This window comes from Mustela lutreola, chromosome X (genome assembly GCF_030435805.1).
Source record: "Mustela lutreola isolate mMusLut2 chromosome X, mMusLut2.pri, whole genome shotgun sequence".
Taxonomy (NCBI): domain Eukaryota; kingdom Metazoa; phylum Chordata; class Mammalia; order Carnivora; family Mustelidae; genus Mustela; species Mustela lutreola.
Window position 1 is genome coordinate 66150681 of NC_081308.1, and position 69939 is coordinate 66220619.

The 69939-nt window shown below is 39.8% G+C and overlaps 1 protein-coding gene across 1 annotated transcript; it reads left to right on the top strand.

Moving 5' to 3' along the window:
* The first annotated feature begins 299 nt into the window (after nt 1–299).
* On the top strand, nt 300–39799 carry UPRT (uracil phosphoribosyltransferase homolog). Its single transcript, XM_059157358.1, is given in 8 exon segments — nt 300–523; nt 525–839; nt 25287–25329; nt 28973–29042; nt 30095–30157; nt 32859–33020; nt 35646–35744; nt 38473–39799. Coding segments are annotated over 8 exon segments (918 nt in total). The 5' UTR covers nt 300–464; the 3' UTR covers nt 38580–39799.
* Nucleotides 39800–69939: the final 30140 nt, after the last annotated feature.

Below are 69939 nucleotides of genomic sequence, written 5' to 3' on the forward strand. Positions count from 1 at the left end.
ACCAGTGGGCCTTCTGTACGTAATCATTTTATCACTCTCCACTCCCAGATTTTTCTGGCTCTACCACGCCCCCAAAGTTTTGCATGCAGAACCTCCAAGGGCTCCCGGAAGACCCTGGAACCAAGCACCCCTGGCTTCGTCCCGGCCGCCTGGTTAAGGTGTGGGAACCCAAGCAGCCCGGTGATCAAAGGGTTACAGGCAGTTCGCCTGAGAGCAACCGGGAGAGGAGCCAATAGCGTCTAGGCAGGCTGTACGTCCGGTGTGGGCGGGGCAAGGACGTAACGCGCCCAGGGGAACTTACGTAGGCCGGGAAAGGGGGTGGTGGGGTGAGAGGGGGCAACCCAGGTTAAGAGTTTTAGAAACGTCCGGGACGAACGAGAGAGCGGATGAGCATCCGCCTCTTCTCCTCGCTCTCCTTTAGCCTTAGGGGTCAGTAGCTGCAGGTACAGCCCGGGGCCTCGTGTATGGCTGTGGACTTACGGTGTTCGGACTCCACGCCTTGTCACAACCAGAAAGCAAACTCTGTCTACCCCGAGCTCTGAGCCGCTGCGACCCGGCGACCTGATGTCAGACCAGCCCGGGGGAAACAGCGCCTCCAAGACCATGCCGACTCTCCTCGCAGGGTATGCTCATTCCAGCATACCAACCGAGCTGGATCGTCCGGCCTGCGACGAGGCCAGCCTCAACCCAGAGAGCAGCAGTGGCAGTGGCAACTGTGACGCACCAACCAGCGAATCCCTCCTTGGGGACCGCGAATTCTCCCAGCAGATCGGGTCGCAGCTTAAACTGCTGCCTATGAATGATCAGATCCGGGAGCTGCAGACCATCATCCGGGACAAGTGAGCAGAGATCTAAAGGGATAGGGGACGTGGAGGGTGTTTCAAGGCGGGGGAGGAGGGGCCCGGGACTGGAAGTAAAAGGGCTAAGGGGTAATGTCTTGGGCTCTGGGAAACTAGTCTGTGGGGATAGGGCAGGGCAGGGTGTCACGTGACTCGGGCCTCCAACCCTGTCTTTCCTAGTCCCTGGGTTTAACATCACCCTGTAAAAGGAGGGATACTTTGAAGTAGCTCCTGGCTCCTTCTTGGCTTCTTCCGAGGGAATACTAATCCTCAGCGGTTCCTGGGTGTAAACTCACCCACGCTGTGTGTCCTGTGCTGGTCTATAACCCAGAAATGGTTGCTGCCGAAGCTTATGCCCTGCCACAAATCACCTCGGGCGCACAAATAGAAATAAAGCAATTTCAAGGGAATTATATTGCGTTCAACGAGTTCTCTGACCGTTTACTGTTTGCTACTGCAAATATGTCATTTTGCCTAAGGTCTTTTAGTCTTGGAGTTTGGGTTTTGTTGGTCACGTGGAAGCTTATCATCCAACTCTTATCAGGATTCATTTTTGTAAAGTTACAGAACCTCAAATGTTTCCTGTGGAGTTAATGGAGCAAAGGGAACCTAAAGGAATCTTTGGCGCCCCCTCCTAATCCCACAAACAGCCACACAAAATCTCACGAATAACCAAAAATGCAATGTTAAAATTCTGTCTTGAGGAGATCTCAAAACTCATGTTGTAGATGGGGTTTTTCAAGGGGAGTAAGTACCATGATGAACTACAGCTGGTTTGTATATTGGCAGCACCTTAAATGGCAGGCGAGAATTCTACCACTGAACCACCCATGCACCGATGGCAGCACCTTAAATGAGTAGCTACTGCAATATCAAAGCACTCGTTTTTTCCGTGGGTGCCTTAATCTTTTAAAATGGTTGTTGGGTCAAGACATCATTCTCTAAATCATACTGTAACTTTTTCTTTGTACTATTTTTTTCTTCGTTTCTTCGTACTTTTTCTTTTTCTTCATACTATTGTTAATAGGCTCCCTATTTGTTTCCTTGCTTTCAGTTTTTTTCTGCCTTCCACATACTCCCAGATATTACTGAACAGTCTTAATATACAGTTTTGATTAGATAACTATCCTACTCAGCAGCCTTCCTTGGCTTCTTAGAGCCTATCGATTAAAGTCCAGGATCCTGAGCTTGACAGTAGTAAGTCCTCTCTTCATGGTTCCTAGGAACTATTCGGCAACATCTCTGATTCTGCCGTCCTCTGAAATTCTCCTTATACTCCTTCTCTGCATGTTCATCTCCTATCTATTCTTCAAGCTTAAACCGAGCATTAAATGTCCACCTCTCAAAAGCTTTCCTCTAATCATTCTTCCTTGCTGATCTTCCCTGGCTTTTCAAATGCAAGATTCACCTTCTGTTTTGTATGTTGTTATTTGTGTATCAGTCTTGTCTCACCTATTAGATGTAATGAATCAATATTGAAAAATACTGTGGTCATGTGATCTAATAGGTGGAAATAGTGATCTTAAAAAGTAGGAGGCATAGGTTTGATAGTTGTGGTAGGGGAAGCTGAAATAATACTCAAATGTAGAACAAAGAAAATAGGATGATTCTTATTTCTGTAGATCAGGAGTTATTGATCCTGAGTCTTGGACACCAGTGTACCTGTAGATGGGTTTCAGGGTCTTGGTTAACCATCAGAAATTATTTGGGAAATATTACTCACTATATGTATTTTAATGATTTTTAAATAGCATCTTTATTGAGATATAATTTGCATACCATATAATACATCATTTAAAGTGCACAATTGAGTGGCTTTTACATGTTCATGGCTGTGCAACCATCACCACAGTCAATTTTGCACTATCTTCATTACCTCAGCAAGAAAGCCTATACACATCAGCAGTCACTCCCCATTTCTGCTCAACCCACCCAACCACTAATTTAGACAAGCACAAATATACTTTTTATCTCTGTTAAGTTGCCTGTTCTGGACATTTCTTATAGATGGAGTCATATAACATATGGTCTTCTGTGTGACTAGATTCTTTCATTTAGCATAATGTTTTCAAGTTTCAACCACATTGCATCAGTACGCCATTCCTTTTTTAGCTGAATGATATTCCACTGTATTGATATACCACATTTTGGTATATCTGTCCTCAAATGATGGATTTTTGGGTGGTTTCCACTCTTTGGCCATTATGAATAATGTTACTATGAACATCTGCATATGTGCCTTTTTTAATGGGGTGGGGATTCCTTAGCTTTCATTACCTTTCATGAAGGGGTATTCATGACATTGTAAGGGTAAACCATTGCTGTAAGATTTGGAGAGGACATGAGGTTCAGCATTCATATATGACAGCATCAATACTTGATTTTACTGCATTGTTCAGAAAAACCTCAGTGTAAATGAAATCTTTTTTTTTTTTTTTTTTTTTTTTTGTGAGCTTGGAAAGAGACAGCAGGATCCAGAGTGATCTTAGGCAAGATGTTTAGCATCTCTGTGCTTCAGCTTTATCATTTGTTAAACGAGGATGGGGTAATATCTCATGGAACTCCTGGGATGCTAAAACAAGATACTGTCTGAACATTTGTTGTAAACTGTGAAGAGCTGTGCCAGCCTTCATGTTTCGATTTATGCATGGTTCGAATTGCGTACATAAGGGTCAGGAGACAGTAAAGGGAATTTAACTATATATATAGAACTGACATTCTTTTTTTTTCTAATTTTAAAAGATTTCATTCATTTATTTACTTGACATTGATCACAAGCAGGAGGAGGGGCAGAGGAAGAGGGAGAAGGAGAAGCAGGCTCCCCTGAGCAGAGCTCGATGAGCAGGGAGCTTGATGTGGGGCTCATGACCTGAGCTGAAAGCAAACGCTTAACAGAACGAGCCACCCACGCGCCCCTCTCGTTCTTATTTTAAAAAGCAAAATTGAGAGATCCTGGGTAATTTTTATCCTGCTATGATACAATATAGAGAGACTCACTAAAATTCTTTTTAACTAATTGATGTTTAGTTATTTAGGCTGGTGACAGTGTTTTAGTTTTGTTTGTTTGTTTTTTTTTATTTGAAGATTTTATTTATTTATTTGACAGACAAGTAGGCAGAGAGGCAGGCAGACAGAGAGAGGAGAAGCAGGCTCTCGCTGAGCAGAGTGCTGGATGAGGGGCTCATTCCCAAACCCTGGGATCATGACCTGAGCCCAAGGCAGAGGGTTTGATCCACTGAGCCATCCAGGCGCCCCTAGTTTTGTTTTTGTTAATCAAATCTGTTAACAGAGGCCTCTGTTCCTTTATCTTAAAAAATTGCCATTCCCCTCACACAAGATCTGTCTTATCCCCTCTAGGGGGCTGGTATAAGGTGCCTGTGGTAAGAGGAGCTATAGTTACATAGGTTAAGCTATTAAAGTTGCCATCAGTTATCATATCCTGTCTTCCTCGGAGCTTATGCTCTTCTCTGTTTTGCTGTGACATCATGTATGTGCACTGTGGAGCTGTCTGATAATAGAAGTAATTGGAGTACTTGTTATTCCTTTATTGATCCTGTCCTTTCTATCTAGCTGTTGAAGGGATTGGTTTCTGAGTTGACTTTGCCCTGGAGAAATGGAGGTTGAGCCACAGGGCTGCATGTTGTAAAAAGATAAAGCAGGCAAGATTGAGAATATTGTACTGATCTAAAATGTCTTTTTTTAAAAAAAATGTGTAGTATTTGTAATATAATATGTTGGCTGTCTTATTGAATTTCAAGTAAATGGTTTTCTCTCAGAGAGTGCGGTCATCTAAACATTGAGAGCAAATTATTTACTGAGTTACATATGGGTAACTGGTGAACTTGGGAAGAGAACTTACCCTTCATTTTCAGTTTTTGTAACAGCAAGAACATCCTTCTCTTCCTGCCTCCTTTATATATTAAACCAGCAAAATCTGAGTGTAATGTACTTTTACCTTGACCATAGTTCATGAGCTCATGTCTAAGGCAATGCATTTAAAGATAATCCCTCTCTAATTTTTTTCTTTTGTCTCCTGAAAGGTTAAAGCTATTTCATGAGCTGTTGAGTGTTCCCTTGTACTTGGAAGGGCTTTCCTTGGCCTCAGCAGACAACTGGGATGAAAATGGAGCATTCTAAGAGTATTTTACTCCATGAAATAACACTAAAGATGAACCAGATCAGCCTTGTGAGTTTATTTTTTTAGTCACCTGGAGGGGAGACAACCTCAGGAGGGATGAACATCCTGTTTAGCCCTAATGTGAATGCAGCCTAATGTGATTTGAGTCATCTGGCTAGGTAATGTGATGTTCTTTACTGAGACTGTGCATCTGAATTTCCTGGGGAGTCTTTTTTTTTTCCCCAAATAAAATTTTTGGTACCCTTAGCATAGTCTTGGGTAAAACCTGGGTAGTCTTGGGTGAAACCTGAGTACCTGTAGCTTAACAAACACCACAGGCGATTGTGCCCACTGCTTTTGGGAGAATGACCGTTCTCCCCCAGCATGGTGATTTGCCTGGCTTTGGATTAGGGATATAGGCTGAGCTAGGGATTCCACACCAAACCCAACCATCCTAGAGAGCCTGGCCTGGCAATACCCTGAGAATGGAGGAATCTTGGTTATTTTCCCTACTTGTACAAAACCAACGTATTCACCACAGAAAAAAACTGTGACCTGCAAGTTGTTTACAACATGGACATGGTTTTGGTTTTACATGTCAATTTTTTTTTAAAAGATTTTATTTGGGGCACCTGGGTGGTTCAGTGGTTAAGCCTCTGCCTTTGGCTCAGGTCATGATCTCAGGGTCCTGGGATGGAGACCCACATCGGGTTCTCTGCTCAGCGTGAAGTATGCTTCCTACCCACCTGCTTGCCTCTCTGCCTGCCTCTCTGCCTGCTTGTGATCTCTGTCTGTCAAATAAATAAATAAAATCTTTAAAAATATATATTTTTTTAATTTAAAAATTTAAAAATTAAAAAAGTTTTTAAAAAAGATTTCATTTATCTAAAAAATAAATAAATATATTTATTTAAAATATATTTTAAAATATTTTTTTTAATTTAAAAATTTAAAAATTAAAAAAGTTTTTTAAAAAGATTTTATTTATTTATTTGACAGAGAGAGAGGGAGAGAGACCACAAGCAGGGAGAGCAGCAGGCTGGAGAGGGAGAAGCAGGCTCCCCTCCGAGCAGGGAGCCTGATACAGGCTGTGCCACCCAGGAGCCCTTACACGTGAATTTTCTTTCTTTCTTTTTTAAAAGGATTTTCTTTATTTATTAGAGAGAGAGAGAGAGAGAGCATGAGAGGGGAGAAGGTCAGAGGGAGAAGCAGACTCCCCATGGACTCTGATCCCCAGGACTCTGGGATCATGACCTGAGCCGAGGTGAAGGCAGTTGCTTAACCAGTTGAGCCACTCAGGCACTCACCTGTGAATTTTCTAACTGGCTTTTAGTCCAGGAAGGGGGAATCACCTCTTTAAACTATGCATACCCTGGTTAAAAGATTTATTGGTCATATCCTAGTAATGTCTCACCAACTAGTCTATACTCCAGGGAGACATAAAGAAAATCTGGCACGGCACAGTACCAGACACATATGGGAATTGATATTCAATCATTATAAGAAAATAACCTTCTGAATGAAGCCTGAGTTCTAAGGGAAAATGATAGCTTCTCTTCTTTTCTTGACTTTGAACACTTATGTTAAACTCTGCTTTGAGGTGCAAGTAAATATTGACACTATTTTAATAGCTTTTAAGGTGCTAGGGATTGTGGCCTTGATGACTTCTACCTGGCAGGTAGTAAAAGCCATATATTTTTTTTTTCAGTTTTTCACATCAGATTAGTTTTGCTCCAAGGACTTCACTGGGGGGTTGTTTTTCTTAGGGTGAAGGGAGGAGACAGAGTATCATTTACAAAACATCTGCATACCATGAAAGACCTTGGAGTTATTCTTTATTTTAGTGATCACATTATAACAAAATAGCTCTGGAAATAGAGTTTATGTTTTCAGAGCTTTAACTAACCATTAACTCTAAATAAAATATTCCTTTGGTTTAAACCTGCCAGAAAGCTTTTATGTTCTATTTCCCTTTTACCTCTTGCTTTAAAAAATTCAAAATCAAAACCAAACAAAAACATAATAGAAGTGGATTTAAGCCTATTTAGTTCTTTTTTCTTAGGTTACGAGGTAAAATACAGGACACCAAGTTAAATTTGAATTCAGATAAACAATGAACTTTTTTTCATATATCCTAAACATTGAATGGGACATACTTCTGAAATACACATTTAACTGGGTGTCTTGTATTTTTATTTGCTAAATCTGGCAACCCTGTGTTAACCCTAACTTCTCCCATCCCAAATGTTGAAAATAATCCTTTAAAAATTTTGTAAAATTAATTGATTGTTATTTAAATTCTAGTTAATTAACATATGGTATAAAATCGGTTTCAGGGGTAGAATTTAGAGATTCATTGCTTACTTAAAAAAACACAGTGCTCATCATAACAAGTGTCCTCCTTAATACCCACCACCCATCTAGCCCATAACCCACCCACCTCCTCCATTAACCCTCAGCTTGTTATCTATCCTTAAGAGTCTCTTATGGTTTCTTTCACTTTCTCTTTTTTGCTTTTTTCCCCCTTCACATATGTTCAATTTTTTTGCTTCTTAAATTCCACATGTGAGTGAAATCATATGGTATTTGTCTTTCTCTCACTTATTTCGCCTGGCGTAATACACTCTAGCTCTACCACCTTGTGACAAATGGCAAAATTTCATTCTTTTTATGACTGAGTAATATTCCATTGTATGTATATACCACTTCTTTATACATTCATTGGTTGTTGGGTTTTTGGGCTCTTTCCATAGTTTGACTGTTGTGGATATTGCTGCTGTAAACATCCAGGTGCATGTACCCCTTCAAATCTGTACTTTGGAACCCTTTGGGGAAATATCTAAGAGTGCAGTTGCTAGGTCCTAAGGTAGTTCTATTTTTAACTTTTTGAGAAAACTCCATACTCTTTTTCTTTTCCAGAGTAGCTGCACCATCTTGCATTCCCACCAACAGTGTAAGAGGGTTGGTTCCCCTTTCTCCACATCCTTGCCAGGATGTGAAGCTGTTGACTTAGCCATTCTGACAGGTGTGAGGTGGTATCTCATCATGGTTTTGATTTGTATTTTCCTGATGATGAGTGATGTTGAGCATCTTTTCATGTGTCTGTTGGCCATCTGGATATCTTCTTTGGAAAAATGTCTATTCATGTCTTCTTCCCTTTTTTAAAGTGGATTGTTTGTGTTTTCAGTGCTGAGTTTTATAAATTCTTTATTGATTTTGGGTACTAACCCTTTATCAGGTATGTCATTTGCAGATATGTTGTCTTCCTTCATAGGCTCCTTTATTTTTGTTGATTGTTTCCTATGCTTTGCAGAAGCTTTTTATCTTTATGAAGTTCCAAGAGTTCATTTTTGCTTTTGTTTCTTTTGCCTCCAGAGACATCTCTAATAGGAGGTTGCTATGAACAAGGTCAAAGAGTTATTGCCTGTGGTCTCCTCAAGGAGGAGACAGGTTTCCTGTCTCACATTTAGGTCTTTCATCAATTTTGAATTCATTTTTGTGTATGGTGTAAGAAAGTGGTCCAGGTTCATTTTTCTGCATGTTGCTCTTAAGTTTTCCCAAAACCATATGTTGAAGAGATTGTTTTTTTTCCGTTGGATATTCTTTCCTGCTTTGTTGAAGATTAGTTGGCCATATAGTTGTGGGTCGATTTCTGGGTTTTCTATTCTGTTCTTTTGTTTTATGTGTCTGTTTTGTGCCAGTACCATACTGTCTTAATAGCTACAGCTTTGCAATATAGCTTAAAGTCTGGAATCATGATGGCTCCAGCTTTGCTTTTCTTCTTCAAAATTGCTTTCACTATTCAGGGTCTTCTGTAGTTCCATACAAGTTTTAGGATTGTTTGTTCTAGCTCTGTGAAAAATGCTGGTGGTGTTTTGATAGGGATTGCATAAAATGTGTAGGTTGCTTTGGATAGTATAGACATGTTAATAATGTTTGTTCTTCCAATCCGTGGCATTGGAATTTTTTCCCATTTCCTTGTGTCCTCTTCAGTTTCTTTCATAAAAGTTCTATAGTTTTCGGAGAGTGGGTCTTTTGTCCCTTTGGTTAGGTTTATTCCCAGCTATCTTGTGGTTTTTGGTGTACTTGTAAATGGGATGGATTCCTTGATTTCTTTTTCTGCTGCTTCATTATTGGTGTATAAAAATGCAACAGATTTCTATCCACTAATTTTATATCTTGCAACTTTGCTGAATTCATGTATTAGCTCTAGCGATTTTTTTGGTGGAACCTTTTGGTTTTCTACATAGTATCATGTTGTCTACAAATAAAGTTTGACTTCTTCTTTGCCAATTTGGATGTCTTTTATTTCTTTGTGTTGTATGATTGCTGATCCTAAGATTGTTGTATGATTGCTGATTCCAGTAGTATGTTAAATAATAATGGTGAGGAGTGCCTGGGTGGCTCATTGGGTTAAGCCTCTGCCTTCGGCTCAGGTCATGATCTCAGGGTCCTGGGATCAAGCCCTGCATCGGGCTTTCTGCTCAGTTGGGATCCTGCTTTCCCCTCTATCTCTGCCTGTCTCTCTGCCTTCTTGTGATCTCTCTCTCTATGTGTCAAATAAAGAAATAAAATCTTAAAAAAATTAGTAATCGTTAGAGTGGACTTCCCTGTCTTGTTCTTTTTTTTTTTTTTTTTTTGTATTTTAAAATTTTAATTTAATTTTTTTCAGCGTTTCAAAATCCATTATTTATGCAACACACCCAGTGCTCCATGCAATACGTGCCCTCCATAATACCCACCACCAAGATCACCCCACCCCCACTCCCTTCCCCTCCCAAACCCTCAGTTTGTTTCTCAGAGTCCACAGTCTCTCATGGTTTGTCTCCCCCTCCAATTTCCTCCAACTCACTTCTCCTTTCATTGATATTTTTTTTTTTTGGCATTTTAATTTTTTATTTTTTATAAACATATATTTTTATCCCCAGGGGTACAGGTCTGTGAATCACCAGGTTTACACACTTCACAGCACTCACCAAATCACATACCCTCCCCAATGTCCATAATCCCACCCCCTTCTCCCAAACCCCCTCCCCCCGGCAACCCTCAGTTTGTTTCGTGAGATTAAGAGTCACTTATGGTTTGTCTCCCTCCCAATCCCATCTTGTTTCATTGATTCTTCTTCTACCCACTTAAGCCTCCATGTTGTATCACCACTTCCTCATATCAGGGAGATCATATGATAGTTGTCTTTCTCTGCTTGACTTATTTCGCTAAGCATGATACGCTCTAGTTCCATCCATGTTGTGGCAAATGGCAAGATTTCATTTCTTTTGATGGCTGCATAGTATTCCATTGTGTATATATACCACATCTTCTTGATCCATTCATCTGTTGATGGACATCTAGGTTCTTTCCATAGTTTGGCTATTGTGGACATTGCTGCTATAAACATTCGGGTGCATGTGCCCCTTTGGATCACTACATTTGTATCTTTAGGGTAAATACCCAATAGTGCAATTGCTGGGTCATAGGGCAGTTCTATTTTCAACATTTTGAGGAACCTCCATGCTGTTTTCCAGAGTGGCTGCACCAGCTTGCATTCCCACCAACAGTGTAGGAGGGTTCCCCTTTCTCCGCATCCTCGCCAGCATCTGTCATTTCCTGATTTGTTGATTTTAGCCATTCTGACTGGTGTGAGGTGATATCTCATTGTGGTTTTGATTTGTATTTCCCTGATGCCGAGTGATATGGAGCACTTTTTCATGTGTCTGTTCGCCATCTGGATGTCTTCTTTGCAGAAATGTCTGTTCATGTCTTCTGCCCATTTCTTGATTGGATTATTTGTTCTTTGGGTGTTGAGTTTGCTAAGTTCTTTATAGATTCTGGACACTAGTCCTTTATCTGATATGTCGTTTGCAAATATCTTCTCCCATTCTGTCAGTTGTCTTTTGATTTTGTTAACTGTTTCCTTTGCTGTGCAAAAGCTTTTGATCTTGATGAAATCCCAGTAGTTCATTTTTTCCCTTGCTTCCCTTGCCTTTTGCGTAGTTCCTAGGAAGATGTTGCTGCGGCAGAGGTCGAAGAGGTTGCTGCCCGTGTTCTCCTCAAGGATTTTGATGGATTCCTTTCGTACATTGAGATCCTTCATCCATTTTGAGTCTATTTTTGTGTGTGGTGTAAGGAAATGGTCCAATTTCATTTTTCTGCATGTGGCTGTCCAATTTTCCCAACACCATTTATTGAAAAGGCTGTCTTTTTTCCATTGGACATTCTTTCCTGCTTTGTCGAAGATTAGTTGACCATAGATTTGAGGGTCTATTTCTGGGCTCTCTATTCTGTTCCATTGATCTATGTGTCTGTTTTTGTGCCAGTACCATGCTGTCTTGATGATGACAGCTTTGTAATAGAGCTTGAAGTCCGGAATTGTGATGCCACCAACGTTGGCTTTCTTTTTCAATATCCCTTTGGCTATTCGAGGTCTTTTCTGGTTCCATATAAATTTTAGCATTATTTGTTCCATTTCTTTGAAAAAGATGGATGGTACTTTGATAGGAATTGCATTAAATGTGTAGATTGCTTTAGGTAGCATAGACATTTTCACAATATTTATTCTTCCAATCCAGGAGCATGGAACATTTTTCCATTTGTTTGTGTCTTCCTCAATTTCTTTCATGAGAACTTTATAGTTTTCTGAGTATAGATTCTGTGTCTCTTTGGTTAGGTATATTCCTAGGTATCTTATGGTTCCCTGTCTTGTTCTTAACCATAGAGGAAAAGCTCTCAGTTTTTCCTCATTGTGGATCTTTCTTATATGATTTTTATGATGTTGAGGTATGTTACCTCTATTCCTCCTTGTTGAGGGTTTTTTTAAAAATCAAGAATGGATGCTGTATTTTGTTAAATGCTTTTTCTGCATCGAATGAGAGGATCATATGGTCTTTATCCTTTGTTTTATTACTGTGGTATATCACATTGATTTATTTGTGAATATTGAACCACCCCTGCAACTGGAAATAAATCCCAGTTGATCATGGTGAATAATTCTTCTAATGTATTGTTGAATTTGATTCACTAGTATTTTATTGAGAATTTTTACAACCATGTTCACCAGGGATAGAGGCCTAGTAATTCTCCTTTTTAGCAGGGTCTTTGTCTGGTTTTGTAATCAAGGTAACACTGGCTTCATAGAAATAGTTTGGAAGTTTTCTTCCATTTCTGTTTTTTGGAACAGTTTGAGAAGAATAGGTATCAATTCTTATTGAAATATCTGGTAGAATTCCCTTAGGAAGCCATTTGGCCCTGGAGTTTTGTTTGTTAGGAGATTTTAGTTTACTGATTCAATTTCTTAACTGGTTATGGGTCTGTTCAGATTTTTCTATTTCTTTCTGTTTCAGTTTTGGTCATTTGTATGTTTCTAGGAATTTATCCATTTTTTCCAGATTGCCCATTTTGTTGGCATATAACTTTTCATAATATTCTCTTACAATTCTTTCTTTCTGTGGTGTTGGTTGTGATCTTTCCACTTTCATTCATGTTTTTATTTATTTGGGTTCTTTCTCTTTTCTTTTTGATAAGTATGGCTAGGGGTTTATCAGGTTTTTTTTTTTTTTTTCCCCGAAGAAGCAGCTCTTAGTTTCATTGAACTTTTCTAGTTTTTTGATTTCTATACTATTTCTTTCTGCTCTAATCTCTTCTTATTTCCCTTCTTCCAGCTTTAGCCTTTATTTGCTGTTCCTTTCATAGCTCCTTTAGGTGTATGGTTAGGTTGTGTATTTGAGACTTTTCTTGCTTCTTGAGGTAGGCCTGTATTGCTATTGCACTATATTTATTTATGTGTATTATGTATATTTATGTATATTATGTGTATTTACTTCTGTCTTAGGACCTACTACCTTCACTACCTCCCAAAGGTTTTGGACTGGTGTTTTTATTTTCATTGGTTCCATGTATCTTTTTTCTTTTTTATCTTTAATTTTCTGGTTAACCCATTCATTCTTTAGTTGGCTGTTCTTTAACCTCCATGTATTTGCAGTCTTTCCAAATTTTTTCTCATGGTTGACCTCAAGTTTCATAGTGTTGCGGTCTGAAAATACACATGGTATGATCTAAATCTTTTTGTACTTGTTGAGGCCTGATTTGTGATCCATTATGTAATCTATTCTGGAGAATGTGCCATGTGCACTTGAAAAGAATGTGTATTCTGCTCTTTAGGATAAAGTGTTCTGAGTATGTCTGTTAAGTCCATCTGGTCTAGTATATCATTTAAAGTCATTGTTTCCTTCTTGATTTTCTGTTCAGATGGTCTATCCATTGCTGTAAGTGTGGTATTAAAGTCCCCTACTATTATTGTGTCATTATAAATGAGTTTCTTTATATATGTTATTAATTGATTTATATATTTGGATGCTTCCAAGTTGGGGGCATAAATATTTACAACTGTTACATCTTTTTGATGGATAGACCCCTTAATTATGATATAGTGCCCTTTATCTCTTGGTATAGTCATTGGTTTAAAATATAGTTTTTCTGATATAAGTATAGCTAGTCTGACTTTCTTTTGTTCTCCATCCACTCACTTGCAATCTGCAGGTGTCTTTAGGTCTAAAATGAATCTCTTGTAACTCTTAATGATAGCAAACAAATTGAGGGTTGGTGGAGAAAGCTGGGTAGGGGATGGGCTTGATGGGGGATGGGTATTAAGGAGGCACTTGTTACGATGAGCACTGGATGTTGTAATGTAACTGGATGTTACAACTGGATGTTGTAATGTAATGTAATGTAAGTGATGAACCCCTGAATTTTCCTGAGTTTAAATAAAACTTTGAAAAACAAATATATGTCTTAATAATGGTAGTAAAAAAATAAAATGAGTATTATAGGCAGCATATAGATGGGTCTTTCTTTATCCTTTCCTTCATAGTACCCTGTGTCTTTTGATTGTATTATTTAGTCCATTTAAATTCAGAGTAATTATTGATAGATACAAATTCAGTACCATTGCATTATCTTAAAGTTGGTGTTTCTGATGATGTTCTCTGTTCCTTCCTAGTCTTTGTCACCTTTGGTCTTTTCCCCCATCTAAGGAGGCCCCTTGTATATATCTTGCAGGACTGGTTTAGTGGTCATGAACTCCTTTAGTTTTGTCTGGGAAACTTTTTATCTCTCTTTCTATTCTGAATGACAGCCTTTATCTCTCTTTCTATTCTTAATTCAAGCCTTGAAATATTCTTGGCTGCATATTTTCCCCAGGCAACATATTAAACATATCATACCATTTCTTCTGGCCAGCCAAGAGTTTATGGAGTTATCTGTTGGGAACCTGTTGTCTTCCTCTGTAGGTTAAGGACTTTTTTTTTTTACCTTACTGCCTTCATGATTCTTTCCTTGTCTGTGTATTTTGTGAATTTGGCTATGATATGTCTTGATGATTGTCAGCTTTTTTTACCTTTAATGGGAGTTCTCTGTGATTTTTGGATTTCAGTGTTTGTTTCTGTCCCCAGATTAAGATAGTTTTCAGCTATAATTTGTTCAAATAAACCTCCTTGTTCTTTCTCTTCTTCTGGGACTCCTATGATAGAAATATGCTTCAGGGAGTTGCTGAGTTTCCTAAGTCTACATTTGTGATCCAATACTTTTCTTTCCCTCTTCTTTTCAGTTTCATTATTTTCCATACTTTCATCTTCTATGTTACTGATTTATTCCTCTGCTTTGTCCATCCTCATTGTCATGGCAGCCATTCATGTTCTAGCATTTTTAATTTTGGCCTTACTAGGTTGTATTTCTTTTACCTCTGTAGTAAAGGTTTCTCTTGTGTCTTCTGTGCTTTTCCTCAGGCCCAGCTAGTATCTTTATAATTGTTTATTTAAATTCTGGTTCAGACATCTTCCTTGTATCTGTATAAATCCCTAGCTGTGACTTCTTCCAGTTCTGTATTTTGGGGTGAGTTCCTCCACCTTGTCATTTATTCTAGGTCACATTTTTATGTGTGTATGGTTGTTAGGGAAGCCTGTTCTATTCCTGCTCCTGAGAGTAATGGCTCTATTAAAAACAGGTTAAAAAAAAAAAAAAAGCCGAAACTAGATCCTATTTCCTCTAGAGTTGAAGGTTTGCAACACTCTATGATCACTAGACATGATGCATGTGAGGGATTTGTGCTGGTCTTCTGGGGGAGGGGTTTGATGCACTGATTCTCAGGGGGATTTGCCCCAGTAGAGATGCACCTGCAGGGTGTTGGGAGGGGTAGCAAGAGGGTGCTTGTTCCAAGCAGCTCTAAGCCTCCAGTAGGTGGCACTGTATTGCTCACTGAAGTAGGGCAATGCTGATGTGGGGGTGGGCAGTGGCATTGTTCTGCTCTCTTGTCCCCAGAGCAGAGAGCTCCTGTCCACCACTTAGGAAGCCCTCACAGAAAAGCAAATATTCACCCCTCTTGTGGCCTCTGTCAGATCCCTGCCTCCAAGCTGTCTGCCTGCCAAACGGTACAGAATTCCTGTGTTTTATCTCAGGCACATGGCTGGATTTCAAAACTACAAACTCTGATTTTTAGAGACCTGGTGCATGTGGAGCCATGGTGATCCTCTGAGGGAGGATCTCTGCACACCGCTGATCATGCCCATTAGCACTGTCGCACAGTGGCTGGAGTTTAAGGTAAAGTGCAGCAAAAAGCTGGCACCAAGGTTTGTTGCCCTCAGCAGGTGTCTCCATTCCTGTGCTAATAAATGGGGTCTCACACTGGCATCCACAAGCTTTTTTGTCCTCTGAGAGGCTGTTTTACCTCCCCCAAATGCCCTACGAGAAGGGGAACTGTTTCTCCCTGTGCAATCCAGGGGATTCTCAGAGCACACTGTCCTTTTCTGGGCCTCTGCCCTCCTTCCCCACAGGAGCACCACTGCCCGCCCAGCTCCACCCAGCAGTGGCCCAGACTTCTAAAACTTCAGACTTTGGGCTCCAGTGCTTATAAACACTTGCAATAATCAGCCACAGTAGTTTTCCCAGTGAATGGTGTTGGGTAAGTCTGTCTATCTGGTGCAGTTCCCTGTGTGCTGCCTTCTGTTTCTCTATCTCTCTTTCCTCTCTCTGAGATTAAGGCTCCCTCCCCTCTGCAGCACCCACAATTCTTTTCTTCACATAGCATGTCCTACCTCCATGATGTGGCATCTTTTCTCTCTAGTTCTCCAGTTTGTTCTCTCACCATTCAGATTGATCTGTTGGGTGTTCAGAAAGTTTTTATATTTATCTAGCTGTAATTTAGAGACAGGGCAAGCCTGGGGTCCCCCTACTACTGTGCCATCTTAACTCCCTCCTTGGGCCTTATTTCTTAAATGACACCTAAATCAGTGCTACTGGGATTTGATTTCAAATCAATTGTTTTAAGTTATAGATCAGAGGTCTTGATGTAATAATTTTTTAAAAGGGTGTGTTCTTATATTGTTAACTTTTTTTTACAAGCCATGCAATAATGGTAGCTTCTCCCTCTTCAGAAGGAGCATTTTAATGATGTTTTTTATTTGCCTACCAAACTCTATTTCATTGTGTGCATGCCAGTCTGATTTGCAGGAAGAGAAGTTAAAATACATTTCAAAGCTGGCCCTTTAGAAAATATACCCTTATTAGAGCAAAATAAATAATGGCTTCACTCAGGGACTTGGAATTGGAGAGCTTCAGGCTGGGAAGTACCTTGAAGTACTTGACCTCTGTAAGCCTCACTGTTTTCATCACTAAATTAGTAGTAATGGTGATGGGTCCGTGATCAAAGGAGTGAGACTGATACAAAGCGAAGGTGAAACAAAGCTTTATTTTGCGCCAGCACCGAGAATCAAACCAACTGGTTGGGGCTGCCTCTTACAGAGAGGGCAACCCTTCCCAGCCTCACAGACTAACTTTTATAGAGCAAAGGCCATGTGGTTGAGCCTGGCCACACACAAGTGGCCAATTGAATTACAATTCACCCTATAGTAGCTATTTGAACTAGCCTATCACTCTGGTCAGTATTGGCGCCCAAAACCACATTCTTTGGTGGTTAGGAAGGTGCTTTACTGATTGGGTGTCTCCACCTGGCTCGAGTCATCCATGCATTTTAGGCTCTGTTATCCCCACCCTGACCTGACACATCCTGGTATATGGGCTCTGTTATCATGGGCTGGTTGGCCATATTTTACTGGTTTCCCAGACTTGTTTCTAAGTAAATTCCTCTGGGGGGGGGCAGGGTCAATCTAAGTTTACTGCATAAACAACAAAATGGCTATTTAACTGAGATGGAGTCACTCTGGTTAAGTAGGCCCTTACATTCCCCCCTTTTCTTTGGAGATTAGTCAAATCCTTGACTTTTTAGCCAGTTCTATGTTCTCCTGTTGTAAGGGGTTATATTGAGCATGTAAGACTAACATTTTTATTGCTCCAATTTTCTTTTGTACAAATGACATTAGGGCATTTATAATGCAGGGGCCAAAAAGTAACATTAGTAATCATAAAACCAGGGGGCCTGCAATTGCTGATATTAGGGAAGTTATCCACAGGGACCAGTTGAACAAACTTCTGTAGCATCCCTATTGTGCACAATAGTACTCTGGTGGGCCCCCAGGCCATCCCCCCACTGCATTGGGGAGGCCCAGTGTTAGGGCACATGTAAAACTGTAAGGCATCTAAACAAGGGTTAATGGGTACCAATTGGCATAAGGTTATATTAAATGCACAGTCGGCTGATGAGTTAGCCATTTACCGCTTTGTAGAACCTTTTCCACTTCTCCAAATTCCGTTCATCTAATTTCCCATCTATACTTTTCTGTCTTATGAGGTGACTCAGAAGCTCTTACACAAACAGGTAACAATAGGAGCAGCAATGAACTCATAGTCTTTTGAGTCTTAGCTTTAGTCCACGGTCAGCAGGGTCCATCGGCAGTAGCTTCCATCTTTGGGGAGTGTCCTTGTCTTCTGCTCATTTGGTGTGACCTGTGTGAATCCAGGCCCTGATGCCTTCTACTTTTACTGCCGAGGGGGTGGTCAGGATGACAGTAGATGGTCCCTTCCAGTGAGGCTCCAAGTTTCCCACTTGGTGGTGGCATATCCAAGCCAAGTTCCCAGGTTGGTAAGAATATGGTTCCAACTCTGTCTCTGTCTCAGTGTGGGATCCCTGCGTGGGCTAGACAGACTGTAATGCCTGCAGTGACTGGAGTACAGACTGATCAGTCTTTTCTGCTAGGGCAAACTCTTGTAGCCAAGGGCAGAGCGGGGTGGGGGGTCTCCCGAACATTATTTCAAATGGGGTCACCTTGTTTAAGTAGGGTGTACATCGTGCCCTGAGGAGGGTGAAAGGAAGGAGATCCACCCATCCACTGCAAATCTCCAGAATTAGCTTTGTCAAGGTCTCTAAGAGTCCGGTTCATTCTCTCTACTTGCCCGGAGCTCTCGGGCTGGTAGGCACAATGTAGTTTTCAATTAGTACCTGTGGCCTTGGCTAATGCCTGTGAGACTGAACTCACAAATGCTGGGCTGATGTCTGACCTGATGTGAGAGGTAACCCAAACCTCTAGTAGCTTTTTGGCTACCACTCCTGCCATCTCATGTTTGGCAGAAAAAGCCTCTACCCAGCCTACCGTCCATATAGATGTTGGCGGTCTTACCCTTGGCCATCTGCAGTGCCTTGGTGAGTGCAGTCAGCTCCGTTTGTGTGTGTGTGTGTGTGTGTGTGTGTGTGCCGAGGTTCCGTGTGGCAGGGCCACCGTCCAGAGTTCCTGCTCAGAAGAAACCACCGCAGCACCCGCATACCTCTTTCCATCAACCATGTAGCTACCCCCGTCAGTGACCAGAGTCATCTCTGTATCTGGGAGGTGAGGGTCTCTAAGATCTGACCTTATTCCTGTGACCTGGGTTTGAACCTCCTCGCTGTCGTGTGGGTGGGTCAGCCAGCTCCTCTGGCAGCACCGTGGCTGGATTTAGCACTGCTGGGGGCAAGAAAGTCACTTTTGGTTCATTGAGGAGGAGGACCTGATACCCCATCACTCAGGCATTTGTCACCCATCAGTCTGGTGGAGTCTGGAGAAGGCCCTCGATAGCATGAGTGGTGGTCAAGATGAGATTTTGACCCAAAGTCAGTTTACTTGCATTCTTGACCAGGAGGGCCGTGGTAGCAATTATGCAGAGGCAAGGGGGGAATGCAGTCGCTACTGGATCTGGTTTCTGGCTAAGATAGGCTACTGGCCTTTCCCAAGGCCCCAGAGTCTGAGTCAAAACTCCTTTGGCCACCCCTGCCTTTTCATCCACATACAAGTGGAAGGGCTTGGTAACATCTGGGATGGCCCATGCTGGGGCACTCAGTAAGGCTGTTTGTAATTCCCGAAATGCTCCTTCTTTCTCAGCTGTCCACTCTACCATAGTGAGTCCTCCTTTAGTTCATAGAGAGGTCAGGCCATCTCCACGAACCACGGTATCCTCAGCCTGTCGTGGCCCACCGTCCCAAGAAACTCCTTCACTTGTTGGGGCGTGGTGGGGCAGAGGTATCGGGTGATCACCTGTTTCCTGGTCTCAGTGAACGCACTCCCTCGTGGAGATCAAAGCTGAAATAAGTGGCGTGGCTCTGACAAAGCTGTGCTTTCTTTTCTGACACTCGATACCCTTTCCTGCAGAGTCTGTAAGAGAGCTCTCATCCCCCGCAAGCATGACTCATTGTCCTCAGTGGCTATTTCTGCTATTCCCACTAACTCAGTCAGATTCTTCCCTTCAAATCCTTCAATTTTCTGAAGTTCTCACCTTATATCTGGGGCTGACTGACTGGCAAAGGCAGGATCGTCAAAACGAGCTATCGTGCAACTTCTCTGAAGTTTACCTCAAGTTGTCTAGCATAGGTAGACAAACACTTAAAAACAATCAAATCTAGAATTTAACATCCATAAAGGTGTGTTATTAAAGCACATTTTTTTTCTCTAAAATAACCCTCATTTCCAAAGATAGCCAAATCAGGACTAATTCATTTGAAAAACAAGTCCAGTTTTAACAAACTTGGCCTAATTATTTACATAAGCTCAGCAAGAACAGTGAGTGTTCATATAGATCTTTTAGAATCTGCTTTGCTGGAACTTCTTATAAGGAATTTCTAGGTTGAACTTTTAGTAGCCTCTCCAGGCCAGAAGCCAAGCCATGTACGTGCCATCAGACATGCCTGCAATACCTGTTGATTTGGGCGAATTCCTCTTCCTCAGGTCCCCAAAGTACCTTGAGGTTCCTGCACCTGCCAGTAAGTGACATTCTTTACTCATCTGGTGAGGCTGCTGGGAAATCTGTAAGCAAGGTATCAGGCCAACAGTTCCAAAGGGCTTTACAGCTCCACGTTTTATAAAGTCAACTTTAGTTCCTTTAAGCTGTCTGGTCATATCTGAGTCTTTTTCAAATATGACATTCCAGTCTAAGCCTTGGTAAAATAACCAGTGTTTCCAATGGTGTCCTGTTATAAGGAGAACAGATTCTTATTGAACTTATGCAAATGACTGATTGCCATGGAAGAAAGAATACTTGCTGAGACCTTTTGAGTTTCAGAGGGTTTGGATAGAGAGAAAAGTTGAATGCCTTGATTTGTTTACAAATGAATACTTTTACATCTCTGTAAGTTATAGATAAGAAAAAGTTTCCCTAGTCTGGAAAAGTGAACATTACATAACAAGTAATGTTTAAAATAAGCCAAAACATTAAGAGATACAACATTACAAACTTTCAGTTCATCTAGTCCCATGTTGCTAATTCTGGTTTAGTCTGAATGCAGCTTTTACTTCTGGAAGTTCTTACCCAATTCAATTCCAGGATTTCAACATATCAAAGACCTGTATATGTCCTGAAAGTCTCCCATGTGAATTTCCTTTAAGGTGGAATTCATTTTACAAGAGAATTAAAACAATTACAAATTACAAGAACTCAGAATAGATACGGTTAAATTATGAAGTGATGACCCTATCAAAACATTAAAACTTTAGGAAATGTATAGAACCTCTAGAGTAGTTACAGCATTTACCCAAATGTAACCCAAGGTTTATTATTGGTTTACCAGTACTTATTGAGTAACTTAGTATACCAAGGAAAAGCCTTATGAGTCAAAGAGGTCTCATTTACAATTTACCTCTTGTCAACAATTGCTAAAACCTTAGAAAGTTTTAAAGCACATGCCTAAATATAATTAGGGATGTTAAACACCTGATAAAACAAAACATAGAAACTGAATATTCTGGGCAGGCAGAGAGAAAACCATTTACATTTTTTAACAGATCAATTAACCTAAGAAAACTTTGCCCTTTCAAACAGAGAGAAAACCAGCTTTTCTATACCAGTGGCTTTTCTTTTTTTATTCTTAAGCATGCAGTCTTAAGATAGTGGGTTTACTGGGTTTCCCTCCCATCGTGAATGATGTCGCAGACAAAGGGAGGGGGTTCTTACAGATTCTGTCCTGCTCTCGTCCCTCACGGGAACTTAGGAGCATCTTAGCTAAGGTCTGTCCGTAAAAGCCCCGGACCAGGCTACTCCGTGGAGTAGATGACTGATATGCTGTATGACGCCCCAAGAGACTCAGAGTGCAGCCCATTCAGACTCTGTAGCCGAAGCAGTGGAGCTGTACAGAGAGATTCACACAGTCAGGCACTTTTCAGATTCATACAGGTTGGATACCCCCCTCTGGGTATCCTTGGCTAATGGGAGGTGATCAGTCTTTCCTTCCATTCTTTACGAATGGGTCTGGCTCAGACAGTGTCCAGGAGAGCCCAGCCTTGGGTCTGCTGAAATCAGCGGGGCGAGCCTAAACCCTAGAGCAGGTACTCCATTTGCCCTCTGTGGCCCGTCCCCTGTCCCACACCAGTGGCACAATGGGCTAGTGCAGTTGGGATTCCTGGTCAGGGAACCAGATGTTGCAGAAAATCCGAGGGGACTGAGGAAACCCAAACGGCACATGGAGAGATGGGAGAACACAGCTTTATTAACACTGGTGGGCTCAGTGGGATCGTTCCCTAAGACTGAGTACCCGACAGGGTTAGGAGTGAGTTTCTATGGTCACAGGCAATGGGAGATGGTAACGGGGTGTTTTCGCAGTCTCTCAAGGCCGGGCGCTTTCCCAGTCTCTCAAGGCCAAATGGCCCTTTCATGTGGAAGGATAATATATGTGGAGGCACCTCAAGAGAGTGTTAAATCACCTTGGGGGCTGTTTTTCTTTCTTTTCTTATTAAAACAGGATCAGGCATCTGGTCTTTTTCTTTTTTTTTTTTTTTCTTAGTCCGTTCTGACCATACCTAAAATTCCATTCCAAAGATTTCCCTTCACAAAACTTCTACAACTTTCCTTTGCATTCCTATTTTGTCCCAAGTCATTTTCTTCCAAACAACCATTTCATTTAGGACAAAATTACCTTCTCTTACTTTTAACAAAATGTATTCCCATTCCTTATCTCATTCTTATATATCTCCTACTTTGCTACATACAGAGTTGCTTCCCTTATTTCCATCAGTCTTAGTTACACTTATTAGAATTTTGTACTCTTAGAAACTCTTCACTCTCTAGTGATGGTTAAGTATTAACCAACTGTGAACAGTTACAACAGAATTCTTTAGATGGCAAATTTACCAATCAGTTAAACACAAAACATGTTTACCAACAGATTTAAATATTCTTAATTTCTTTGCAGTAGGAAGTTAAAATCACAAACCTAGTTCCAGTAATTAATGCTTTAACATTTTATCCCACTTGGTTAAGACCTAGATGTTCGTATTTTAATTCCATTTGTCATCCAGTCAAAACTTTAAAGTTTCAGGTTACCAAAGACTTTGAAAGCTACTTTAACAATTACCCATTAAAACTTTGAGACAGACAATTAACCATCAGTTCAGTCATCTCTTTGCTAATAGATTTTAACAGATTTTAACACAGATTTTAACACAAATAACACGAGCTTATTTGACCTTAGGTAAACTTTGAAGTTTCACATTTACTGCTGTAACTTCAAAGACATGTTTATCTTAATTAAACCAACAAACTTAACTTAGTTCAAATACCGATTTACATTCCACCTGGACCCACTCCACTTCGAATGTTACCTGAGACCTAGGTGGGAAGTTCCGGAGTTGGGGGGTGTTAGGTCCAGGGGGTGATCTTCTTGTTTCCTGACAGTAAAGAACAGAAGAATGAAGTGCCGCTAGAAGGCAGAGAAAGGGTTCCCAGTTTTAGTGCTCATCAGCTCCAACAGAGGAACAGATGCCATGCCTTCTCACTAGCAAGGGGGAGGGGCTAAGCAGTCCATGTCGGACCACAGAAGGCAAGGAATTTTCCTGAAACAAAGGGAGTTTCGGCAGCTACTTGGGAATATTCCTTAAAGTCTCTGTCTTGAGTTAGATTAACCACAGTTGGCTCCAGTTATAGCCATTAACACATGAAATGAGTGAGCGAGAAGCCCCACACCTATTAGGAGGAACGGAGAGATGAAAGTCAGAGTGCCCTTACTCTCTGCTTGCCCCGTTTCTTCAAGCACAACAAACAACATAACAGACAACAAAAAGACAAGACACAGACAACTGCAGACCCAGCAGCCCTTACCCAGAACCTGCCACCGGTGGGGATTTTCTCGGTCCCCTACAAACGAACAACACAACAGACAACAAAAAGGACAAAGACAACCACAGACCCAGCAGCCGGTGGGGATCTTCTCGGTCCCCTACAAACACCCGCTGGTGGGGATTTTCTAGGTACCCTGAATGCCTAGGGGGACTTAAACCCCTGGCGATCTACCAGAAGAGGGAAGGGCCGTCCCCACATCCACTTCAGCCCTGGGTAGCAATGCTGCGTCCAGCTTCTCCCCAGTGGGCCATACCCTGGAGCTCCGCAACCAGACAGACAGACAGACTGGATCTCACAGAATAAAATATTGAGATCTTGCCTCCAGAGACTTTTCCCAGAAACTCTGATGCTGGCTCAGTTCTTGTCATTTAATCCTGGACAAGCCCCCAGTTCTGGGTCTGTGATCAAAGGAGTGAGACTGATACAAAGCGAGGGTCAAGCAAAGCTTTATTTCGTGCCAGCACCGAGAATCAAACCGACCAGTCAGGGCTGCCTCTTACAGAGAAGGTGACCCCTCCCAGCCTCACAGACTAACTTTTATAGATCAAAGGCCATGTGGTTTTTGAGCCTGGCCGCACACAGGTGGCGAGTTGAATTATAATTCACCCTATAGTAGCTATTTGAACTAGCCTATCACTCTGGTCAGAATTGGCACCCAAAAGATGCCCAAAAGGCGGGGCCCACATTCATTGGTGGTTAGGGAGGTGCTTTACTGATTGGATGTCTCCACCTGGCTTGACTCATCCTTGCATTCTGGGCTCTGTTATCTCCCCCTGACCTGACACGTCCTGGTATATGGGCTCTGTTATCAGGGGCTGGTCGGCCATATTTTACTGGTTTCCCAGACTTGTTTTTAAGTAAATTCCTCTGGGGGGGGGGCAAGGTCAATCTAAGTTTACTGCATAAACAACAAAATGGCTATTTAACCAAGATGGAGTTGCTCTGGCTAAGTAGGCCCTTACAGTGGAATCTACCTCTTAAGGTTGTGTGAGGAATAGATCAGATAATGCACCAAATATGCTTAATACTTGGCACCAAGGAAGTTTTTAAAAGATAGTGACCTGTGGGAAAGATGGCAGTAATATATTTATAATATTAGGCACCTGATGTAATCTTCAGACCTTTTAAGAAAAGCTTTATAAGTAAATCTTTGTACACCTAGTGCATGTATGCACGAGTGTAGTTGTTAAAAATGGCTTTTGTCAATAAAAGGCGGGGAGCTATCAAGTTTATTTGGAATAAAAAGAAGTAAGAGAGAGTGATCACATGGCAATTTCTGCTGTGGAAATTGAAGTTGTAATTTTCCCAGGGGAGGATATCTTCCAGCACACTAGAGAATTCTTCTAGTAGGTTCTTTTTAAAGATTTTATTTATTTATTTGAGAGAAAGAGAAAGAGAGCTTGCATATGTGCACAGGAGCAGGGTAGCAGAGGGAGAGGGAGAAGCACGTTCCCCGCCAAGCAGGGAGCCTGATGGGGGCCTCAATCCCAGGACTCCAGGTTCATGACCTGAGCCGAAGGTTGATGCTTAACCAACTGAGCCACCCAGGTGTTCTGCCTCTATTGAAATTTTAAGGTGCTTTATAGACAGCATTAAGTACAGAGTGCATTATAGACAGCATTAAGTAGGATGTCATTCCATTTAAGTTCCTGTATTCTAGTGAAAAATATCTTGCTTCAGTGATAGTTTGTACATGTTATCTTTTAGGCCTTTAGTATGTGATAGGTCTTAATAGCATTGTTACTATATGTGTTAAGTAATATTTTCCCTTAAAGCTGTAATCTGGACTAAAATTTATACTACTTTCTTTCTAGGACAGCCAGTAGAGGGGACTTCATGTTTTCTGCGGATCGTCTGGTAGGTGGAGACTTTGCATTTTTGTTTCATTGTTCCTAGTGATATAATCACAGTAGGCCAAGTGACTTTTTTGTTCTAGAGAATTCTGGGGGGTTAGAGAGATCGTGCCAAGTAGTCATCATCCTGGCAGGCTTCTGAAGTATTGATTCTACCCCTTCATTAAAGCTGTGCCTCAGTCTCTTTCACCTCAAAAGCGTTGCCCATGAACTCATTCTGAGTTTATTCTGAAGTACTTCTACCTCTCAAGTAGATCTTGGCAACCCTTAAATATGTCATCTTTGGGCAGTGAAAGTACATTAAAAGAAAGTACATTAAAAGAAAACCAAAGATGTAAGGAGATCTAGTAGTTACCCTTGTGATAATTCATTTAATAGAGAAACACTAATATCCCCTCTTGTAACTTACCTCGGGGGGATATTTATTTTGCCTTTTCTGTACTATTCTCACATGCGGAATGCTAAGTTGGACTGTGTATGCTTCCCTCAGGGACTTCCTGTTAAGGATTGGCCAAGCCCAATTCAGTTAGTTTATTTATTTATTTTAAATGTGTGAAGGAAAAGTTTTTTGAATTAAAATTTTTTTTTAATTTAAATTCAATTAGCTAACATATAGTACATGATTAGTTTCAGATGTAGAGTTCAGTAATTCATCAGTTGCATATAACACCCAGTGCTCATCCCATCAGGTGCCCTCCTTAATGCCCATCGCCCAGTTACCCCATCTCTCCCACCTCTCCTCCAGCAACCCTCAGTTTGTTTCCTCTGGTTAAGAGTCTCTAATGGTTTGTCTCCCTCTCTGATGACTTCTCATTCAGTTTTGCCTCCATTTCCTTATGATCCTCTGTGCTGTTTCTTAATATTCCACACAAAAGAGTGAAAGCATATGATAATTGTCTTTCTCTGCTTGACTGATTTCACTCAGCATAATACCCTCCAGTTCCATGCATGTCAATGTCAGTGGTCGGTGTTCATTCTTTCTGATAAGCCCAGTTCAGTTTAGCTGATGAGGTCTGAGAGAGTTTCAGGCCGATTTGGGTTGTTTTCAGGTTAAGCACTGCATTTCCTTTTTGTGTTTACATCTAAGTGTGTTCAGGGCTTGGAATAAGGTTGATACATTTTCTGCTGTCGCTATTCATTATTCATCATTGATGAAATATATACTGAACTCCAGTCAGGTCCTTGGCTGGGCTGTGTTACAGAGGGAGGAGATACAGCAGTCCAGAATACAGACATTGTCCCTGACTTCATGGAGTTTACATTTGAAATGCTGTTGTCAGTATTTAGTTTGGGAAAGAAAAAAGTAGCTTCTTAACTTTACAGGTGTAATCAAAGAATAGAAGATAGATTATTAAAGGGAATGTTGGGGGGGAAGGCATGAAACTTTCCATTTTGATTTTCCCTCAGGAAATATTAATTCCTAAGGAGTATAGGCGGCTCCTTTTGGGCTTATGGCCTTAAGTATTCCTAGTTCAGAGGCCACTTCTATTTACAATCATTTGAGCTTCCAGAGGCAGTAATAACACTTGGACTGCATCAAGGTCAGTGTAGTTGGCACTCCTGGAGTTATAGTTAGGTCATTCTGTCTTTATGCTTTTATCAAACCAAAGGAAGGGGTTCAAGGAGGAAGGAACTTCTGTCATTGGCTGCTGTGGAGAAAACAAATGTTGATGTTCATTAGTCAAAAATGGTTCCTCTTTCTTTTGCTTTCTTTGCCTTTTGTCTATGGAAGGAAGGAGTTAAGTTCGTGGTCATTGTAAAATACTTGAAAGGGCAGGCGTTATATCTTAATCAAATCATGTAATGAGGACCCATGACAATTGACACGAGGCAATGATAATTTGGACCTCTCTGGCTTTGGAGGTTCTGATACTAGGAGAGTGTGTGGAGGGTCTTTTGTGGTTGTGGTAGGGACTGGAGCTATTTAGGTTTCTGGTATTGAGGATTTCTTGTACACTGTCCTAGCACAAGGGTCCCATTATAGTTGACATTAATTCTATCCTGAATTTGTCAGGATTGGCTTCCCTGGCACTCAGATCTTGAGTTCGTTATATTTAGTCATCCTTTTGCTGGTTTTATGTTCTCCCATAAGGCTTGGACATATTAATTTCTGTTCCAGAATTGCAGGAGACTGGCAGGAGGCAAGACTCTTTAGGAGAGTGTTCTTGGGCAGGGTGCCTAGGTGGCTCAGGTGTCCATTAAGTGCCTGACTCTTGATTTTGGCTCAGGTCATGATCTCATGCCCATGAGATCAAGTCCTACCTCAAGCTCCACGCTCAGCGGGAAGTCTGCTTGAGACTGTCCTTCTCTGTCCACTCCCTCCCCCAAACTCTCTCTCTCTCTCTAAGAAATATACAAATCTTTAAAAAAAAAGTGTTACTAAGAGATCTCAGCTATCCAAAGAAAAGGTTCCTTTTCTTCCCTTCAGCTCGCACCTGAGAAACATTCACCTCGAAGGTGGTGGCTAGAGATGAGTGTGCATACATATACAGTATTCATCAGGTTCATAGGCTCTCTGGTGTTTCAGGCTGACAAAGTGCTAGCCCATTTAGCATTCATCATTTTAATGGCAGCAGGGTGTTGTGTTGTAGTGATAGAACATGGTGTTTCTCCCTGCTGTTCCTAATTCTTAATCAATAATGAAGGATTGATTAGAGAAAATGTGCATTGCAGACACTATCTTAATTGTGGTGGGCTCTGGGTGCTCATAGGAGTATCATATTTGGGTTTTGGAGGCTATTCCTAGTAGCTCTGATGTATTCTTTCCTCTGTACCACACAATAAGATCATTAGAAGCCCTTTTTTTTAAGCCGAGAATCCCCAGGGCATTCTACTGGCTCCTACTTCAAGCTCGGGAAATTGATCCAGCCCCATCCATTCATTTATTTCCTCCTGAGAAGTTTCAGGTTTTATTTGCATTATGGCAAGCCTTTGTTAAAAAGAATCCAACTTAATTTCAAAGTACTAAACAAGGCAGAGAAGTTCCCAGTGGGCACTATTTTCAGAGTTACCAGAAGGAACATAAGGAATAGCATGGAGGACATTAGGAGAAGGAAGGAAAAAAATGAAGGGCAGGAGAGTCAGAGGGGGAGATGAACCACAAGAGGGTATGGACTCCAGGAAACAAACTGAGGGTTTTAGAGGGCAGAGGGGTGGGGGGATGGGTGAGCCTGGTGATGGGTATTAAGGAAGGCACGGATTGCAAGGAGCACTGGGTGTTATATGCAAACGATGAATCATGGCACACTACATCAAAAACTAATGGTGTACTGAATGGTGACTAACAGAACATAGTTAAATTTTTTAAAAATTCAAAAAGGAAGTCTGTTGCATCTAAGGATGACTCTTGTCACTTGTAGTTCTGCATCTCTTGTAATATCGGCTGGCCTAAGTGAATTAGTATCAGAAGGCATACTTGAGCCTTTTGGTGGCAATCATGTGCCTACCCAAGGTTCGATACTTACCAGCAAGCAGCCTAGCATTTGGATCTGTTTCTGCATCTAACTTGTGTTGGGGGCCCCTACCTACCTCCATAAGCTAAACCCTTGCCTGTTGTGTTACTGACTTTGTGCCTAGTGTTCAGCTCCTAAAGCTAACAGCTAACACTAGACCTAGCAGGTTCTCAACTTCTTCTTTTGACTCTTTAGATCAGACTGGTTGTGGAAGAGGGATTAAATCAGCTGCCATATAAAGAATGCATGGTGACCACTCCAACAGGTAACAAGGGTCGTTACGCTCAGATTCTTGTCCTGAAAGTTCTGGAAGTTAGGGGGAAATGGGGGAAAAAAGCGATCTGAGTAAATCAGTATCCAAAATGAGGAGTCTAGGTGGAGCTGTTCTTTTAAACAACTTAATAAACTCAGAGATGTTTAGTAAAGAAATTTATATGGGTGACTTTTTGTTAATGGCTTGCTTGTCAATTCAAGTTAAAGGTTAATAAATATTCTTTAGCATGCAGGTGTTGCCTTGATGACATCCCATTGGGACAAGAGTTAAGAATGGCTAGCAGCTTATCTTCACCTCTGTGGGGAAGCTGCTGGTGTTAATAAAGGGGTAGGTTGGTTTAGCATTGAGATTCCAAGTAAAAGAATAAGAAGTAAAAAAGACAAAGGAAACTAAAAATGATGACATCTGGAGAGAGTACTTTGTTTTACTTTAATAGAACACAGCTGAAGATCCCTATTTCAGGGATTTAAAATTCTGATTTTGTTCTCTAGTAAATAATGGAAGCTGTTCTATTCAGTGGTTGACTTTATGAAAATTAGGGGCTGAGCTTGTTGCATCATAATTGATCCAATTCAGCATGGCACCAATGGTTGAGCAAGTCTTGGTAACAATCTCAGCCTTTCTCTCCTGCTTTTTAAGGCAGAATAGGAGCTCATAAAAGGGGTGGAATGAGGAGGCTCTCTCCTGTGCATCACAGTGAGCTCCCAGTTTGAATTGATGATGTTTATAGTGTTCAGAGCGGAGTGATTCCTCTCTGAATTCAATTTGAGGAATGTGTGTGTGAATATCATGTCATCATATGTCCTGTTCCTACTCAACGAAGCCTGTGTCTCCCAATTATCTCCACAGGTTTTTTATGAAGAATTAAGAAATAATTGAAAAATCATGCCTTCTCATTACTTTCAGAGGGAACCTAAGAGGTTATACAGAATGTCTAGACAAGGGTTGCTTTGTACCCATTGGCTTTAAACTACAGGCACTTTAAAAATAAGTGGATACTTCCAGTAATGAGAGATAAATTCTTTGATTCTATTCCCCAACAGGGTACAAGTATGAAGGAGTGAAATTTGAGAAGGGAAATTGTGGGGTCAGCATAATGAGAAGCGGTAGGTTTGCATATATGTGATTCTTGTTTCTTTGCATGCATAGAAACAGTCGTTTTCCAGGAGAGAGGTGGGCTTGTCTGTCATAATTGCAGCCTGACTTGACTTAAATCTCACCACCTATGTTGTCTGTCCTCATAGTGCCTTGGATCATGGCCTGCATGTTGCTGAGTTTGATTAATTTTAACTGCAGAGCATCTACTCTATGTGGCCTATCCCCACAGGCAAGCCTGCTTTCAGAGAAATTCAGGGTAGGATAGGAGGATGAGATGGTACTATCTTGGGGAGAACAGGGCAGCTTGAAGACTGATGGAATATGGCACAAATTTGGGCCTGTGGAACTTTGAATACCTGACTGGAGAAATTTTTTTTTTAAATTTCTTTACTAGGGAACAGTCCTACCTGAGCCGGAGATGGCCTGAATGACTTATTCAGTGTGTTTAGTTTTATATTTGATGTGTTGTTATGCCCGAGTGTTTGCGTCTGAGAGACCACCAAGGAGCCAAGCACCGATGCAATCACACGAGGGTTTATTCAGCAAGCTTAAGCTTGGGCCCAAGTATACCCGACACAGCAGAGTAGGGACTTGGACCCTGAGCCAGATTACAGTCAGGGTTTTTAAAAGGCAGAGTAGAGGTATACTCAGCAGTGGTTGAGGACAAAAGGGGTTTATGGATGATGTTAGTCTCTAAGGAATTTTGGAAGCAAGGTCTCCAGGACCTTGAGGGGCTAGCTATTGTCTGGGGAAAAGGTTATTCATTACCAGTAATAAAAATCTTCTCCTGAGACCCGTTAGATGTATATCAGTGGGTCATATGCTTGGGAATGATTGCTGACACTATCTTGGAGGTTTAGAGATAAAGTTTCACATTTCTCCCATCAAGTGTCCTTGATTTAGGTTTAGGTTTAGGTTTAGGTTTAGGTTTAGAAGAAATTTAACTTTATTTACATTTCCTTCTGCCTCAGCCTCCTTCAGTTTTATGGTGGGGAGGGCGACATTAGGGCTTAAGGAACTAAGTTATTTGTCTCTTGAAGTTGGGCTATTGAGAAGATAGCTTCTTTGTTGTGAATCACTAGGACATTTGTAAACCGAGGGAGACTCCTATCTTGAAGAATTGTGATCTCTGTAAGTTAACTCTTTGTTTTTTTTTTTAGGGCAGCCAGGGGTGGCTGAGGAATGTCACACATACTACTGAGGGGAGGGGAGTGGGTGGAGAGGGGGGAGCAAGGTGCCAGCTTTTGCTTTGCCAAGATGGCTGTACTTATGTCAGGGCTAGACTCGAGGTGGGTACAGCCTTGTTTTTCTTGGCCTCCACAGTGTATGTGGCCATATAGCAAAAACACTTATCTGTTATTAACTCTAGGTATTTCCAGTTGCTGGTATTATAAATGTTGTATTTGTGTTTGAGTCCAACTGATTACTCTTTTAAACCAACCTTTGTGCAACAAAATCACATGCCTATAATTAGTATGTCTACCTTTTCCATGGGGATGATTACTTCCATTTGGTACCTAACTAACTAAACTTTTGCACAAGATCCAAGGTTCAGTGGAAGCCTCACTTGCTTGCACTGGAGACAGATGGATTTTTTTTTTTCCACATGTAAGCATTGCCTTATTCTGGCTGTGAATTTCTGTTTGTGAACAATTGAATATGTCAAGTAGAATAGGAGCTGTAAGTTCCCTTTTTTAAAGAATGTTGCTTTTAAGTAATGAAAGGATTTTCAGGACAATGTTATTTAACATTTTAAAACTGGTGAAGACAATGGGGATGGACTTTTAAGGCATTTTTTTTCTTCTATTTTAGTCTAGTACCTGCCCTAAAGGCAGCAGCATCCTCAAACCCCTAGAATATGGCAGATGACCTTGGGGTAGTGCAGAGACAAGGGTTCTTTTTTAACATTATTTGTTATTGACTGATTTTCATATAGATTAGAGATTATTTTTTATGTTTACACCAGTGATAGACACTTTCCTCTTAAAATAGGTGTAAATAGTTAAAGAAAAATATTAAGTAACAGTACAGATAGAATTCTGATATAACCTAAAATCTGGAAGGTGGTACGAGAATGATTCACTTTTGGCAAGCACTTCCTGAAAGGAATTTAGACTAAAAAATAGCTGTTCAGAAACCAAGAGGTTAGTAGTAGTGTTGGTTATGGTTCTTGGGGGGAATGGAGGGAACGGTATACTTTTTTCACTGTTTGCTGGCAAACTTCTGCCATTGAACTCATTGCTGGGCTGCAGTGATATCTCCTAATGTCACCTTGATCTGTAACCCAATTCCTCCATAAATCTTCTATATTGTTTTTTCAGATGAAAATAACAGGTTGAAGTGGTTTAAAGCCTTCCTTAAAATAATAGGAATAAAATGGTCCTGATAATTGGAAAAGCTCAGGGAGCAGCCTAACAAAACACTGTATTTTTTGTATTCATGGAAGAGTGACATCCCTAAAACTTGAAAGTGAGCAATAAAACTAGTTTGTCCTACTTTCATTGACCAGGACTTAATCTAGTTTAATTGACCTGCACTAAGTATAAAATAAGAGCATATCAGAAATAAAAGCTCTTAACTTAAGAAGAATTGCTCCCATCTTGACAATGTCCTTCTTGTATTAATAATAGTCACACACTTTGCTTTGGTCTGTTTTTGGACTTTAATTCTATCCCCCCACCCTTTTTTTAAAAATTTTCCTTCTTCAAGGTGAAGCAATGGAACAAGGTTTACGAGACTGTTGTCGATCCATACGAATTGGAAAGATCCTGATTCAGAGTGATGAAGAGACACAAAGAGCCAAAGTGTATTATGCCAAGTTCCCCCCAGACATTTACCGGAGAAAAGTCCTTCTGATGTATCCAATTCTCAGTGAGTGGCTGGAGTTTAATTTGTATACTTTGCTTAGGGTTTAAATCAGTTCAGCTTAGTGACTGCCATTTAGGTACTCTTATATAAAGGCAAAACCATTTCTTTTTTTTTTTAATTTTTTATTTTTTATAAACATATATTTTTATCCCCAGGGGTACAGGTCTGTGAATCACCAGGTTTACACACTTCACAGCACTCACCAAAGCACATACCCTCCCAAATGTCTATAATCCCACCCCCTTCTCCCAAACCCCCTCCCCCCAGCAACCCTCAGTTTGTTTTGTGAGATTAAGAGTCACTTATGGTTTGTCTCTCTCCCAATTCCATCTTGTTTCATTGATTCTTCTCCTACCCACTTAAGCCCCCATGTTGCATCACCACTTCCTCATATCAGGGAGATCATATGATAGTTGTCTTTCTCTGCTTGACTTATTTTGCTAAGCATGATACGCTCTAGTTCCATCCATGTTGTCGCAAATGGCAAGATTTCATTTCTTTTGATGGCTGCATAGTATTCCATTGTGTATATATACCAAATCTTCTTGATCCATTCATCTGTTGATGGACATCTAGGTTCTTTCCATAGTTTGGCTATTGTGGACATTGCTGCTATGAACATTCAGGTGCACGTGCCCCTTTGGATCACTACGTTTGTATCTTTAGGGTAAATACCCAATAGTGCAATTGCTGGGTCATAGGGCAGTTCTATTTTCAACATTTTGAGGAACCTCCATGCTGTTTTCCAGAGTGGCTGCACCAGCTTGCATTCCCACCAACAGTGTAGGAGGGTTCCCCTTTCTCCGCATCCTCGCCAGCATCTGTCATTTCCTGACTTGTTGATTTTAGCCATTCTGACTGGTGTGAGGTGATATCTCATTGTGGTTTTGATTTGTATTTCCCTGATGCCGAGTGATATGGAGCACTTTTTCATGTGTCTGTTGGCCATCTGGATGTCTTCTTTGCAGAAATGTCTGTTCATGTCCTCTGCCCATTTCTTGATTGGATTATTTGTTCTTTGGGTGTTGAGTTTGCTAAGTACTCATGAAAGAAATTGAGGAAGACACAAAGAAATGGAAAAATGTTCCATGCTCCTGGATTGGAAGAATAAATATTGTGAAAATGTCTATGCTACCTAAAGCAATCTACACATTTAATGCAATTCCTATCAAAGTACCATCCATCTTTTTCAAAGAAATGGAACAAAGAAACCTAAAATTTATATGGAACCAGAAAAGACCTCGAATAGCCAAAGGGATATTAAGAAAGAAAGCCAGCGTTGGTGGCATCACAATTCCGGACTTCAAGCTCTATTACAAAGCTGTCATCGTCAAGACAGCATGGTACTAGCACAAAAACAGACACATAGATCAATGGAACAGAATAGAGAGCCCAGAAATAGACCCTCAACTCTATGGTCAACTAATCTTCGACAAAGCAGGAAAGAATGTCCAATGGAAAAAAGACAGCCTCTTCAATAAATGGTGCTGGGAAAATTGGACAGCCACATGCAGAAAAATGAAATTGGACCATTTCCTTACACCACACACACGAATAGACTCAAAATGGATGAAGGACCTCAATGTGCAAAAGGAATCCATCAAAATCCTTGAGGAGAACACAGGCAGCAACCTCTTCGACCTCTGCCGCAGCAACATCTTCCTAGGAACAACGCCAAAGGCAAGGGAAGCAAGGGCAAAAATGAACTATTGGGATTTCATCAAGATCACAAGCTTTTGCACAGCAAAGGAAACAGTTAACAGAATCAAAAGACAACTGACAGAATGGGAAAAGATATTTGCAAACGACATATCAGATAAAGGACTAGTGTCTAGAATCTATAAAGAACTTGGCAAAACCATTTCTAAACGTGTTTTTCTCAGTTGCATTTGGAGTTTCCCTGGGCAGTATTTTTATTGTGTAATAAGAGCATATACATTGTTTAAATAAACTTTGGTAGCTCCAAAGAGCTTTTGTTTTAAAATGAGTGAAAACAGTGAAGCAAAGGATCTAATGAGGCAAAGTATATAGACACAAAAAATATATTGAAATATGTCCCTTCTGTAGCCCAATTAATGTAGCAATGAATTTCTCAAGGATTTATCCTTTCTGAAAGTAATATTTTTTCTCCTATTCTGATTTATAAGCTTATTCAGATCACACACGGTATTGTCTCCCAGGGTTGGTGGTGGAGGTTGAGTGTCAGATTTGATATCTCAAATACTGAATGAATTTATGGTTTTTTGTGCATTTGAAAACTGAAAAGTATGTGTGTCATGTCCATTATTGAAAATAACATTATGGATGGGGTGCCTGGGTAGCTCAGTCTCTTAAGCATCCAACTCTTGGTTTCGGTGCAGGTCATGATCTCAGGGTCTTGAGATCAAGCTCAGCATCACACTCCTCTTTCTCTCTCTTTCTCTCTCTCTTGGAAATAAATAAAGAGATAAATAAAATCTTTAAAAAAAAAAAAGAGGACGTTATTGATAAAAAACAGTTCCTTCAAATGAAGCTTTGCCTAGTGCCTTATGTTGGATTACCAAACTGCCTCTACTTCAAAGAAACTTCAAAGACGTTTTGAGATAAATGTTCAAGTTGCTAATGCATTTGGTTGTCATTTGATTTCAGGCACTGGAAATACTGTAATTGAAGCTGTAAAGGTTCTTATAGAACATGGAGTTCAACCCAGTGTTATCATCCTACTCAGTCTGTTCTCTACTCCTCATGGTGAGTTCAGCATGTCTGGGGTTCCAGATAGTCATGGGTTGGGTAGGTATGTATCTGTCCAGACTCTCATTGTGAAGAAAAGTTCATTTCTACTTTCACATTAAATCTAAATCGAATTTTGGTAGTTTATAACTTTTGTTTATCATCTCTCAGCTTGGTGATAAAGTATTTTTATACCAGTCTAATGTTCAAATTCAAATGGGAAAGTATGAACTAACCCCTTTGAAGGGGATTGTAATTGTTTTCCTGGTATCCCTGTTTGGGTAGAGCCTGCACGTGGCTGAAGTGTCTCTGTTTCTCCTGACTTCTCACCTGAGCCTGAGAACTGCTCCCAAACTGCAAGAAACTTGAGGTTCGTTAGCCCTCTGGTCTTGCTGCATAAACTTTGCAGCATGAAGCAAAGAGCAGAAGTTTTCTAAGTTCTGCTTCTGCTCAGAGGGCATAAAGGGTAGAACTGTGTGTTCTCCATTTCCTTTGGAAGCTAAGGCCCTATTTTTTTGCCATATAATCTAGGACAATTGTGAAAGTATCCTAAGAAAATAATCATATGTGCATGTAGAAATTTAGCCCTTAGGATATTCACTGCAGAGTTATTTTTAGTGTAAGAAAAAACTTGAAAGTATGTAAATGGCTTATAATAAAGAAATGATTAAATAAATATATATTCAAAGGATGTAATATTACATAACTTTTAAATCATGTTTTTGAAAAACGTTTAATAACATCGAAAAAGCTATATGTAAATTTAAGAAAGTATGTAAAAAAATAACAGCATTAGAATAACATTAAATGCTACCACCAAGTTTAGAGATGACTTATGCAAGTTATGACTCTTATGACTACCAAAATCAGACTTGGATTTAACATGAGTCTTTCCTGATGAGTCTTTCCTTAGCCTGAGAGGCTAGACAGATACACAGTACTATTTCAATTTTCATTTTAAAATACATACTGTATTAATGGTGGTTATCATAGGATTTGAGGACTCTAAGCAATTCATTTTATTTTTTTAAGCTTTTTTTGTATTTTCCAAGTGTTTGACAGCGAATTTGTATTTGTTTCTTAATTGAAAAAAAAAGAGAAATATGTGGCTTCTAGTTAGGGTGTTTCCTCATTTCCAAAGGTTTCGAGTCTCAGCCAACCTTGAAGGGGCTACAGTGTATGCAGTTAGGAGGGCTGCTTTCTGCAGGCCATTGCTTATTTTGTCATTTCATAATAAAAATTCACCTGTAGTTCAAGTGTTGATGGAGACAAAGGGCAATTTCCTTGGTCATCTATTTATATACAGCAGAGGTGGCACTGTAAACTTTGAGATAACCAAATAATTATTGGGCTTCCTGCCCAATAGTAAGTATTAATTCTAAGAGCATACATTAAATGGTATACTATTCTTTGACATGGTAGATGAAAAAAATCTTATTTTGTGGCTACATTGCTATGGTTTTTTTAGTTTGGCAAGCGTCCTAGCTCATCGGTTTCCCTGCAACCCCCAAAGCTAGAGTCTTAACTTCTGAAAGCTAGCTCACTCTAACATACCAAAGATGTTTTTACCCTTGTTTCACAGTATTCTGGTTGAGAAGCCATTATCTTAATATATGATCCTGTTTCTGGAAAAGATTGTATTTGCTCTATTCCACTGCCTTTAAAATGAAACAAAACAAAGACTTTTCAGGGAGAAAGTTTCTATAACAATGTATTTTTTTTTTGTTTTTGTTTTTGTTATTATGAACAAGTTTTCAACTTGTTCTCTCTTTTTTTAAAAATTTTTTATTTTTTATAAACATATATTTTTATCCCCAGGGGTACAGGTCTGTGAATCACCAGGTTTACACACTTCACAGCACTCACCAAAGCACATACCCTCCCCAATGTCCATAATCCCACCCCCTTCTCCCAAACCCCCTCCCCCCAGCAACCCTCAGTTTGTTTTGTGAGATTAAGAGTCACTTATGGTTTGTCTCCCTCCCAATCCCATCTTGTTTCATTGATTCTTCTTCTACCCACTTAAGCCCCCATGTTGCATCACCACTTCCTCATATCAGGGAGATCATATGATAGTTGTCTTTCTCTGCTTGACTTATTTCGCTAAGCATGATACGCTCTAGTTCCATCCATGTTGTCGCAAATGGCAAGATTTCATTTCTTTTGATGGCTGCATAATATTCCATTGTGTATATATACCACATCTTCTTGATCCATTCATCTGTTGATGGACATCTAGGTTCTTTCCATAGTTTGGCTATTGTGGACATTGCTGCTATAAACATTCGGGTGCATGTGCCCCTTTGGATCACTACGTTTGTATCCTTAGGGTAAATACCCAGTTAGTGCTATTGCTGGGTCATAGGGCAGTTCTATTTTCAACATTTTGAGGAACCTCCATGCTGTTTTCCAGAGTGGCTGCACCAGCTTGCATTCCCACCAACAGTGTAGGAGGGTTCCCCTTTCTCCGCATCCTCGCCAACTGAATGTATTTTTAAAATCCTGGATATGAAACAGTTTGATTCTAAGAGTTTATTAGTGAACTAGTGGAGGTGTGTGATGATTGTCAAACTTTTCAGGTATCAGACACATAAACTAAGAGATTAATCAAGTCTGACTAGGTATTAAAAGGTCATTGCTTTTTGTCTTCTGTCTATATTATAACTAATGACTAAAATTCCTGAATTCCAGCTAATATTAGCAAAAAGTCATTCCATTACAGATACTCTCTTTTTATTTTTTAAAGGTGCCAAATCAATCATTCAGGAGTTTCCAGAGATCACAATTTTAACTACTGAAGTTCATCCTGTCGCACCAACACATTTTGGACAGAAATACTTCGGGACAGACTGAGTTGCCAAAGGAAAATTAATTACCTTGTGTAATATTACAGTTAATGTTTTGAGTTTCTACTTGTTTACTAATTCACTTGAGGAATGGTAGAGAAAATTGTGTTTTGTAATTTTTGGAAAAGAGTATAGTAAAAAGGAAATATTTGAGGTTTATTTAATTTATTTGATTATTTAACTGTTGGCACTAAATTCAACAGGGAAGCACACACAACTCTTAGAAAATATTTTAATAATACTCTTATGCAAGTTGATGATCCCCTAGTGCATTGAAACTGTTACTTAGTATTTTTTTTAAGTAGGCTCCACACCTAGCATGGAGCCTAGTGTGGGGTTTGACCTCACGATCCAGAAATCAAGACCTGTGTTGCGATCAAGAGTTGGATGCTTAACTGACTGAGGCACCCAGGCACCCCAAACCTGTTTCCTGATTTTTGAACCTTACAGTTTGGTGTTGTTTGCTGCCACAAATAAAACCCAAATGCGAGTCTGGTCTTTAGTCCGCTATATTTTGCATTTTGTTTAGTTTGCTTTCATTTTTAGGGAGAGTTTGTGTATATGGCTGTCATCACCTTCTTCTACTCTTTACTTCCCAGTACCATATGTGCTGGTAACTTGGAGAGGGCGAAGAAAGAATGCCTCCTGAAATTTTACATTTCTGTTAATATCCTCACTCAATTAGCAGACCCAGGGTATATGGTTAGTTCTTTAGTCAAGCCATTATGTTCTTTACGGCTTACTTCCCATCGTGTACATTGTTGGTAGGTGCCTTGCCAAGTATAATTCAGTGAAGAAGATGGTGAGCATTTCCAACCACAGAACTGTAACATTAATTTACACAGATGGATAGAACCAGGTCTGTCTGGATGCTGATGGCGGAGTACTGTTAATGACATTGATGCCCTAGAAAGGAATTTGTGGTGGTCTTTCTGAGGTATGGGGGAAAGAACAGTTTCTTGCTAAGTTTCATGGTGAATCAGTATATTAAATTGCTGCATTTTTAATTTGCATATTTCATTCAGTTTGGAAAGGAGTTCTTTCACATACTTGTCACCTGTAGATGTATGAAAGTTAAAAATACCGTGATATTTTTTAAATCCTTAAGATTTGTATGTGTTCATATTTAGGCCTCTGAAGATAAACTGCTGTAGAATCAATGTGTTCTGAAACTTGCTTGTAAAATCCTGATCTCATTTTGCATTGATATTAAACATTTTAACAGTGGTTCTGGCTGATGACTTGAATAGTTATACTCTCACAGCCCCATAGGCAGCTGTTTGGGGCCTCTGCTCCAGAAAATCCAGAAAGAACAGCAGACACTATCTTAGAACCAAAGCTGATGGAAGTCAGCAACGATTAGGGGAGAGGAAGGAAAAGCTGGTGTACAGGGGAATGTAAAGCCTTGGAATGCTAGAAAGACTTCATTATATTTTCCCTTTGTTTTTAATTTTTAAGTTTTTATTTAAATTCACTTTATATTACTTAACATACAGTGTAATATTAGTTTCAGGTGTAGAATTTTGGGATTCAACACTTACATACAACACCCAATGCTTATCACAAGTGCCATCCTTTATCCCCATTACCTATTTAACCCATCCCTCACCCCATGTCCCCTCTAGTAACCATCAGTTTGTTCTCTATAGTTAAGAGTGTTTCCCAGTTTACCTCGTTTTGTTTACCCCTATGATCATTTGTCTCGTTTCTTAAATTCCACATATGAGTGAAATCATATGGTATTTGTCTTTCTCTGACTTATTTCGCTTAGCATAACACTCTGTAGGTCCACCCATATTTCAATGGCAAGATTTCATTATTTTTATGACCAAATATGTGTGTGTGTGTGTGTGTGTGTGTGTGCGCGCGCGCGCGCCTGTTTCTATGCTGGTACCATATTGTCTTGATGAATACAAGTTTATAATGCAGTTTGAAGTCTGAAATTATGATGCTATGAGCCTTGCTTTTCGTTTTCAAGGTTGCTTTGCCTATTTGGGCCTTTTCTGGTTTCATACAAATTTTAGGATTGGTTGTTCTAGCTCTGTGAAAAATGCTGGTATTATTTTGATAGGGATTGCATTAAATGTATAGATTGCTTTGGGTGGTATAGACATTTCAACAATATTTGTTCTTCCAATCCATGAGCATGGAATGTCTTTTCATTTCTTTGTGGCATCTTCAATTTCTTTCATCAGTGTTTTATACTTCTCAGAGTACAGATTGTGCCTCTTTGGTTAGGTTTATTCCTAGGTATCTTGTGGTTTTTGCTGCAGTTGTAAATGGGATTGTTTCCTTGGTTTCTCTTTCTGCTGGTTCATTATTAGTGTATAGAAATGCAACAGATTTCTGTATGTTGATTTTGGATCCTGAGACTTGACTGAATTCATGTATTAATTCTAGCAATTTTTTGTGGAGTCTTTTGGATTTTCTATATAGGGTATCGTGTTGTGTGCAGATAGTGCAAATTTGAATTCTTCTTTACTGATCTGGATGCCTTTTATTTCCTTTTCTTGTCTGTTTGCTGAGGCTGAAACTTCCAGTACTATCTTATGGACATCCCTGTCTTGTTTCTGACCATAGAGGAAAAGCTATCAGTTTTTCCCCATTGAGGAGGATCTTAGCTCTGGGTTTTTTTGTAAATAGTCTTTATGATGTTGAGGTACGTTCCCTCAGTCCCTACTTTGCTGAGGGTTTTTATCAAAAAATGGTCACTGTACTTTGTCAAGTGATTTTCCTGAATCTACTCAAAGGATCGTATCATTCTTGTCCTTTCTTTTATTAGAGTGGTATATCATCTTGATTGATTTGGGATTTTTGAACCACCCTTGCAACCCAGGAATAAACTCCACTTGATCATGGTGAATGATTCATTTAATGTACAGTTGGGTTTGATTTCCTAGTGTTTTTTCTAAAAGATTTTATGTGAGAGAGAGTAAGCACAAGCAGGAGGGAGGGGCCGAGGAAGAGGGAGAAGCAGACTAGCTGCTGAGCGGGGAGCCCTACATGGGGCTCAGTTGCAGGACCCCAAGATCATGACCTGAGCTGAAGGTAACCGCTTAACTGACCAAGCCACCCAGGTGCTCCTCAATTTCCTAGTATTTTATTGAAAATTTTTGTACCCTTGTTCACTGGGGACATTGGCCTGTAATTCTCTTTTTTAGTGGAGTCTTTATCTGGTTTTGGTATCAGGGTAATGCTGGCCCGATGGAATGAATTTGGAAGTTTTCCTTCCAATTCTGTTTTTTAAAATTGTTTGAGAAGAATAGGTATTAACACTTCTTTATAGAATTCCCACTGGGAAATCATCTGGCCCTGGACTTTTGTTTGTTGGGATTTTTTTGATTGCTTGTTATTCGTCTTTTCAAGCTTTCTATTTGTTCCTGTTTCAGTTATGGTAGTTTATGTTTCTAGGAATTTATTTCTTCCAGGTGGTCCAACTTTTGCCATATATTTTTTCATAATATTCTGTTAGAATTGTTTGGATTTTTGTTGTTATGGGTTGTGATATCTCCTCTCTTACTTGTGATTTTATTAGTTTGGCTCCTTTCACTTTTCTTTTTGGTAAGTGTGCCCAGGGGGTTATCAATTTTATTATGTTTTTTTAAGAAACAGCTCCTGGTTACATTGATCTGTTCTATTGTTTTTTTTTTTTTGATGTTTCACTTTCTTTTATTAATTTTTTATTTTTTATAAACATATATTTTTTATCCCCAGGGGTACAGGTCTGTGAATCACCAGGTTTACACACTTCACAGCACTCACCAAAGCACATACCCTCCCCAATGTCCATAATCCCACCCCCTTCTCCCAAACCCCCTCCCCCCAGCAACCCTGTTTGTTTTGTGAGATTAAGAGTCACTTATGGTTTGTCTCCCTCCCAATCCCATCTTGTTTCATTGATTCTTCTCCTACCCACTTAAGCCCCCATGTTGCATCACCACTTCCTCATATCAGGGAGATCATATGATAGTTGTCTTTCTCTGCTTGACTTATTTCGCTAAGCATGATACGCTCTAGTTCCATCCATGTTGTCGCAAATGGCAAGATTTCATTTCTTTTGATGGCTGCATAGTATTCCATTGTGTATATATACCAAATCTTCTTGATCCATTCATCTGTTGATGGACATCTAGGTTCTTTCCATAGTTTGGCGATTGTGGACATTGCTGCTATAAACATTCGGGTGCACTTGCCCCTTTGGATCACTACGTTTGTATCTTTAGGGTAAATACCCAATAGTGCAATTGCTGGGTCATAGGGCAGTTCTATTTTCAACATTTTGAGGAACCTCCATGCTGTTTTCCAGAGTGGCTGCACCAGCTTGCATTCCCACCAACAGTGGAGGAGGGTTCCCCTTTCTCCGCATCCTCGCCAGCATCTGTCATTTCCTGACTTGTTGATTTTAGCCATTCTGACTGGTGTGAGGTGATATCGCATTGTGGTTTTGATTTGTATTTCCCTGATGCCGAGTGATATGGAGCACTTTTTCATGTGTCTGTTGGCCATCTGGATGTCTTCTTTGCAGAAATGTCTGTTCATGTCCTCTGCCCATTTCTTGATTGGATTATTTGTTCTTTGGGTGTTGAGTTTGCTAAGTTCTTTATAGATTCTGGACACTAGTCCTTTATCTGATATGTCGTTTGCAAATATCTTCTCCCATTCTGTCAGTTGTCTTTTGATTTTGTTCACTGTTTCCTTTGCTGTGCAAAAGCTTTTGATCTTGATGAAATCCCAATAGTTCATTTTTGCCCTTGCTTCCCTTGCCTTTGGCGTTGTTCCTAGGAAGATGTTGCTGCGGCAGAGGTCGAAGAGGTTGCTGCCTGTGTTCTCCTCAAGGATTTTGATAGATTCCTTTTGCACATTGAGGTCCTTCATCCATTTTGAGTCTATTTTTGTGTGTGGTATAAGGAAATGGTCCAATTTCATTTTCCTGCATGTGGCTGTCCAATTTTCCCAGCACCATTTATTGAAGAGGCTGTCTTTTTTCCATTGGACATTCTTTCCTGCTTTGTCGAAGATTAGTTGACTGTAGAGTTGAGGGTCTATTTCTGGGCTCTCTATTCTGTTCCATTGAACACCGCAAATATCATTCTCAATGGAGAAAAACTGAAAGCTTTTCCGCTAAAGTCAGGAACACAGCAGGGATGTCCATTATCACCACTGCTATTCAACATAGTACTAGAGGTCCTAGCCTCAGCAATCAGACAACAAAAGGAAATTAAAGGCATCCAAATCGGCAAAGAAGAAGTCAAATTATCACTCTTCGCAGATGATATGATACTATATGTGGAAAACCCAAAAGACTCCACTCCAAAACTGCTAGAACTTATACAGGAATTCAGTAAAGTGTCAGGATATAAAATCAATGCACAGAAATCAGTTGCATTTCTCTACACCAACAGCAAGACAGAAGAAAGAGAAATTAAGGAGTCAATCCCATTTACAATTGCATCCAAAACCATAAGATACCTAGGAATAAACCTAACCAAAGAGACACAGAATCTATACTCAGAAAACTATAAAGTACTCATGAAAGAAATTGAGGAAGACACAAATAAATGGAAAAATGTTCCATGCTCCTGGATTGGAAGAATAAATATTGTGAAAATGTCTATGCTACCTAAAGCAATCTACATATTTAATGCAATTCCTATCAAAGTACCATCCATCTTTTTCAAAGAAATGGAACAAATAATGCTAAAATTTATATGGAACCAGAAAAGACCTCGAATAGCCAAAGGGATATTGAAAAAGAAAGCCAACGTTGGTGGCATCACAATTCCGGACTTCAAGCTCTATTACAAAGCTGTCATCATCAAGACAGCATGGTACTGTTCTATTGTTTTTTATTTTCTGTATCATTTCTTTCCATTTTAATCTTTATTACTATCCCTCCTTCTACTGGCTTTAGGTTTTGTTTTTTGTTCTTTTTGTAGTTCCTTTAGGTGTAAGATTAGGTTCAGTGTTTTCTCAAGCCTAGCAAGTATCCTTATGATTATTGCTTGAAATTTTCCATCAGGCATGGTACTTGTATCTGTTCTGCATAGATCTCTGTCTGTGACCTTATCTTGTTCTTTCATTTGGAATGAATCCCACTTCCTTGGCATCTTGTCTCTGTCTCTAACTTCCATGTGTTAAAAGAGCCAATTATGTTTCCTGTTCCTCAGAGGAATGGCTTTATGTAGAAGAGGTCATATAGTGTCGAGAGCCTGGCACTTCTGGGAGTAGTTCTTTTGTTTTGGCTGCTCTATCCTTCAGGCTAGTCATCTACAAAGGCTCTCCTTGCCTGTATTGGACAGTGTTTAGTCCTTGGCCAAACTGGTGAGTTTTAACTAGGTGTGCTCTGGTCTGCTTGTGAAATGAGACCTGCTACTGCTTCCACTAGAGTTGAAGACCTCTCTGGTCAGGAGATGTGGTGTTGCAGGGTTTTCTGCTGGTCTCCTGAGGAAGGGGGCCTGTCGCCCTAGACTGAGACAGGCTTCACCAAGAAGGGCAGTACTGCTGGAGCACAGGGGTTTGGGACATGGTATAAGCAGGTTGCTACCATTGTTGCTTTATACAGGTGTCTCTGTGTTTATGCTGAGGAGCTAGGGACAGAAGTGACTCTGGCCAACTCTTTTGTCACGAAGAGAGGCATCTCCCTGAACTCTGCCTGTAAGGGACGCACTCCAAGAAAAGTCAAATAATCTTCCCCCCACCCCCACCATGTGCCCCAAGAGTTCTTCATTTCATTATTTCCATGCCATGTGCCCCTGGGTTTTTAGCCTACCTTCTCTCCAGGAGTAGGCAGTGCCCTTAGGGCTCTATCCCAGCCCTGCCTGCTGACCTTCAAAATGTTAGTCTTTAAGCCTTCCTGGTTGCAAGAACTCATGAAAATCAGCCCTTCTTGTTTTCCCGGTGAGTGGCTTTGGGAATTTCTCCTTGTGCATTCCACTGTGTGCTCCTCTCTCATCTTTCTCCACAGCCACAGCTTCTAAAACCTGTATCCTTGATCTGTTTCTTCCCTCAACCAAATCTCCATACTCCCTGTCTTCTTCGATGTGGTTGTGCAATTTGTTCTGTAAGTCTTCAGGTTGATGTCTGGGGCATTTAAAATGATTTGTTAGTTATATAGTTGTGTTTGAGGGACAAGATGAACCTTGGGTCCTCCTAGTATGCCACAATCTTAGCTCTAACCTCTCTCCCTTTATTTTTGAAAACTGTCATAATTATGAACACTGAGATTAATTGATAGATTATCCATATTACAGTTCTTCCACGGCAAATGTTGCTTTCATGTTCTTATTATCATTTATTACCCATCAGTTAAGTATTTTGATACAATTTGGAATTTGTTTATTCTTTTTTTTTAAGATTTTATTTATTTTATTTGACAGAGAGAGAGATCACAAGTAGGCAGAGAGGCAGGCAGAGATAGAGGGGGAAGCAGGCTCCCTGCTGAGCAGAGGGCCCGATGCGGGGCTCGATCCCAGGACTCTGAGATCATGACCTGAGCCGAAGGCAGCGGCTTAATCCACTGAGCCACCCAGGCGCCCCTTGTTTATTCTTGATTAGTAGAAGCTGTAACTGAAGCCCAGTAAAGCCCAAATCTTTAACTCAGTGTCCTAGGGAAAATGTGAGCAGAAATTTCAGATAGAGACCAGATTTGGTTTGGACTGATGCATTGAGTTAGTTGGAAAGGTGGTATCTATCACTATAGGAGTCAGTGATTCTGCATTAGTACTTCTGTTAGGGTTTCAGTATTTTGAAGTAACAGTCTAGAACATCAGACAAGTTCATATTGAAGTGCATGTATAAAACCATATTGTAAGCAAATTATTTTTATATTATCAGCCATTTAAATTTAATTTGTCTTGTTTCACAGCACCTAGATGGTTTACTTGTTTAAGCGTCTTTCTTTGGCTCAGGTCATGATCCCAGGGTCTTGGGATTGAGCCCCACAATGGGCTCCCTGCTCAGTGGGGAGTCTGCATCTCCCACTTCCTCTGCCACTCTTTTCCCTCTCCTTCTCCACTCATGCTCTGTCTCTGGCTTTCTTTCTCTCAAAAAAATAAGAATCTTAAAAAAAATAATGTGTCTTGTTTCTTTTCATCAGTGAATGTGATTAGGATTTGACAACACTCGTTTCCCACATGGAGGAAAATCCTGCTATAAGCAGTAGCAATTATTCAATGGGATCATATTCCCCACTAATGTCTTTCCTTTAACCCCCTTCAGATTTTAAGAAAAATTGTAACTATGGCTTCTGATATTTAGATGTTTTTACCAAGTGAGGCATTATTTGTAGGGTTAATAACTTGTACAACTCAGGGCCCGGGAAATTTTCTAAATGATACGAAATTAACAGACTATTCAAAACAAGATTTTTTTAATGAGATGAATTTCAAAGCAGTTTAAACTGTGTAGATTCATTACTGAAGAAAGAAACCCTAACACCATAAAAATGATACTCAAACAGTGTACGACAGTGTTTCTCAAAAGTATAATGTGCATCAGCATCACCTGGACCTCACCACTGAATTTCTGGTTTGGTAGGTCAGGAGTAGGGCCTGGGGACTGAGTTTCTAAGTTCCCAGGTAATGCTGGTGTTGCTGGTCTGGTAGCCACACTTTGATATCGGGTACTTCTTCTTTTATAATATAAGAATTTCATGATATACATTTCCTTAGAAATACTGATTGAGCTGTACCCTACAAATTTTGATATATTGTTTTCATTTTCATTTTGGGCAAAACACTTTTTCTCATTTCTGTTTTGATTTTTCCTTTGATCTAGGGTTATTTAGAAGTGTGTTATTTAATTTCTAAATTTATAGTATTTTCTAGATTTTTTTTTATTGTTGATTCCTAATTTAATTCAGAGAATATGCTTCATATGATTTGAATCCTTTAAAATTTTATTAAGATTTGTTTTATGGCCCAGAATATAATCTCTTTTGGTAAATCTTCCCTGTGTGCTTGAAAAGTATGTGTATCCTACTGTTGTTTAGTGTTCTATAGAAATGGCAATTAGGTTAAGTTAGTTGATAGTGTTGTTAAAGATTTCTCTTTCTTTACAGATATTTCTGTGTGTTTGTTCTATCAGTTATTGAGAGACTAAAGTGTTAAAATTCATTGGTATATCCAGGCTCAGAGCAGAGTCTGCTTGAGTTTTCTCTCTCCCTCTCCCTTTGTCCCCCACCCTGCACCCACATGCTGGTGCATGCTCTCTCTCTGTCCCCCCATCATACAAATAAATAAATCCTTTTTTAAAAAGAATACATGTTTTGTTCCTTAAAATGTTGGGTCCCACATACTAAGGTTATATGCATAGTCACACCTAGATGTTATTAACTGTCAGTATGCCATGAAGGCCTCTCCTAGCCTTCCTTGTCTCACAATGGGGCCATTTCCCGTGGGCATTTAAGCCCACTACTCTATTCCTATCAGAAACTAGCTTTTATTTACTGCTCTATACCCACTAAAACAAAGGTGTTAAGTATTTATCCATAGCATACTTTGGCAACATAGGCATGTAGCTGCTATATTCTGACCATAATAAACCCAGAACCTTTCTAAGTATTTGGTGATCAAAGTTTATAGTTTTACAGTGATCAATCTGCCAGGAGTTGTGTGGTTTGATGGTTAAGCATAGTAATTCCTGGAAGTGTCTTCTTAATTCCTGGAAGTGTCTTACATCCTTTATAGTAGATATAACCTGACATTTAGGAAGCAAAATGTACTGGCACATTATTGAACGTTTTTTTTAAAGATTTTATTTATTTATCTGACAGATCACAAGTAGGCAGAGAGACAGACAGAGATGAAGAGAATCAGACTCCCTGCTGAGTAGAGAGCCCAATATGGGACTCGATCCCAGACCCCTGGGATCATGACCTGAGCCGAAGGCAGAGGCTTAACCCACTGAGCCACCCAGGCACCCCACATTATTGAAGTTTTATTCAGCCATCAACAGCTGATCCTGTTCATTATAGCATATGACCAGAATGTCTCTCAGAGAACTAAAACCACTCAGCTTTGCAAGCTTCCATTCAACCTTGTCAAAATCCAAAAGTGGGGGTGGTCAGGGCAAATATACACTGTCACCCTCTTGGATATCTGGTATGATCATGATGAGACAATTTTTCTCTTCTTTTGAGCCCCTTGAGGAAACAGTGTAATATGGGATGTCCTTTGTTGCATAAGCCATTTATTCACTCTTTTACCTTCAGCTAATATTTTTCCTTCTTTGTACATGTCATTGGTTTTCCATCTTTAGAAGAAGTGTTAAGATTCAATGATAGTGCTGGTTCAGATTGCTGGCAACAGTAGTAAGGGTCTAGCAAGTGATTTCCTTTCAGTCCATTCCCATTTGTATAGAAAAGGGTTACACAGATAGATAACTAGTAGGCTCTCTAAGCCACTAGGCAATACAGCTGCAGTCATTGTCAATTCCAACTTTGCAAGATAGAGTGAAAGTATAATCCATCCCAAAAGGCCCTTAGAAAATCTGGCATAAAGATATAAAGGTATAATTAGTTTCTTGCTTGGAAATCATCCCTGTATCTGAGGCACTGTTGTAATCCTGGTCTGAAAACCACTTCATCAAGCAGGAAAAACTGTTGAGATGATGTGTGAAGGTATTAAATAGCTTTACAGTATCCTCCATACACATACTTCCCTACAAAAATAGAGGAGACCATCCAGTGGGGACCGTTCTTTTGTTGCCTTCATGTTGAATGTGAGCACACATTCTTTGAAGTATGTAGTTTCCATGCTTTTGTCTTTCATCATTTTTTAAATGTCATAATTCACATACAGTATAAGTAATCCTTTAAAATATTTGTCATTTCTTTAAAAGGTTTTATTTATTTATTTGACAGAGAGAGATCACAAGTAGGCAGAGAGGCAGGCAGAGAGAGGAGGAAGCAGGCTCCCTGCTGAGCAGAGAGCCTGATGTGGGGCTCAATCCCAGGACCCTGGGATCATGACCTGAGTGGAAGGCAGAGACCTTAACCCACTGAGCCACCCAGGCGACCCAATATTTGTCATTTTTAATATGTTCACAAAATTGACCAACCACCACTATCTAATTCAAGAATATTTTTATTAATCCAATAAAAAAAACCTGTATTCATTAGTAGTCACACTCCATTTTACCTCCCTCTAGTCCCTGGAAACCACTAATTTATCTTCTGTTTCAATAGATTTACATATTCTGAATATTTGACATAAATGTAATCATACAATATGTAATCCATTTTCAGTTTATTTTCATGTTTGGTGTAAGGGAAGAGTTCAACTTTATTCTTTTGCATGTGGTTATCCAGTTGTCCCAGTACCATTTATAAAAAAGACTTTATTTCCCATTGAATTGTCTTGGTACCCTTGTCAAGAATCCATTGACCATAAATATAAAAGTATATTTATGAACTCTCAATTCTGTTTTATTGTATATGTTTATCGTTAGACTAGTTTTGAGTACTGTAGCTTTGCAGTAAATTTTGATATCAGGGAATGTAAATTCTTCTACTTTGTGCTTTATTGGGATTGTTTTGGCTACTTGGAGTCCCTTACAATTCCTTATGGATTTTAGGAAAAACTTTTCCATTTCTGTAAAATGGGCCACTAGGATTTTTATAGGAATTGCACTGAATCCACAGGTCACTTTGAGTAATATTAACATCTTAACAATATTCTTTTCCAACCCATTAACATGAGATGTCTTTCCATTTATTTGCATTTAATTTCTTCCAGCAATGTTTTGTAGATTTTTGTGTACAAGTCTTATACCTCCTTCATTAAATTTATTCCTAAGTATTTTATTCATTTTGATACTATTGTAAATGAAGTTGTCTTATTAATTTCCTTTCAGATTATTCATTGCTAAAATATGGGTATTAGAGTGATTTTCTGTGTTGATCTTATATCCTGTAACTTTGCAGAACTTGTTTATTAGCTCTAAATGGTGTGTGTGTGTGTGTGTGTGTGTGTGTGTGTCTTCTCCAGGATTTTCTACATGTAAGATCATGCTATATGCATATAGAGATAGTTTTAGTTCTTTTCCAATTTGAATGAATTTTATTCCTTTTTTGCCTAATTGCTGTGGCTAGAAATTCCATTATAATACTGAAAAAAGTGCTGAAAGCAGGCATCTTCATTTTGGTTCTGATCTTATGGGCAACAATTTTAGAATTTCATCTTTGAGTATAATTATAAAATGTATATGTGTTCATCTCTCTTAAAATGTTTAAAGTCTATTTTGATTGGACTTCCAGGGAAAATGGCAGAGTGGGAGGTCCCTGAACTCATGTCATCCCATGGATACAGCTAGATGATATTTGCATCAGAGCAAACAACCCAGAAAAGTACCCCAAAGACTGGCCCAACAAACTCCACAACTAAATGTAGAGAAGAGGCCACATCAAAGAGGGTAGGAAAGATGAGGACTTGGTGGGAACCTAAACCCCATGTGTCTGACCATGTGTCATGACCAAGGAGGTAGCTGTGGGTATGGAGAAGGGTGAGAAACAGACTAGTACAGAGAGGAGGCTACAAAAGGAAGAGAAATTCCCATAAGATTTGACTATGAAAATCAGAGGGGTCAAATTTCATGGTGTTTAACAACTAGTGGGACTTAAAGCCTGAAATTTTAAAAAATTAGTGGGCTTGCTTGTGAGAGAGTCTATAGGATTCTAGGAAACTGAGCCCTTGCCACTAAAGATACAGCACAAAAAGGAGTTGGGGGAAATTGGAAGGGGAGGTAAACCATGAGAGACTATGGACTCTGAAAAACAATCTGAGGGTTTTGAAAGGGTGGGGGGTGGGAGGTTGGGGTACCAGGTGGTGGGTATTATAGAGGGCACGGATTGCATGGAGCACTGGGTATGGTGCAAAAATAATGAATACGGTTATGCTGAAAATAAAAAAAAATTAAAAAAAGATCTAGCACAGCAAACAGCCTATGGAAATACAGCTTGGAAGCAGCAGTTTGAAAGGTACCCTAGGGCTTATAGGAGGGAGAGTTGGTTACTAATCTCAGAGTTTGCTCAGGGACTTCACCAGGAACAAAGGAACTGGCAGATGTCATTTCTCCCCCCAGCCTGACACTATAAACACACAGCCACCTGCAGGAATCAGTGCACCAGAACTTATTATGTAACTCACTTACATTATGCTCTGTCCCCTTCAGCTAGACCTGTCTCAGTCCCAGTGCTTTGGATACCCTCCCTAAGAAGACCCATGCAAACTTTAAAAACACTGTTTCTCCTGAACTCCTGTGGAGAAGGAGCACACCTTGTTAAAAGTGCCCCCCCCTTGAAAGGAAAGAAAAATAAAATAAAATGAAAATTGAGAAAGAGGCAAACCATAAGAGACAGTGAACTCTAGGAAACAAACTGAGGGTTGCTGGAGGGGAGGAAGTGGAGGGAAGGGATAATCAGATGATGGGCATTATGGAGAGCACTTGATTACTTGATGTAATGAGTGCTGGGTGTTATATGCAACTGATGAATCACTAAATTCTACCTCTGAAAATAATAGTAAAAAAAAAAGACATTAAAAACGTACATCCTTTGCCTGCGCATACTTTGCCAAGCAGCCCAGGCTGGCTCGGGCCTACAGGTGGCTGCACGTCCCCTGTGGGACGGGACCAATGCCCATGCTTGTGAAAATGTGCCCCTGTCCAAATGTGCACAATTTGTGGAGTGCCCCTGTCACCTCTGCAAGCTTTGTGGAGCCCTGCCTCCTGCTGGAGGAGGACCAGTGCTACCTAGTTAAAAGTGTATGTCTGGCAGAGCCCACAGTCTCTCATGGTTCATCTCACCCTCTAATTTCCCCCAATGCACTTTTCCTTTCCTTCTCCTAGTGTCCTCCATATTAAGGTTTTGGAGAGGAGGGGGGTATGGGGTTAGGTGAGCCTGGTGGTGGGTACAAAGGAGGGCACATATTGCATGGAGCACTGGGTGTGGTGCATAAACAATTAATCTTGGAACACTGAAAAAAAATTTTAAAAAGTGTATGTCTGGCCCACTACTTTCAAGAGCAAGAGACATAGTTGACTTCCCAAACACAAATAGAGAGTTAGGCAAAATGAAGAGACTGAAGAATATATCACAAATGAAAGGACAGGACAAAACCATAGCAAAACACCTAAGTGAAAAAGATATAAGTAAAATGCCTGATGGAGAATTTAAAGTTATGATCATAGGGATAGTCACTGCATTTGAGAAAAGAGTGAAGGAAATCAGTGAGACCTTAAGATGGAGGTAGAAAACATAAAGAACCAATCAGAGATGAAGAAAAGAATAAATGAAATTAAAAATACAGTTGGTAGAATAAATAGCAGGCTGGAAGAATCAGAATAAATGAACTAGAATCCAGAGTAATGCAAAGTAATAAAGCTGAACAAATGGAAGAAAAATGAATTATGCAAAATGAGAATAGACTTAGAGAATGTGGTGACTGCATCCAGTATAATAACATTTGCATTATGGAGATCCCAGAGGGGGAAGAGAGAAAAAAGGGGGAAGAAAATTTATTTGAAGATATAATAGCTAACAACATCCCTAATCTAGTGAAGGAAACATATCCAGATCCAGAAAGCACAGAGACCCCCCAACAAAACCAATGAAAGGGGGTCCACACCAAGACACATAGTAATTACGATGGCAAAAAAGTAGTGATAAAGAAAAAATTTTTAAATCAGCAAGAGAAAAGAAGACAACTACACACAAGGGAAACTCCATAATAAGGTTTTAAGCAGATTTTTCAGGAGAAATTTGCAAGCCAGAAGAGAGTGACATGATACAATCGGAGTTCTGAAAGGGAAAAATCTGCAGTTAAGAATCTCTATCCAGCAAGACTATCATTGAGAACAAAAGGAGAAATAGAGTTGCCCAGACAAACAAAAGATAAAAGATTCCATGACCACTAAACCAGCCCTAAAAGAAATATTAAAGGGAATACTCTGAGTGGAAAGGAAAGACCCAAAGTGGCAGTATGAAAAGTATGAAACAAAAAAGCAGTAAAAATAAATATTTCTAGAAAAAATCAAAGTATTCAAAAAATTAAAATATAAAATATGAAACCATATGCCTAAAATGTGTATGGGGAGGAAGAAGTAAAAATGGGTTCAAACTTCAGGGACCATCAACTTAATATAGACTGCTATATATGGAAGACATTTTATACAAAACTAATAGTAACTATAAATCAAAGACCACTAGTTGCTGAAGGGACATTATTTTTCCCAATAGGTATTCTTTCCTGCTTTGTCAAAGATTGGGTTCATATCTTGGTTTTCTCTTCTGTTCTATTGCTCTATGTGTCTATTTCTGTGCCAGTACCAAACTGTTTTGATCATTTTGATTATTTTGATCACCTTTGTAATAGAATTTGAAGTCTGGAACTGTGATGTCTCTAGATTTACATTTCTTTTGAAGATTGCTTTGACTATTCAGGGCCTCTTGAGATTCCACAGAACATTTAGGATTGTTTGTTGTAGCTCTATAAAAAATGATGTTGGTATTTTGACAGAGATTGCATTAAATGTGTAGATTGCTTTGGGTAGTGTAGAGATTTTTAACAATATTTGTTCTTCCAATCCATGATCATGGAATGTCTTTCAGTTTCTTTGTGTCCTCTTCAGTTTCTTTCATCAGTGTTTTCTAGTTTTCAGATAACAGATCTTTTACCTCTTTGATTAGGTTTATTCTTAGGTGTCATGGTTTTTGGTGCAATTGCAAATGGGATTGATTCCTTGATTTCCCTTTCTGTTGTGCTTCATTCTTGGTGTATAGGAAGTACAACAGATTTCTCTATGTTGATTTTGTATCCTGTGACTTTACTGAAATTGTGTATCAATTCTAGCAAGTTTTTGGTGGAGTCTTTTGGGTTTTCTGTATAGAGTATCATGGCATCTGCAAATAGTGCAAGTTTGACTTCTTCCTTGCTAATTTGGATGACTTTTATTTATTTTTGTTGTATGATTGCTGTGGCTGGGACTTCCAATACTATGTTGAATAAACATGGTGAGAGTGGACATCCTTGTCTTGTTCCTGATCTTAGCAGGGAAGCTTTCAGTTTTTCACCATTGAGTAGGATGTTAGCTGTGGGTGTTTCATATATGGCCTTTATTATATTGATGTTTCCTCTAAACCTACTTTGTTGTTGGTTTTTATCATGAATGGATGTTATACTTTGTCAAATGCTTTTTATGTGTCTACTGAAATGATCATATATTTTTTATCCTTTCTTTTATTGATTTGATATATCACATTCATATGCAACTATTGAACAATCTGTAGTGTTGGTTGTGATTTCTCCTGTATCATTTGTGAGTTTATTTATTTGGGTCTTTTCATTTTTCTTTTTTGATAACTCTGGCTATAGGATTTATCAGTTTCATTAATTATCTTGAAGAACCAACTCTTGGTTTCATTGATCTGTTCTACTGTTTTTTTGTTCATTTATTTCTATATCAATTATTTCTGCTATAATCTTTATTAATTCCCTTCTTCTGGTGGCTTTAGGCTTCATTTATTGTTCTTTTTCTATCTCCTTTGGGTGTAAGGTTAGGTTGCTTATTTCAGATTTTGCTTTCTTCTGGAGGTAGGCCTGTATTGCTATATACTTCCCTTTTAGGTCTGCTTTTGCCACATCTGAAGGGTTTTGGACTGTCATGTTTTCTTTTTTTTTTAATGATTTTATTTATTTATTTGACAGAGAAACAAAGATCACAAATAGGTAGAGAGGCAGACAGGGTTGGGGGAAGCAGGCTCCCTGCTGAGCAGAGAGCCCAATGCAGGGCTCGATCCCAGGACCCTGAGATCATGACCTGAGCTGAAGTCAGAGGCTTAATCCACTGAGCCACCCAGGTGTCCCTATGTTTTCATTTTTATTTGTTGTGATATATATTTTTAAATTCTTCTTTGATTTCTTGGTTGACCTATTTATTCTTTAGTTGCATGTTCTTCAACTTCCATGTATTTATAGTCTTCCAAATTTTTTCTTGAGGTTGATTTCAATTTTCACAGTGTTCTGGTTAGAAAATATGCATGATATGATCTCGATCTTTTTGTACTTGTTGGGGCCTGATTTGAGGCCCAATATGTGATCTTTTCTGGAGAATGGCCCATGTGCATTTAACAAGTTATGTGTTTCTGTTGCTTTAGGATATAATGTTGTGAATGTATCTATTAAGTCCATTTAGTCCAGTGTGTCATTCAAAGCCATTGTTTCCTTGTTGATTTTCTGCTTAGATGATCTGCCCATTGATGTAAGTGGGGTGTTAAAGTCCCCTAATATTATTGTATTATTATCAATGCATTCCCTTATGTTTGATATTAAGTGTTTTATATATTTGGCTGCTCCCATTTGGGGTACATAAATATTGACAATTGTTAGATCTTCTTGTTGGATAGATCCCCCCCCCCTTTATCATGATACAGTGCCCTTCCTCATCTCTTGTTATAGTCTTTGGTTTAAAATCTAGTTTGTCTGATTGAAGTATTGCTATGCTGGCTTTCTTTTGACTGCTATTTGTGTAGTAAATATTTATCCCCTCACTTTCAGTCTACAGGTGTTCTTTAGGTCTAAAATGAGTCTCTTCTAGGCAGCATTTATTTTTTAATTTTTATTTTATTTAAAATCAATTAATTAACATATAGTGAATTAATACTTTCAGAGGTGGAGTTAAGTGATTCTTCAGTTGCATATAACACTGAGTGGACGTTATATCAAGTACCCTCCTAATGCCCACTCCCCCAACCACTTCCCCTCCAGAAACCCTCAATTTGTTTACTATAGTTAATGAGTCTCTTATGGTTTGTCTCCCTCTCTGGTTTCATCTTATTTTATTTTTCCTTCTCTTCCCCTATGTTTATCTGTTTTGTTTCTTCAATTCCACATATGAGTGAAATCATATGGCATTTGTCTTTCTCTGACTGACTTATTTCCCTTAGCACAGTCCCCTCTAGTTCCATCCACATCATTGCAAATGACAAGATTTCTTCTTTTTAATGGATGAGTAATATTCCATTGGTATATACACCACCTCTTCTTTTTTTTTTAAGATTTTATTTATTTATTTGGCAGAGAGAAATCACAAGTAGGCAGAGAGGCAGGCAGAGAGAGAGAGGAAAGCAGGCTCCCCACTGAGCAGAGAGCCCGATGCGGGACTCGATCCCAGGACCCCGAGATCATGACCCGAGCCGAAGGCAGCGGCTTAACCCACTGAGCCACCCAGGCGCCCCACACCACCTCTTCTTTATCTATTCATCTGTCAATGGACATCTGGGCTCTTTCCATAGTTTGGCTATTGTGGATACTGCTGCTATAAACATTGGGGTGCATGTGCCCCTTCAAATCATTATGTTTGTATTCTTTGGATAAATATCTAGTAGTGCAATTGTTGAGTCATAGAGTAGTTCTGTTTGAACTTCTTGTGGAACCTCCATACTGTTTTCCAGAGTGGGTGTACAAGCTTGCGTTCACACCAACAGTGTAGGAAAGTTTCACTTTCTCCACATCCTCATCAGTATCTGTCATTTCCTGACCTGTTAATTCTAACCATTTTGACTGGTGTGAGGTGGTATCTCATTGTGTGTGTGTGTGTGTGTGTGTGTGTGTGTGTGTGTGTTTTCTCATTGTGGTTTTGATTTGTATTTCCTTGATGCTGAGTTATGTGGAGCATTTTCTCATGTGTCTATTGGCCATTTGTGTCTTCTTTGGAGAAATGTCTATTCAAGTCTTCTGCCTATTTCCTGATTAGATCCTTTGTCCTTTGGGTATTGAGTTTGGTAAGTTCCTTTTAGATTTGGAATATTAGCCCTTTATCTGATATGTCATTTATTGGTAAGTATCTTCTCCCATTCTGTTGGGTGTCTTTTGATTTTTTCAACTGTTTCATTTGCTGTGCAAAAGTTTTTGATCTTGATGAAGTCCCAAGAGTTCATTTTGCTTTTGTTTCCCTTCCCTTTGAGTACATGTCTAGCAAGAAGTTGCTGAGGCTGAGGTGAAAGAGGTTGCTTCCTGTGTTCTCCTCTAGGATTTTGGTAGATTCCTGTCTCACATTTAGGTCTTTCATTCATTTTGTGGTGTGTGTGTGTGTGTGTGTGTGTGTGTGTGTGTTTGGTGTAAGGAAATGGCCCATGTTCATTCCTCTACATGTGGCTATCCAATTTTCCAAACACCATTTGTTGGAGAGACTGTCTTTTTCTATTGGGTATTCTTTCCTTCTTGGTCAAAGATTAGTCGACCATGGAGTTGAGGGTTCATTTCTGGGGTCTTTTATTCTGTTCCATTGATCTATGTGTTTGTTTTTGTGCCAGTACCCTATTGTCTTAATGATTACAGCCTTGTAATACAACTTGAAGTCTGGAATTGTGATCAACCAGCTTTGGTTTCCTTTTTTCACATTCCTCTGGCTATTTAGAGTCTTTTCTTGTTCCATACAAATTTTAGGATTATTTGTTCCAGTTCTGTGAAAAAAGTTGATGGTATTTTGATAGGAATTGCACTGAATGTGTAGATTGCTCTAGGTACCATAGACATTTTAACAATATTTATTCTGCCAATCTATAAGCATGGAATGTTTTTCCTTTTTTTTTTTTTTTTTTTTTGGTGACTTCCTCCATTTCTTTCTAAGTATTCTGTAGTTTTCAGAGTACAGATCTTTTACCTCTTTGGTTAGGTTTATACATAGGTATCTTATGGTTTGTAATTATAAATGGGATCAGTTCCTTGATTTTTCTCTCATCTGTTATAGGTAGCATTGACATGGATCTTGTTTTTTTTTTTTTTATTTATTCCTTCTCACACCCTATGTCTTTTGATTGGAACATTTAGTCCATTTACATTCAGAGAAATTATTGACAGTTATGAATTTAGTGCCATTTCATTACTTGTTTTGTTATTGTTTCTCGAGATTTTCTCCGTTCCTTTCTAGTCCTTTTAGCTGTTGATTTCCCTTTCCCACTCAGAGTCCCCTTCAAAATTTTTCTTTCAAGGATGGTTTAGTGGTCATGAACTACTTTGGTGTTTGTTTTTCTGAGAAACTCTTTATCTCTCCTTCTATTCTGAATGACATCCTCGCTGGATAGAGTATTCTTGGCTGCATGTTTTTCCCATTCAACACATCAAATATATTATTCTACCCCCTTCTGACCTGCCAAGTTTCTTTCTTTTCTTTTTTTTTTTAGAAATTTTTAATGTATTTGACAGAGAAAAAGGGAGAGACTGAGAGAGAGAGAGAGAGATCACAAGCAGGCAGAGAGGCAGGTAGAGAGGGGGGGGGGAAGCAGGCTCCCTGGTTCGGACTCCCAGGGAGTCCGATGTGGGACTCAATCCCAGGACCCTGAAATCACGACCAGAGCTGAAGGCAGAGGCTTAACCCACTGAGCCACCCAAGCGCCCATGGCCTGCCAAGTTTCTATAGAGAGGCCTGTTACTAAGCTTATTTGTCTTCCCTTTAAGTTGAAGACTTTTTTTTTTTTTTTGCCTTGATGCTGTTAGGATTTTTGTTTACTCTATATTTTGCAAATTTAATTATGATATCTTTTGGTGGTGTCTAGCTTTTGTTGATTTTGGTGGGAGTTCACACTACCTCCTAGATTGGTTGTCTGTTTTTTCCCCAGATTAGGGGACATTTTCAGCTATAATTTGCTTAAATAAACCTTCTGCCACTTTTCCCCTCTCTTCTTCTGGGACTCTTTTGGTACTAGTGTTATTTTGCTTTACAGAGTCACTGAGTTCACTAACTCTACATTTGTGATCCAATATTTCTTCCCTCTTCATCTTCATTATTTTCCATAATTTTATCTTCTATATCACATATTCTTTCATCTTCTTCTTCCATCCTTGTGGTCATTACCACCAGTCAGTTTTTTATCTTGGTTATTGGATTTTTATTTTGTCCTGACTAGATCTTAGGTCTTTTATATCTGCAGTAAGGGACTCCTTCCTTTTATCCTTTCCTCAAGCCCAGCCAACATCCTTATGACTGTTGCTTTAAATTCTGGATCCAGCATATTACTTATATCTGTTTTGAGTAGATTCCTTGCTCTGACCTTTTCTTGTTCTTTCTTTTAGAATGAATGCCTCCATCATGGCATTTTGTCTAGGTCTCTCTATTCTTTTGTTTGTTAGAAAATCCTATTATGGCTCCTGCTCCTGAGATTAATGGCTTTAGAAAGAAGAGGTCATATACTGCTAGGGACTTTTGCTTCAGGAAGTATCTCTGTTGTATGCTGTGTGCGCTCTGCTGCTGTATTTTGGTTGCTCTTTCCCTCAGGTCAGTGCTCTGCAGAGTTTCTCCTTGCCTGCAGTGAGCAGTGTTTGGACATGGCCAGAGTATGGTGAGTTTTAACTAGGTGTGCTCTGGTCTGCTTGTTACAAGAGACCCAGTGCTATTTCTGTTAGATATGAAGCTTTGCAGAACTATGGTCATTAGACAAGGTGTCTGTGGGGTGGGGTGGGGTTGTGTTGGTCTTCTTGGGGAGGGGCCTGCTGTTCTGGTTCTGAGATACAACTGCCGAGGTCTGGGTGGTGAGGGGACAGGGCTTGGTGTAAGCATTATAGGTCACCACTGTTGGTGCTATGCTGCTTACTAAAGTTAGTTTATCCTGAGGGGGAGGGTAGGGAAATGGCTTTAGCCCTCCCTTGTCCTAGAGATGGGAGATTGCATCCATTGCACTCTGGGTAGCCTTATTAGAACAACATTCTCTTGTGTGTCCCAGGCATCCCTCATATCCCTGCCTTCACTCTCTTTGTGTCTGGGCTGTCTGCTCACCTGGCAGCACAGTACACCTGTTTTCTATTTCAGGCAAGCTGGCTGAGTTTTAAAACAACAAACATTAGCGACCTGGTATAGTGGGGACTGGCACTCCTACTCTGGGGTATGGTCTTGCTATGCTCAGAATGATGCAGGTTTGTCATAGAAGGGCAGTCACACCAAAGTGTAGGGGTGGGAATTTTGGAGTAAAGTGTAGCAAAGAGCTGTTTCCAGGTTAGCCACCCTAAGCAGATGTCTCTGCACCTATGTTGAGTGGCAAAGTAGTGTAATGGAACCCACAGAACCTTTTGTCCCCAGAGATACAATGCCACCTTTTGCAGATGTGGTCCAGAAAGGAGGAACTGTCTCTCCCAGTGCATCCCGCGGGATTTTTGGATCATGCCCTCTGCTACTGGGCTATCAGCCCCCTTCTCCACTGGAGCACTGCAATACCCACTGGCCATGCCGTGGACTACTAAAACTCATCATTGAGCCCTGCTGTTTGTATAAACTCATGAAAATCAGGTCCTCTGGTTTTCCCAGTCAGTGGCTTTGGGGTAAGTGTTTTCCTTGTGCAGTCCCCTGTATGCTCCCCCATCCATTGCCTCTCCCCATGAGCAGGGCTTCCTCACCTCCACAGCACCTGTGATCCTTTTCTCTCCCAAATCAATCTCTGTACCTCCTAACTTCTATGATGTGGCCACCTCTCTCCCTCTGGTTGTGCAGTTTGCTCTGTCAGTCTTCATATTGATCTCTTGGGTATTCAAAATGATTTGATATTTATGTATCTATTTTCAAGAGATGAATCAAACCTAGGGTCCTCCTTATTCCCACCAGTTTTTTTTTTTTGGTGGAATCTTCTGGTTTTCTATATAGAGTATCACCTCATCTGAAAATAGTGAAATTTTACATCTTTGTTGCCAATTCAGATGCCCTTTATTTCTTTTTGTTGTCTGATTTCTGTGGCTGGGACTTCATATACTATGGTAAATAACTGATGAGAGTGGACATCCCTGTTTTGTTCCTGACCATAGAGAAAGAGCTCTCAGCTTTTCCCATTGACTGAGCTGTGGGTTTTAAATAGATGACCACAATGCTTTGAAACCCGAACTCAATCACAAAAGGAAAGTTGGAAAGAACTCAAATACATGGGAGCTAAGGAACATCCTACTAAACAATGAATGGGTCAACCAGGAAATTAAAGAAGAATTTAAAAAATTCATGGAAACAACTGAAAATGAAAACGCAACTCTTCAAAGTCTTTGGGATATAGCAAAGGCAGTCCTGAGAGGAAAGAATATAGCAATACAAGCCTTTCTCAAGAAACAAGAAAGGTCTCAAATACACAACCTAAACCTATACCTAAAGGAGCTGGAGAAAGAAGGGGAAATAAAGCCTAAGCCCAGCAGGAGAAGAGAAATAATAAAGATCAGAACAGAAATCAATGAAATAGAAACCAAAAGAACAGTAGAACAGATCAATGAAACTAGGAGCTGGTTCTTAGAAAGAATTAATAAGATTGATAAATCCCTGGCCAAACTTATCAAAAAGAAAAGAGAAAGGACCCAAATAAATAAAATCATGAACGAAAGAGGAGAGATCACAAGCAACACCAAAGAAATACAAACAATTAAAAAAACATATTATGAGCAACTATATGCCAATAAATTAGATAACGTGGAAGAAACAGATACATTCTAAGAGGCGTATAAACAATCAAAACTGAACCAGAAAGAAATAGAAAACCAAAACAAGACACAAAACGAGCAAGGAAATTGAAACAGTAACCAAAAATCTCCCACCAAACAAGAGCCCAGGGCCAGATGGCTTCCCAGGGGAATTCTACCAAGCATTTAAAGAAGAACTAATACCTATTCTCCTGAAACTGTTCCAAAAATTAGAAATGGAAGGAAAACTTCCAGATTCCTTCTATGAGGCCAGCATTACCTTGATCCCAAAACTAGAATAAGACCCCACCATAACAGAGTATTACAGACCAATATCCCTGATGAGCATGGATGCAAAAATTCTCACCAAAATACTAGCCAATAGGATCCAACAGTACATTAAAAGGATTATTCACAACAACCAAGTGGGATTTATTCCTGGGCTGCAAGTTTGGGTCAACATCCGCAAATCAATCAATGTGATATAGTACATTAATAAAATAAAGAACAAGAACTATATGACACTCTGAATAGATTCAGTAAAAGTATGACAAAGTATAGCATCCTTTCTTGATTAAAACTCTTCCCAGTGTAGGGATAGAGGGTACATAGGTGATACCTCAATATTATCAATATCATCAAAGTCATCTATGAAAAACCCACAGTGAATATCATTTTCAATGGGGGAAAACTGAGAGCTTTTCCCCTAAGGTAAGGAACATGGTAGGGATGGCCACTATCACCACTGCTGTTCAACATAGTACTAGAAGTCCTAGCCTCAGCAATCAGACAACAAAAAGAAATAAAAGGCATTCAAATCTGCAAAGAAGAAGTCAAACTCTCTTTGCAGATGATAATAATTTATGTGGAAAACCCACATATAGACTCCACCCCAAAGTGGCTAGAACTCAAACAGGAATCCAGTAAAGTGGCAGGATATAAAATCAATGCAAAGAAATCAGTTTCATTTCTATACACCAACAATAAGACAGAAGAAAGAGATATTAAGGAGTCGATCTCACTCACAATTGCACCCAAAACCATAAGATAGCTAGGAATAAACCTAACCAAAGAGGCAAAGGATCTATATTCAGAAAACTGTAGAATACTCATGAACAAAATTGAGGAAGATACCAAGAAATGGAAAAACAAATATTGTGAAAATGTCTATGCTACCTAGAGCAATCTACACGTTCAATGCAATCTCTGTCAAAATACTATCAATTTTTTCAAAGAAATGGAACAAGTAATCCTAAAATTTGTATAAAACCATAAAAGACTATGAATAGCAAGAGGAATGTTGAAAAGATAGCCAAAGTTGGTGGCATCACAATTCCAGATTTCATGCTCTATTACAAAACTGCAATCATCAAGACAGTATGGTACTGGCACACATAGATCAATTGAATAGAGAACTCAGAAATGGAGTCTCAACTCTATGGTCAACTAATCTTCAACAAACCAGGAAAGAATATCCAATGGAAAAAAGACAGTCTCTTCAGTAAGTGGTGTTGGGAAAACTACATGCAGAACTACATGCAGAAGAATGAAACTGGACCATTTCCATACACCACACACAAAAATAGACTCAAAATGGATGAAAGACCTCAATTTGAGACAGGAATCCATCAAAATCCTTAAGGAGAACACAGGCAGCAACCTCTTCAACCACAACTGCAGCAACTTCTTCTAGACACATCACCAAAGGCAAATTTTTCAGGGTCTGTTTCTGTCATTTTATTTTTTCCTTTGGGCCACAGTTTTCTGGCATTTTATATAGCTTGTGATATTCCTTTAAAGATGGACAATAGATAAATATATAAAATCTTAAAAAAAAAGATGGACATTAGAATATTATAATATGGCAAGTCTGAAAGTGAGAGTCTCCCCCTTCTCAGGTATAGTAGTCTGCTCAGGCAGCCATAACAATATTTCACAGACTGGGTGGCTTGAATAACAGAAATTTGCTTTCTCACAATTCTGAAAGAAGGAAGTCCAAGAATAGGGTGTTGGAAGTGTTGGTTACTGATGATACCTCTCTTCCTGGCTTAAAGACTTCCTTCTGAACCCTCACATGGCCTTTCCTCTAGGCACATGCATGTCTGGTATCTATTCATCTCCATAGGACAGCAGTGCTATTAAATTAGATAGCCACCCTTATGCCCCCATTTCACCTTACCTACCTCTTTATAAGCCTATTTTCAAATACCATTAGGATTTCAAACTATGAATTTGGAAGTGGAAGAGTTCTGTCTATAACACCATGGTTTTTTTTTTTTTTTCTTTGAAGACTCTAGTAGTCCATTTGTTTAGTGACCTTTATTTTTTTAAAGATTTTTAAAAATTTTCTTTATTTAACAGAGAGAGAGATCACAAGTAGGCAGAGAGGCAGGCAGAGAGAGCGGGGGATACAGGCTCCCTGCTGAGCAGATAGCCCAATTCGGGGCTCGATCCCAGGACCCTGAGATCATGATGAGCCAAAGGCAGTGGCTTAACCCACTGAGCCACCCAGGCGCCCCTGTTCAGTGACCTTTAAAAAATATTGATACAGTTCCAGTCCAAGGTGGTACTGTAGGAAGACCTGAATTCACCTTCTCTATGGAATATACAAAATTACACCTACTTATATTGAAGTTCCTTCTGATAAAGAAATAAGGACTGATGGAACAGCTTATGCATGACAAAAGAGAGATCAGGAAAGTGGAACAGTAAGAGAGACAAATACATGGTAACAACGGGAACTTCCACAACTGACACTGAGCTGTAGTTGGGAAAGATAGTATTAAAGGTTTGGGAACAGATTCATCTGCCTTGGGGAAGAGAAAAAAAAAAAAAAGACAGTTTGAAAGAGCATCTGGTTTATAAAAGAGCCGGCCTGGATTGACTTATTTTGCTTAGCATAATACCCTCTAGTTCCATCCATGTCATTGCAAATGGTAAGATTTCACTGGATATTATATGCAACTGATGACTCACTGAACTCTACCTCAGAAACTAATAATAGGCTATATATTAATTAACTGATTTTTTTAAAAAGGAGCCAGCCCTAGAAATTGGTCAGATGGCAGAGGAACTGTTGGATGTGTCTCTGGGTCAGAGGGAATGGAGAGAGCAACAGTTTATGTTCCCCTTCTACCTTGAAAGCACAAAGCAGAGCAGGGTCCAGATACAATAGCTGGCTTGCCATTTCATCAAGCCTCAGATCCTAGCCCACTTTAGCCCTAGATACACTGGGGCACAGGAACAAAGCTGTGGTTTAAAAGAACAACTAGTATATAAATGAGCCATTCCTAGAAATAAACAGCTAGGGAACTGCCTGAACTCTTTCTGGGTGGGAGGGGATACAGTTCCAGTCCAAGGTGGTACAAAGTCAACACTCCTCCTCCATCTTGAAAGCACAGACCAATGCAGTCTGGACGTCCTAACTTGACTGCCCACTCCGTCTTAGGCACCTAGCATGCAGCAGTCCCATCTATTGTCTAAGGTGGCCACAGTGTGGTGCACAGTGGGATTTGTCTGGTTAACACTCACTATAGCTCCAGCCTTTCTACCAAAACATCCTAGACCTCATAAGGCCCATACCACTTTGTCCTCAGATGGCTTGCTAAACAATGCCCAGTGCAGAGTGCTCAAGAAACTCTTGAATGAAATCTGCTTTGGATCTAGCTGAGAGGGGCTGGAGAAATGGCGGCAGAGCAGGAGGACCTTGGGCTTGTCTCCTCCCATGAAAACAACTAGATAACTATCAAATCATTCTAAATACTCCAGTAATCAACCCAAAGACAGACACAACAAATTCTGCAACTACAGGAAGAGAAAACACATCAAAAAAGGAAATATGGATATGTGGTTTTGAGGAGAAATTGATCATAAGTGCTGTAGAAGGGAGGGAATCATGGTTGCAAAGAATGAGAGAGAGTAGAGCACATGGGGATACACAGGAGAATATTTTTGAAAGCCATTGGCAAGGAAAACAATAGGGACTGAATTTCAAGAGTCCTGCCAAACAACAGGGCTTAAAGCATGGAATTTAAAAGGTCAGTGGGCCACATTGAAATAGAACCCTGAGGGTATTGTCCTGCTGGGAAGAAGGAAAGTAAACAACCCAGAAGCAGACAGCATGGAAACAGTGACCTGAAAAGCAGTTGGGATACAAGGGTGAGATTATTCACTCTTCTTGGAGTGCTTCCTTGAGAGGCAGCTTTCACAGAGATGCCTCTACAGGGAAAAAAGAGTTGGCTGGCACCATTTTCCTCCCCTGGCCCTTAGCATAAACATAGAGCCACCTGTGGGAAGCACTGCAGTGCTGAAACTGGCTGTCTAGCTTGCTTACACCAACTTCCACATCCCTGAACTCTGGGGGGACTGCCCTTCTCAGTCAAGCTTGCCCCAGTCCCAGTGCTATGGACCCCTTCCCAAGAAGACCAACAGAAACCCTTTTTCACACCATATCTCCAGACCAGCAATTTCTGCGGGGCCTCAGTTCTGGTGGAAGTAGCATCAGATCTCACTTAGCAAGCAGACCTAGTTAAAACCTAGTTAAATATCACACCTAGTTAAAGCTCACCATAGTCTGGTTAAGTACCAAACATTGCCAACTGAAAGCAAGGAGAATCTCTGCAGATGACTGGCCTGAAGGAGAGCAGCCAAAACACAACAGCAGAGTGCATCCAGCATACATTAGAGACACTTCTTACAGTGTCAGGCCCTAGACACTATATGGCCTCTTCTTCATGAAGTTATTACTTTTAGGAGAAGGAGACATAACTGGCTTTTGTAAAACACATAAGAAGGTAGAGACTTAGACAAAATCCCAAGATGAAGGAATTCATCCCAAATGAGAGAACAAGATAAGGCCACAGCCAGAGATCTAAGTGAAACAGATATAAGTAACACGCCTGATGGGGAATTTCAAGGAAAAATCACAAGGCTACTCACTGGGCTCGAAAAAATGGAAGACATCAATGAGACTCTTATTGCAGAGATAAAGGAGTTAAAAAAGAATCAATCAGAAATGAAGAATGTAATAAATGAGATTGGAAACAGTACACCTACAGTGAACAGTAGGGTGAAGAAGAGGAATTAGTGATATAGAAGACAAAATAATGGGAAATAATGAAGCTGAATGAAAGAGAGAAAGAAGACTTATGCTACATGAGAATACACTTAGGGAACTCACTGAATCCATCAAATGTAATAACATTTATATTATCAAGTCAGAAGAAGAGAAAGAAAATGGGATAGAAAATATTTGGGGAACTAAAAGCTGAAAACTTCCCTAATCTGGGAAAGGAAACACATCCAGATTCAGGAGGAACTGAGAACTCCCATCAAAATCAACACAAGCAGGACAATACTGACATATACTGTTATTAAATTTGCAAAATATACTGATAAAGAAAACAAAATCTTAAAAGTAGCAAGAAAAAATAAGTCCTCAGCTTATAAGGAAAGACCCAGGATACCTGGAGATTTCCAAAAGAAAGTAGGCAAGACAGAAGAGAGTGGCATGGTATATTCAAAGTGCTGAAGAAGGGAAATCTGCAGCCAATAATGTCCTATCCAACAAAACTATCATTCAGAATAGAAGGACAGATAAAGAGTTTCCCAGACAAACAAAAATTAAAGGACATCGTGACCACTAGGCCAGCCTTGCAAAAAATATTAAGGGGAACTCTGAGTGGAAAAGAAAGTCAAAAAGTGATAAAGATAAGAAAGGATCAGAGAATATCTTGAGAAATAATAGCAAAACAAGTAGTAAATGTCATTGAGTACGTTTCTATCAATAATTATTCTGAATGTAAATGCCCTAAATACTCCAACCAAAATACATAGGGTGTCAGAATGGATAGAGAAATGACCCATCTATGAGAGACTCACTTTAGACCTAAAGACATGCTAATTAAATAAATGGTTATACCTTCTAAACAGAAAATAAACAAGGATGTAGCCAGCCTGCATGAGCACCCCAGAACACACTTGCCCATATCAGGCTTAGCACCAGTAATGCAGTCAAGGCACCCCATATAGCTGAGCACCCTGAGACACCCAGCATGTATCCAGTTCACTTTCAGCTATATTGCCATGTTACCCACAGTGTGGAGAGCCCCAAAAGAACACAGTATAGAATCAATTCAGATTCATATGTCCTTCCAGGGCACATTTCACATGGCAAGCCCAGAGATCACAGTGGTCCATGCCCCCTTTAGCTTTGGCTGTCATTTTAGGGTGCCCACTACAGAGTACCCCAAGACCTTCTGACCTGTGTCCCACCTCAGGTCCTGTTGCCCCTTTAGAGCATCCTGTATGTGGGAGTCCTGGAAACCCTGGTTTATACCCAGTTCAGCTTCAGCTATCCTGCTAAATTTCCCTTTTAGTTAAGGGCCTTGGAACAAGCTTGCTTGTACCTACTTTATTTGAAGCTTCACTGCCAGGGCACCCACTGAACAGAGACCCTAGGGATCTCCCTTTCCTATGCAGAGAACCCTGAGGCACCAGAGATTGCACCCATTTCACCTTTTGCTTTCATGCCAGGTAAAGAAACCTGGGACAACCTGACCAGCATCCACTTCAGCCTTAGTTGACCTGACTGGGTGCCCATTGCACAGAGTGCACCCATTTTAGCTTCACTTATCCTGCTAGGGTGCCTTCAGCACTTAGAACCCTAGGACCCCCTGGCCTGTACCAACATTTGCTTTAGTTATTTGGCCAGATGCCAACTGTGTGGCGATCTCTAGACCACCAGGCCATGTAAGCTACAGTTTCAGCCAGCCAGCAAAATTCATCAAACACATGCAGTCTCCATGGGAAACGACCATACACAAGACCATTCCTTCAAGTTAGGTGAAGTGCCTATTTCACCTAATCCATAGAAACAAAGTAAACTAAAATGGGGGAATTAGAGGAATATGCTCCAAAACAAAGAAAAAGATAAAACTTAAGGAAAAAAAACTAATTGAAATGGAGATAAGTAATATGTCTGATAAAGAATAGTCTTTAGATCTTAATGATCTTAATGATGCACACCTGGTTGTAAGAAGAGTGGAAGAACTCTGTGAGACCTTTGATAAAAATAGAGAAATATGAAAAAGAACCAGAGCTGAACACAATAAATGAAATAATGAAATACACTAGAGGGAATCAACAGATGACTGGATGCAGAAGAATGTATCAGTGATCTGCAAGACAGAGTAGTTTACAATAAAAAGATAAAATAATTTTTTTAAATGAGGATAGTTTAAGGGCCATTTTGGATAATATCAAGGAAACAAACATTCACATTATAGGAGTCCCAGGATAAGAAGAGAGAATGGGGCAGAAAACTTCTTTGAAGAAACAATAGGTGAAAATGTCTCTAAGCCAGGGAGGGAAATATATACCCAGGCTCAAGAATCACAGAGTTCCAAACAAGATGAACCAAGGAGGGCCATACCATGACACATAATAGTTAAAATGTCAAATGTTACAGATAAAGAGGGTAGAAACATACCCTGACCTAAAGACACTTACAGATTGAAAGTGAAGGAGTGAAAAAAAACATTTAACAAGGAAATAGAAGAGAAAAGAAAGGGTAGGGTAACAATAATTATATCAGAGGAAACAGAGTTTAAAATAAAGACAGGACTAAGCGAAAAAGAAAGGTATTACATAGTGATAAAGAGATCAATCCAACAAAAGAATATAACAATTGTAAATATCTATGCACCCAACATAGAGGCACCTAAATAGATAAAGTAAACATTAATGGACATAAAGAGAGAAATGCAATAAATAAAATGGGAAATTAATACTCCACTTACATCAATAGATAGATAAATGATAGATAGATGGATAAATTATCCAGGCAAAAAATCAATAAGAAAACAGAGATCATATGTTTGGCCACAAAACAGACTAAAAAAATTTAAGGTTAAAATTATACCATGAATCTTTTATTGCCACAGCAGTATG